The sequence below is a fragment of the Siniperca chuatsi genome, linkage group LG23 (assembly GCF_020085105.1).
Source record: "Siniperca chuatsi isolate FFG_IHB_CAS linkage group LG23, ASM2008510v1, whole genome shotgun sequence".
In the NCBI taxonomy this organism is placed as follows: domain Eukaryota; kingdom Metazoa; phylum Chordata; class Actinopteri; order Centrarchiformes; family Sinipercidae; genus Siniperca; species Siniperca chuatsi.
This window is the reverse complement of record NC_058064.1, coordinates 19,585,864-19,656,450: the sequence shown is the minus strand read 5'-3', so window position 1 is coordinate 19,656,450 and position 70,587 is coordinate 19,585,864. Positions and strand designations below refer to the sequence as shown.

General features: G+C 40.3%; 5 protein-coding genes and 1 non-coding gene across 9 annotated transcripts; 1 reads left to right on the top strand and 5 right to left on the bottom strand.

The window, feature by feature from the left end:
* Positions 1-13,395: 13,395 nt before the first annotated feature.
* Positions 13,396-22,733, bottom strand: LOC122871663 (ankyrin repeat and SOCS box protein 13-like). Its single transcript, XM_044187046.1, has 6 exons — positions 22,603-22,733; positions 21,659-21,846; positions 21,138-21,294; positions 20,886-21,020; positions 19,203-19,394; positions 13,396-18,604 (listed from the first exon to the last, which is right to left on the bottom strand). Exons 1-6 carry the CDS (start codon positions 22,643-22,645, stop codon positions 18,477-18,479), a joined length of 843 nt encoding a protein of 280 aa, XP_044042981.1. The 5' UTR covers positions 22,646-22,733; the 3' UTR covers positions 13,396-18,476.
* Positions 22,734-22,805: 72 nt separating this feature from the next.
* asb13a.1 (ankyrin repeat and SOCS box containing 13a, tandem duplicate 1) lies at positions 22,806-27,295 on the bottom strand. 3 transcript variants are annotated; one of them, XM_044187043.1, is made up of 6 exons: positions 27,147-27,295; positions 26,203-26,390; positions 25,724-25,880; positions 25,500-25,634; positions 23,357-23,548; positions 22,806-23,246 (listed from the first exon to the last, which is right to left on the bottom strand). In XM_044187043.1, exons 1-6 carry the CDS (start codon positions 27,187-27,189, stop codon positions 23,098-23,100), a joined length of 864 nt encoding a protein of 287 aa, XP_044042978.1. In that variant the 5' UTR covers positions 27,190-27,295; the 3' UTR covers positions 22,806-23,097. The 3 variants fall into 3 exon arrangements, with proteins under 3 accessions (XP_044042978.1, XP_044042980.1, XP_044042979.1); XM_044187045.1 differs by lacking the exon at positions 27,147-27,295 and adding an exon at positions 26,826-27,129; XM_044187044.1 differs by lacking the exon at positions 27,147-27,295 and adding an exon at positions 26,933-27,128.
* An 864-nt stretch (positions 27,296-28,159) lies between these two features.
* Positions 28,160-47,193, bottom strand: gdi2 (GDP dissociation inhibitor 2). The gene is made up of 10 exons (XM_044187024.1): positions 47,035-47,193; positions 38,054-38,161; positions 37,088-37,187; positions 36,520-36,654; positions 36,035-36,233; positions 35,776-35,907; positions 34,690-34,789; positions 33,384-33,555; positions 31,055-31,254; positions 28,160-29,276 (listed from the first exon to the last, which is right to left on the bottom strand). Exons 1-10 carry the CDS (start codon positions 47,077-47,079, stop codon positions 29,124-29,126), a joined length of 1,344 nt encoding a protein of 447 aa, XP_044042959.1. The 5' UTR covers positions 47,080-47,193; the 3' UTR covers positions 28,160-29,123.
* Positions 47,194-48,195: 1,002 nt separating this feature from the next.
* On the bottom strand, positions 48,196-55,252 carry ankrd16 (ankyrin repeat domain 16). Of its 2 annotated transcripts, none has more exons than XM_044187026.1 (7): positions 54,913-55,252; positions 53,501-53,741; positions 53,176-53,218; positions 52,505-52,613; positions 52,249-52,410; positions 49,528-49,606; positions 48,196-48,500 (listed from the first exon to the last, which is right to left on the bottom strand). In XM_044187026.1, exons 1-7 carry the CDS (start codon positions 55,111-55,113, stop codon positions 48,340-48,342), a joined length of 996 nt encoding a protein of 331 aa, XP_044042961.1. In that variant the 5' UTR covers positions 55,114-55,252; the 3' UTR covers positions 48,196-48,339. The 2 variants fall into 2 exon arrangements, with proteins under 2 accessions (XP_044042961.1, XP_044042960.1); XM_044187025.1 differs by having other exon boundaries at positions 53,501-53,721; positions 54,776-55,251.
* On the bottom strand, positions 54,577-54,664 carry trnay-gua. Its single transcript is given in 2 exon segments — positions 54,577-54,612; positions 54,628-54,664. It is a non-coding gene; the product is annotated as a tRNA-Tyr (tRNA).
* Positions 55,253-55,945: 693 nt separating the features above from the next.
* On the top strand, positions 55,946-69,864 carry glt8d2 (glycosyltransferase 8 domain containing 2). Its single transcript, XM_044187027.1, has 10 exons — positions 55,946-56,246; positions 59,712-59,755; positions 61,331-61,423; positions 62,277-62,478; positions 64,153-64,270; positions 64,413-64,497; positions 66,166-66,278; positions 66,906-67,072; positions 68,012-68,124; positions 69,110-69,864. Exons 2-10 carry the CDS (start codon positions 59,737-59,739, stop codon positions 69,286-69,288), a joined length of 1,089 nt encoding a protein of 362 aa, XP_044042962.1. The 5' UTR covers positions 55,946-56,246; positions 59,712-59,736; the 3' UTR covers positions 69,289-69,864.
* Positions 69,865-70,587: the final 723 nt, after the last annotated feature.

Genomic DNA, 70,587 nt, shown 5'->3' with positions numbered 1-70,587 from the left:
GACCCAGTGCATTAATGTGTGCCCTTCCAGTGGAGAAAACATGACCCAGTGCATTAATGTTTGCCCTTCCAGTGGAGAAAACATGACCCAGTGCACTAATGTGTACCTGTCCAGTGGAGAAAACATGACCCAGTGCACTAATGTGTGCCCTTCCAGTGGAGAAAACGCACCACAGTGCCATTTACCGCACCGCATACCTTTTTATTTTTTTCGCCCTTGCCCCTAAAACAGCCTGAGTCCGCTACTGCACACATGCTGTAGGCCTGGACACGTTTTGTACATGTTCACATTCTCACACACACACCAATACACACAGTAACACACACACTAGTCGGCTGGATGTCTCCCTCTTTCATACAATAACACTCGAGTTGTTCACACTCTCTCTTCGTTTGCCAATTCAGACACACACACACTCCAGCTCTTATTACATGTGTCTGCTCTCCGAGCACTCATTTAGCAAGCCGCCTCTGATGGAAAACTGTAGCCCGTTCACATCATCATTTCATATTTTGGCTGCGCCGATTCAAATATCTTTCACCGCTGCGACAATTGCCTTAGCAGACGGCCAGCGCCGTGCTGCACAGCCACAATGCAAGGAATCCAGACATTACCCAATATCCTGAGAGGGTCCGGGGGGGATACATACTGCTGATTTACAGACATGCCAATACACTGTGTGACTGGTCGGCAGGTCTGCGGTTTAAAGGCACAGGTGAGATTTAACAGGCTGGACATGAATGACACATCCAAAGACATGTCAATATTTGCTCTGTAGAGAGGACTTAAAGGGAAAAATCCACTAGCAGGCATTTACACTGTTAGATATCATTCATCTGTCAGTGCATGTCTGGAATATATTTTGTGATTAGACGTTAAAGTTCAGTTAAAGAGTACCCTCAGCCAACAACAAGAGAGTGAATTTTCAAGTCAGATTTGCAACCCTTAACTGCATTGCATTCTGGTCTATTTTCTGCTACTGTGAATGTAAAAAACGTGTCCCCACCACTTCTCCAAAAAATGTTAAATTGTTAAACGATGGTTTAAAAAAGGCAGTTTTAGAAAGAACCCACAACAAAATTGAACGTTTACTGTCTTTAAAGGACAATTGCGGTTTATTATAACTTTTTTTCATAGTTTTGGCCATCTTGCCTGTCTAATAATAACATTGTAGTTAATTTTTGAGTTCTGAGAACACAGTTACATCACCATGTTTCCAGATCTCAGCAATTACTTTGGTGAGTACAATGCAGTAAATCGGAATTATTCTTTAAAGTTGCACTTATCAATATTTTTATATCAAAAATGGACAATGAATATGAAACCCACAGAGAATTTTCACCCAACTCTGCAACTCCCCGGAGCGTTTTAGCACCTTTCAGCTCTTTGTTTTGGTTTTATGACCCACAACTTCACTGTTTTGGTTCACTCTCACAGCTCTCATTAACCTTGTTTCTAGCAGGCAGCAGACAGACACGGTTTGAGACCAGCTGGTGAACATAGTGGAGCATTTAACATCTAAAGAGCCAGATATTTTCCCCAGGAGATGGTGGAAACCAAAACAGAACTAAGAGGAGACTGAATAATGGACATTCATCAGGTGGGCACAAATACGACTGCTAGATGTGTAAATAAGTAACTGTTTGCTAACCTGTTAGCTAGGGGTGTAACGGTACGTGTATTTGTCCCTAACCGACATTCAGTTCGATATGCGACTTCCTCGGTTCAGTACGCCCTGTGACCTAAACAATTACTGTCAAAGGAGTCTATTTATGTCTATGCTCACATGCGCGGATCAGAAATTCTTGAGCGTGAATTTTACCAATCCGATGTACCTGCCCCGTATAAACGAGCACAAGCTGAAGTTGTTCAGGAATTATCAACAGGAGTCTTACGATGGCACATTACTGACATTTGTGTTATTTATTTTTATTTCTTTTTTCTTATTGCCAATATGCCAGTATTTGAATGTCTTAACTGTTACAGTAAGAATTATGACCAGTGAGCCACTGTTGAATGTTGAAATTTTTCAAAATAAATGACAAAAGTGTTATTTTCTACATTTTTTTGTTTTCCCTGCTGAACCAAAAACCTAACAAACCATAACCCCCAAACCTTGGTACATACCGAACGAAGAAATTTGTGTACTGTTGGTCCACTTCCATGAAAATGTTTGAAAGTTGTGCATGAGTGTATTCATACATGCCTCTGCAGGACCACTGCAACTGAATGTTCTCGTGTTCATGCTAATGCATGCAAACAGGCACATACTGTATGTATGTGGTGTGTGTGTGTGTGTGTGAGTGTGTGTGAATGTGTGTGTGTGTAGGAATGTAAGACAAAGAGCAGATACCCCCCACCAGCTCTCCTGATGTCTGAGCCAGCTGGCTGACCCTCTCACTCTCTCCATCTCACACTGCTAACCTAGTGCCCTTTCACCCCCCTCACACACCTCACACACGCATACACACACCTCAGGGGAGTAGTACTAGATCTGGTTTAGCGTCGGGTGGTGGTGGTGGTGGTGTGGACGGTTTCCAGGAATCACACTCATCCCCTTCCCTGCCCTCTTATCCTTCACTGATTTTCCATTTTTCACAGCCACTCTGGAAAGTGTGAATAAGCGTTTCCTGTGGAAAATAATATTTTTAACATAGTAATTTGGCTTCTGCAGTCGTGCTGCTGTTAACAGACAGATGAGAAGCAGTAGGACAGTGGAGATGTGAGGAGAAAAGAAAAGTTCTGTGTCAACACAAGCACTTCAGCAGTGTTAAAAGTAAAACCAAAGTCTGAAATGCTCAAATGTTATATATAGTGGCTTTGAGTAATTTAGGAGAACAAGAGCTCACTCAGCTAATCAGAGCTGTAGCAAATTCAAAATCACCATCGTCATTGCAATTGAAAACAAAATACTGCAAGTAAAAGGAATAAATAAATAAATAGATTGAAAACCAAAAAAAAAAGCTTCCCGTCCACTTAAGCGTTATTGATTCATTGATACATTAAAGAGTGCAATATAGGACACATACATATACATACAAACACACCCGTAAATACATACATACATACTGTATATACACAGTATACTGTGTATATATATATATATATATATGTGTGTGTGTGTGTGTGTGTGTGTGTGTGTGTGTGTGTGTGTGTGTGTATAGACACATACATAGATGACCGACACCTTACAGTGCAACTGTACAGTTTGTGTGACATTTTGACAGCTGTTAGCTGCACTCCTAACACTGAGCTGAAGACAAGCCGTGAGAGTTTCTTGCCTAAGTACCTCCGGGAATGTTCATCACCCAGTTTCACTGTGTTCCACCTTATCACCAACAGATAAACACACGAGAGAGTAAAATAAGCAGTCAGGCTCACCTGCCAACCTAAAATAAAGAGGTTGAGGCACGTGAGGGTTGAAAGCAGAGCAGAACTGCCACAGGTGTAAACTGTTCTCCTCAGCACCTCACAGGCGCCAGGCTGATATGTTCAGGCTAATCTCAACTTCCTATAAACTATTATTACAGTTTAAAGAGCAGGAGTGATTTAATGCTGCAGAAAAATGCTTTGTTGAATCAACCGTGAATCTTTGTTTTATTGTTGCCGCCACACAATGGACCCAAACACACACACACACACACACCTACAGTAAATACAGCGAGGGTTCAGTGAAACTTGCCCATCAGTGTTGCTTTTCTGTAAATGCAGACACACATGCATTCAATCTGTCACTGCTGTGCTGCAGCATTTCTCTCTGACATGTTTAACATCTATAGCAATGTTCTGAATGCATGTTCATTCACATTCCTGACCTTGACTCACGTTCCACTGCACAGATACTCTGGTTTTAGAGCAGGTTACAAAACAGTAGACACAATTACAGAATAATCTGGTCAATAACAGGCTAAGGCAGGGCTTTTCAATTACAAATTCAATTGGGCCAGATTTTAAAACCAGGAAATGTAGATGGGCCAGACGTTTTCAGCAGCCTATTTAAAATCTTTTTTTTTTAGTGTTTGGTAATGACAAATTTTAAACAAATGCAAATGAATGTAATAAAAAATAGCAGCCGTTTGGAGATGGCGGTGAAATAAACAAGTAGCCAGTCCAGGCAGGACTAACTACTCTTTAAAACTGAAGGTTTTCATTGTCAATTTTACATTTCAGGGTTGACAGACATATTTTCAGTAGAGCTCTTCCCTACTTGTGACTGTCGGTAGCCAGATGTTTTGAAAAGCTACTAAGCGTGGTCGGAACTGATTGAAGAAATGATTGGCGGTGTCGCTACATCCGTAAACATCCTGCCCGATCGGTACTGCACATGTGAAACTCTCAACAGAGATGAGAAGGAAGCGAGATGGCTCACTCGCTAGCTGCTTCCATACACTATAAAAGTAGTTTCCTTATTTTGTCATACATCAGATTTATATATGCTGGGCCACTCGGAGGCTGCTTCTGGGCCGGATGTGGCCCGTGGGCCGCCAATTGAATAGGCCTGGGCTAAGGTATTGAGAAAGAGATTCCCCCCAATATGTGAATGACAATGTCAGACTGAGGGCCTGTTATTTTTAGTAAATTCACTAATGTCATGCAGGTTACTTCTGGCATGGGATGGCAAAAATGGAGCAGGTCCTGCTGAGTAAAAAGAATGAGGTCATGAGGTCATGTTTATTTAGCAGTTACATGGAGTTCAGTAAATAATGAGCACTGATTTAAAACATTAATTAAACCATTTACTGAATCCATGTTTCAACTCTCTCAGCATACAACTAAGCAATCAAACAATGACACAAGCAATAAACAAGGTGTTATGTAAGTTAATGATGATGTTGTGCCTCAGCCAAGGCATTTACAACCTGAACACTCCCCTCCTCTTTGGCTTCCCCACTACTAACATACTGCTCTCATACTAGGTCTCTGTTACAGTCTAAGCGTGTCATCACTGAGGTGAAAAAAGGTCTAATTAATAGCTGTCAGAAAGAGAAGAGCAGTCTGTAAACACAGCACTACCTGCAGTACATTCTGTACTTTATGATTGTTTTTCAGGCTGAGGAATGACCTTCCATCATGCAGCATAGACAAATAGTAAACACTGCCTTCAAGTGCTGTTGGAGGTTAAGAGTTATGTACTAATACATTTATGACTGTGCCAAATGGTAAATAGTGATTAAATTAATTTCAGAACTACTTTTATGCAGTGATTCTCAGTAATGTTTGTAGAAATAGCAATTTGATTTGATTCATATAGACATATTGAGTCAGCTGTAACACCTGGACACTACATGTTGCGATTAAAAGTGCATGCAAACTAGTTAGCAAGCTAGCAAAAAGGTCTAAACAGTCAGCTAAAAGTAGTGGATAAACAGTTCAAATATTTAGCTAAAAGTAATGGATAAATGGTTGAAATAGTTAGCTAAAAGTAGTGGATAAACAGTTCAAATATTTAGCTAAAAGTAGTGGATAAACAGTTCAAATATTTAGCTAAAAATAATGGATAAATGCTTGACTAGTTAGCTAAAAGTAATAGATAAATGCTTGAAATAGTTAGCTAAAAGTAGTGGATAAATGGTTGAAATAGCTAAAAGTAGTGGATAAATGCTTGACTATTAGCTAAAAGTAATGGATAAATGGTTGAAATAGTTAGCTAAAAATAGTGGATAAATGCTTGAATAGTTAGCTAAAAGTAATGTATAAACAGTTTAAATAGTTAACTAAAAGTAATGGATAAATGGTTGACATTGTTAGCTAAAAGTAACGAATAAATGCTTGAATAGTTAGCTAAAAGTAATGCATAAATGCTTGAAACAGATAGGTAAAAGTAATGGAAAATGTCTGAAATAGATAGCAAAAAGTATTGGATAAATTGTGAAATAGCTCAACATAATGGTTAAACCATTGAAATAGTTAGCTAAAAGTAAAGGATAAACAGTAAAAAAGTTAACTTGGCTAAATGGATGAATGGTTGAAATAACTAAAAGTAAAAGACACAGTAAATGGCTGAAATAGATAATTTAGCTAAAAGTATGGATAAATAGTTGAAACGTCCAGCTTCTGCCACTAAGTGGTAGTAGCACAAATGCAAACTACCAAACTACCTAAACACTGACATTTCAATGATGATAACATTACTGTAACAATACCCACTATAATTAATAGTGTAACATAGCAGTTTAATATCAGTTCAGATGAGCGCATTTGGAACATGATGGGTGGTGTCGATGAAGGGGTACATCTGACAGGGATATGGGGTTACGTCAGACAACAATGGTTGGGAGCCACTGCTTTAATGTATGTTGATTTGTGTTTATGGCTTCAAAATAGAGAAGTACGAGCTAATCAGGTGCACCTAAAGGTAGTATAAGGTCATAGTGCAGACTCAAACCTGAACTTTTTAGTTTTTTTTGGCTGTCCATATCTATTCTTGAATCCACTCTTAACTGTAACTGTAAGACCGTACAAGAAACAACAACACTGGAACATTGCAGCACATTTCAGTTATGTTCTTTGAGTTCTGACTCTCAGCAATTTGTCTTTTTCATTCCACAGGTTGTATAACTGTTTCTCAGGTTAGTTATACAACTGACCTGCCTCGCCTTGAGCTGCCACAAGAATATTTGGCTTTGATGGACTACAAAAGGGAGCTGCACAGTAAAACATTAAGTGCTAGCAGGCATGCAGTCTGTTCAGATGCTTTGCCTTAGATTCCTCAGGGTGAGCAAGTGCGCTGAATGCTAAAGGGGCGTAAATTTCACATTCAGGTATTCAGTCTGCACAGATTTGACAGAAAACATCGGAGTGACAGCCAGTTTATGTTTAAGAAGACTGTTCACCAAGGTTTGAGGATTGCAGGTCATCTTTTGAAGAATGACTGTGAGATCACTGATTGGAGTCCAGTTTGAATTTCTTCAACAAACACATTTCCATGAAGAATCTGTCCAGCACATCGAGCAGGCTTGTGACCAAAAGGTTGTCAGTTTGAGCCCTGGACAAGCAGTGTAAATCTGGGTGGGAAAATGAAAAGAACAGTGCTTGCCTCTTTCATTACCACTGTTGAAGTGTCCTTCAGCAGGGTGCTTAACCCCCATTGGTCCCATTTAGGAGCTGCGCAGTGGTCAACAGATCAGACTGTATATGCACGGGGCAGCTTTAAGGATTTTAAAAAAGTTGTTTTTTTCTGACTATGGATCGTCTAAATGGGCTTTTATTACACACCGCTGTAACTGAGGCCCAGTCTAGCAGCCACCACCAGGTGAGCAGCACCTTTTTAAGACCTCAACGAAGAAAATGTAAATCCAAAACACACAAATGCACGTTAGGGCTGGGCGATAAGTTTTAACTCAATCGGGATATTAATATGTTAAAAAAAAAATGGACTCAGTCGAGACTGAAGAACAACTGATTTTACATTTAAATTCATAATGTCCTGTGGCTCGATGTGATTTCTGAGTCTAGGCATCATCTCAACATTTAAGAACTATAATTACAAATAAGACTTTTAAGACATCAATTCAATTCAATTCAGTTTGATTTCTATAGCGCCAGTCAGTCACAATAGCTCTCAGTCACGCTAGCTCTGTCGCTGTCAGGACACAATTTCACACAATTTATACAAGAGACGTATTTGTGCCATTGAGTCCTGTCTCATAACTGTCTGCAAACTGGTCTGCTTTTGTGGAGCAGTTACTGTGTCAGGAGTGAATATGTACATATGAAAGTGGATGGTGCAAGATGGCTAATAAGTTACGAGCTGTCCTTATCACTGTCAAGACGGTTTGCTATTGGTCAGCAGCACAAATTAGCTTTGCTCTGTGAGCGAATACGCTGATTGCAGTGAAATGAATTGATTTTGCTGCCTTTCTAAATGCTGGTGAGGTTTAAAGATGGGTGTGTTTTGGAGCCTGAATGCAGGTGCCTCAGAATCCACCGTGGTGTTTGTCACTTGCTTGTACAGCCTCAGCTCCACCCAGATCCATCCCAAATTTTGCCTAAATTAGGATTTCCTACCTCCAGTTATGACAAAGATAACAGGAAGGAGCAAACCCAAACGGAAGCTACAAAACATCACTGACATGCATGCTTTTCCACAGGCTAGGGCTCAGATGCTGCATTGGCAGTCTGTGTTTGGATGATATCATAACCAAACAAATACCGATGTGGATGCTTTCAAGGTGCATTCACAATCTGAGCATCCAAACTACATTCCTCATCTGAGCAAAAACGCTGAAAGCCAAGATGGATGGCACCCCACTGTTTTGAGTCAGCTGTAAAAACAAGTATTGCAGAAGTGATGCATGTTTAGTGTTAATCTCACATAATCTGTGTATACAGCATCTCTGCCCAGTGTCTAAACAGGGTGCAGACCAGGCCATTTACTTCTATGTTCAGTTTAGTGGCTTCTATAGGAAGTTTTCTATCTAACCACTCTGAGAATTGGCATTTAAAAGCACTCTGAATTGCCTTGCTCAATGCCACCGCACTACAGGAAAAGTTTAGACATTCACTTTCCTCATAAAATAAGAAGAAGAAAATATAAGAAATACTATTCCACAGAACCGCAGAGAGACGGCCAGTCCTTGCAGCAGTCCAGGCCCTCTTGAACTTTCCTGGAAAACAGAGCAAGCCATCCAGCAGGCCACTGCTGAGCAGGCATGCGTCACAGCAGCTGAAACACAAGGACAGAGAGGGAAAGCGTCTGGGAAAGAAACTCTGCTGACTTCAGTCGCACTGGAGCGGCTGTATTTGAGACAACTCCAGGATGGGGGACTCCCTTCAGAAAATACAACCAGATGGCTCGGCCATCTAGCTGCTTTTGAAGTGTCCCTGTATGTGTGTGTGTGTGTGTGAGAGAGAGTGTGTCATCCAGACACACGTGAATATTATTTTCTCAGACCAATGTCTGTTCTACTGCGAGTGTGGGGGCAGACTTGAGGGTGGAAGCCAGAGTCAGACTGGCTGGGATCCTCTGGACTCCTGCTGAAAACAATTTAATCTTTAATTTAGTCTCTAATTTACCAGTCAAATTATTATAATTAAAGCCTTAATCATCTAAATCTGTTTTCACCAACATCTTTTCTTCAAGTTCTAATTTATAAGATGTGCGTTTCCTGGGTTTGTGCTGTTGTTTTTCAGGTGGTGCTGTGACGTCTTCTTCTGTGGAATGTATGTGGGAATAGGGTTTGGTCAGATCTCAGCGTCTGCTCTCAGACTCAGACTTTGTCGTGTCTTCCTGACAAGGCTGCAAGATATCAGGAAATGTCTCTTAGTCTTCACAGACTTCTTGAGCTCTTCAAAAATATTTTGAAAATAGTTTGATTGAGTCAATCCTGTACAGTTCACCCAAGAGAATAGGCTTGGCATGGGAATTCTGCAAGTATCCAAGAAACAAAAAGCTGCCAAAAATACACAAATGTTTAAAAGAAGTGCAGATTGATGATATTCGACACCAAATGAGGATTTTTATTCACTCTTTCTGCTTTTGTAAAATCTTCATTCAAAGGCCAGAGGCTGCAAATAATCTCTTCTCCAGTTCACTGAGCAAGCTATCTTTATTTCTTTCCACGTGGTTTCACTTCTGGCAGGGCGTTTGACAGAACTCCAACAGCTGCTGTGTCAGATACTTCCGTTCATGGAGATTAGTCTTTCTTCAAAGTGTTCCTCCATTTATACAGGGCTTTCTGCAGCAAAGCAGTGGAATAATCTGATCCTACAAGTCACAGCAGAGGCCACCGGTTCATTCAGGATGCACAAAAACGCTAGAAAAAGGTGTTAAAAGTGCCCGACGATCAGGAGTAATAAAAGATACAAAGCAATATACGACCACTGAAGCGGACAGAAACAAAAAAAGAAAATCTAAATAGATTTGAATGCGTATCTATGATATATAGTGTATTAAAGTAGAAAGTGTTTATTCAATTCAGTTACACGAGTTAAGAGTACATCCACGCTAAACCAGTTAACTTTGAAAGTGCATCTCTCACACACACACACACACACACACACTATCTCTCCTCTTGTCTCGATCATGACAGAGCTGTTTCAGCATGTTAACAGCGTGGCCTGTTTGCTGTTGATTTCTGAGCTCACTTCCTATTGTCATATATATATAATATAGTACATTTACACAGAAATATAATGACCTCTATAGCTTTAGTTTAATAGAAGCAAGTCTTCAGTCATACATTTTCTTCCACTCAGGATTCTCACACACCCAAACCACTTCTAATTAACATGAACGCATCTTGATGTAGCAATAGTTTTACAGTAACACATACTAGAGAATTTCAGTCTGCAGAAAATGAGTATGAATTAAAATTTTTGGTGCAACCTGAGGCATGTATCTTGGGTTACATGTGTCTTTGGGTTCATGTGTCTCTATGTAAACGAGTTGTAGAATCCTGTAGAATCAGTCTTCAGTGCACAGTCTCACATCTGCAGCTCATTTCAGGGTGGTGATTTTCAGGCTGCAGTGTCTGATGGGGGAGCGTAGCACTGGACCATCACAGCATCCAGCTCTCTGTTTATCTCGGATTCTCAAACAAAAGCCTCCCAGTTCCTGTCTGCTTAGCGCCTCAAATCCACAATCTACTCCCCTAAACTGCTCTCCTCTTTCTTTTCCTCCTCTCCTCTTTGCCAAGATGTGATCCCCCCCACCCCCCTTCTGTTTACTGTGTAACGAGGAAGATCTATGTTCTCATGAGACGGGGAGAGCTGTGTTTCCTGACAAATGCAAGTAAATCAACAGGGCCAGATGAATTAGCCTGGGCATGCTGGAGACCACAGTTACAGGAGCTTGTTTTCCCTTTGCCCTCTAGGCCTGAACATGCTGACTGGGAATCACATTTTGTTGTTGGTAGCTCACTAATATTACAAGCATTTAGTTGACAAATGATTTCTTTATCCATGGCACACCCTGGTGGTAAATAAGTGCAACTGAACTTATTGTTGTACATACTGTTCTTTCCTCAATGCATAGTCTTGATTTTAACTCAGGTAAATTGGAACAATTCCAGCTGAAAACATTTTCCGTAGTGAAAATTCACAGACCTTTTTATAAAATGTCCCCAACTTGATCTAATAAGATGTAAAATTCTGAAAGGCAAGTATGCTGTACAACATATGAGCTCAGGGGGTACTTAAGCTGCTTAATGTCTCACACACACACACACACTTCACACATCATTTATACATGCTTTAATACTTGTGACAGTATACTTGCTTTGGCTTCCTACTAGTTTACTGTAACTTTTTGAACCCTATTGACCCCCAAATTCACTTTAAACCCCCGAAAACTTGGATTCCAATCTCAAAGCGATTGTTCGGGTTTTTTTAAGTCGGGTTGTAGGAGGTACTTATCGATAGTCAGTGTATCACCTACAGTAGAATGTGCAGGAATATAGAAGTCCTGCGGTTGAGAAAATGTAGTGCCAAAGGAAAGGGCTGTCTGACAGCACGGTAAAGCGGTAATTTTACTTTTTATAGCGTACACTGATATTGATTTTAACCATCTACTGTAGGTGATACACTGACTATCGACAGGTACCTCCTACAACCCCACTTCAAAACACCCGAACTACCCCTTTAAGTTTTTCTCAATTACATTATATATTCACGACTAAATAAGCAAAAATCCAAGTTAAAGTTTTGACAAAACATCTCTAGCTATCATTTATAACAAACAACTGTCATCACATTTGGATTCAAATATTGCTTAATTCTGATTGGTGCATGGGACCAGTGGGAGGAGGTTAAATGAAAACACAAATACAGAAATTTCTCATGTGAAATAACCAAAACTGTTCTAACTTCTACTCATAGTAGAAAGAAACTGACTGAGAAAATGTTTTCAGGGCCTTTAACTTTAGCTTAAGGGAGTTAAGTTGCAGGGTCTTGTGCATACCAATATATCTTTTAATTCAGCCAAAATTAAGTTTGGGCCCATTATTAGTAACAGTCTGACAATATGGTGATTTGTATGCCTAGACTAAAAGTGACTGTACATGACATGTGGATAATTAAATACTGTATAACCATGACCTGGTTATACAGTGCTTTTAATCAATGGAGTAGAAAGGGTGTCCTGGTCTGCTTACTTTCCAAGACCTTAAAGCTGCTAAAATCAATATTTTTTTATTAACAATGGATCAAATGACTATATGTAATGTGAAAGGAGTCGCTCATAGTGATGAACCCACAGAGAATTATCACCCAGCTCTGCAGTTCCAGTCAGCTCTACGGAGCGTGTTAGCGTCTTTCAGCTCATCGTTTTGGTTTTACTGCCCTCAACTTTCACTTTTGGTTCAGTCTCACTGCTCTCATCAGAGCCGTTTACAGCAGCAGCAGGCAGCATTTTCAGTGAAAAGCTCTGGTACAGCAGAATGACATAGATAGATAGTGGAGCATTTACTATAGCAGCTGGTGGACAGCAAAACCGAGCTAAAAAGAGAGTCAATACTGGCCTTACAATTCACCAAGTGGACACAAACGGGACTCGAAATGAATGCTAATGTTGCTAAATAAACAACCATTTCCTAACATGTTTGCCAAACCAACTTTAAAAGTGATAATATGTTAGTTTTGTGTTTACAGCTGGTTTACACTGCCTCCAAGTGGCCCAAAAAACCACTTAATGCAGCTTTAAATCTCATTTTAATTTTTGTAATTCTAGAAAGACAAACCAAGACGGTTTTGGTGAGTTTTATTTTGTTTCTGTTAAGTTTGAATGAAGTAGTAAGATGTTGTGATGATCTGCAAAGTAAAATTACTATATTTCTCAATGGAGTCCGGTGGCTTTAACAAGAGTGCTATAAAGGCTGTTTCTGGTTAAACAAAAAGGGTCTTATTTTTTAACACTAAGGTCTATCTCTTTCCATAATGCTGTCAGACACTTATATTAACAATCTGAGCCTGTCAGCAGCAAAAACAAGCCCTTTTAGTGGACAGACATTGACGGTGCGCAGTTGCCCGGACGGATTACATTGCAGCCCTGTTTTGCGGCTGCCAGCTACAGCGCTATCGCTCAATACTGGAGAAATTTAAAAAATTGTTGCCCCCATTAGTCACTTAGACACAAAAACATGGGAAAATAGGGTCCAGGTTGAAAAATACCTAAGTTTCCCTTTAAGGAAATGTTTTCGCTTCAAGAAAAGCTGTAATATTGTATATGTATCTTGCATATGCAGCTCAGTGCTACCGAAGCTGTGTTGTCAGGATGAAGCATCGATCGTGTACTGTTTTTGGTTTGTTTATATAAGAATAAGTTGGCAGCAGACACACTGATGACATACTATGAGGACATACAGTCCAGTTTACATGTACTCAGATAGCAGGACATAAACATGTGTAAATGTCCTTTGAAAGCCAGATTCATGCAAAAACATGAGGACAACAAACACGTCAACAGTACAATTTATTCAATAAATCAACATATTCATCATATTCAGAGCAACACTTCTGTACAGTTTAATAAGATAAATATTTATGACACATTTTTGTGAGATGACTCATCAGCACCTCAAACAGATAAATCAGTGTTTTGAACATTGGAGCAGATTAAACCTGAACGTATTCACTTTAAAAGACAACACTTAAACCGAGAGAACTGCCAGTGCTGTTTACTGTGATGAACCAGGAAGAAAGTTTCAAAACAAATTTCTCATCTTAGATAACTGGACATTCCCTGCATGCCTGCCCTCCTCTCCTGCTTTTTCCAGTTCCTTCAGCAGACTTAAAGTGCTTTGAAACCAAGCATGTTTTTAAGTGGTTATTTTAAGCCATAAACAGAAACCCCATCTGTACCAGGGTCAGATATTTTAACAAGTCTTAAAGGGAACGCTCCATGCGAAGGAGAGATCTATGCTTCAAGACTATTTACAGGCTAAGATTATAATAAACCAGACTGCATATTTGTAACATTAAAAAATGTCAAAATATCTTGTAATGATGGAAGATTAGTTTCTAGGAATTTATATTTTGATTTAATAAACTGCAACAGCTTGGCACATTTATGGAGTGCAGCAGACAAGTTCCATATTCAGGCCAGCATCGTGCAGCCCGGGCACGTTTAGGGAGAGAGCCAAATAAGGGGAGTGAATTGAGAGATTTGGATGGGGGTCTGAAAGCATGAAATATTGCTTTTGAATGCTTTGTAAAGATCTGTCAGACAAACAGTAAAACAAACAGGTGCAGACCTCCATGAGAGCTGACAGATGGCCTCTTGCTCATTAAAGATGCACAAGGTAAGTGTAGAAGCAGAAGCAAAAGCTTTGAAAATTGTGAACTTAAACACCCAGAAAATCCGAAGGGTGATGATAAACTGCACGTGGACGGTGTTCTGCTTTTTGTGGATACATTATTTGTACACTGTGAGTTTGCGGTTTGTAATTCTGATTAAGGGCTAGAACTAAAGGACTATACCAGTGTTTTTGCATGTTTTACCCCATTTACTACATGACATACTGTACACTGTACATTACTCCAAATATCTTGAAAACACACCATAAGATTTGTTGGGAAAATATTTTCCACTGATTTTAATTCGCTATGAAAATCCACAACCTTTCTGGTTTGCGGCCAGCCGGGGATCTTTGTTGCATGTCATTCTCTATCTCTCTCTCCTCTCATTTCCAGTTATTTCTATACTGCTGACTATCCAATAAAGGCAAAAAAATGCCAAAAATAATTACAAACAGAGCAGAACTAGTTCATAAGATGTGTTGTCTGACCACATTAGAAAGTGTTTATACATACGCTCTGGAAATGAACTGCTTTGTTGTGCATCAACATAGAAGCAACAGGAGAAAATTACGGTCCTATCAGAGCTAAGCATATAAATTACATGCTCGGTAAACACACCTGCAAGCTTCAGGCTTATGAGAGGAAAGACAGAGCCTGCTACTTTGAGTCTGTGTGTGTGTGTGTGTGTGTGTGTGTGTGGGTGGGTAGGTAGGTAGAGAGACAGACAGACAGACAGACAGACAGACAGACAGACAGACAGATAGATAGACAGATAGATAGATAGATAGATAGATAGATAGATAGATAGATAGATAGATAGATAGATAGATAGATAGATAGATAGATAGATAGATAGATAGATAGATAGATAGATAGATAGGGTGGGGTTCTAATGATAATAAGAATTTCACAAAATGTAACTTTCACAAAATCTAAAATACTGAAGAAGAAATATCCTCAAACAAGTTTTAAGACTGCAAGTCGATTAACACTGCACGCTGCAATAAATGTGAGCAGAACTAGGAAAAACACATTAATGAATCTAAGAAATGTAAATCCAAGAAACATATGGTATGCTTTGAAAAATGTAATTGTCTATCTATGTAGTTCAAGGGCTAAAACATGTAAAAACAAAGTGTAAATGAAGGTTCTGTAGTTATAGAGCACTGTACCTTGCCTAATGTTTTTATGCAATGGCGTCATCAGACTCGGATAAGGACTACATTAATATAAAGTTAGATAAACAGTGGTGTGCTTTGGTTTCTCCTGGGCTTGACTACCCTTGGATTGAGATGTATTGGCAAAAACACAGGTATTGTCCTTTTAAGTTCAAACATTTCACTTCTTTTAGGTAGAGGTGTCTATACCTGCCAACAAAATGTAATTTGTGCAAACAATCACGTGCTGATGAGATCACACGTGGACTAACATGTACATGACCTTTGAACAAGCATGTTTACCCACAAACAAATTCATCTTGTAATGTGCTAACCCCATGTCTTTAACTTATCTTCCAGTGTTCTGGTGTCAAGGAGCAAATTATGTTCAGTTAAAAACAAAAAAGTCATAAAGCGGGTGTTTGGCCTGATTCAGCCTGCACGGATAAATAAAAGTTCTGAAACTTCCAAAATAGGTCAGGGCAACTTAGAGAGCCAATAAAGCAAACTAAAGCACTTTGTTTAACAACTTTCTGCACCTATCTAAAAGTACTAAGACGTCACTGAGCTCTCTGGGTGCTCTCTATTTAGTGGAGCTACAGACACAAAGCTATAAATAGGCAGCCAGGATCCCTGCTTCCTTGAAACTTCAGTGTCTGTATCAAACAAAGGCTGTCGCCAGGCGCGGAGTGTGAAACACAGGAATCTGAGATGAAGTGAAGCAGCATCTGGAGAGTGTCACTCTGAGCGCTGCTGTGAGAGCAACGCTGCTTGGTAGTCCCCTGGATGATACTTCAAAAAGCCTTTAGTTATCCAGGGAATGTTGCCTGAGCACACACGCAATGTCTCATTTCAAATTTGAACTGTTCCTCAGCATTTACAGTACACCTGCGAGTTTAGTGACTTGCAGGCATTTTCCCGGCATATCCAGGATTCAACCCAGCAACCTTTAGTTCACAAACAAAAACACTTCTGATGTTGCCTCCGTTGCCAAAAATCTATGCCATTTGTCTTCTTCCTCTACCTGAGCTCTGACACTTGTTCTCTAGTTCAAATAAATACCCATCTAAAATGATCTCTTATATTACAAGCACACTCTTCTCTTGCAGTGCAAGTTATGCTTCTGTTTATTTAAATGGCCAACATTAAAAGCTATTTAAGACTTTTATAGCTGCAATTTATAGTTAAGATTACATACTGGTGCCTCCATTGGCAACAACTAACCCTAACTAAAAATTATCTTCACACAGCGTGCTCATGTTTACCAACCCAAGAGGGGGTCAGCACTGGCCCCTTTGCTATAGTGAAGGAAACCAAAGAAGTAGTGGCGAGCGCAGCTTTTTCTAGAAGAAGCTGCTGTTGAGGAGTTTTGATTTCTATTTTAGGGTTCTCATTTCCTGTCAGCAGGTTACATGTCTAAATCCAACCAGTATGTCTACATTCATACTATAAAACAATTCATATCAATAAAAAGATTAAGAATAGTTCTTAAGGTTTGGTGTCCCGACTTTGCTAATAGCCAATAATCACAGCAAGTGTAGACAGGGTGCGAATGGTAACATCAAAGACATTTACTGTTGCCCCAAAAATGTTTCCCATCATTACTGGCCCTGCTCGTTTGTGTATAAAACACCACTTTGCATTTGGCTCAGTCGTGATCTTTCTTGTGCAAAGTCAAACTAATGCTGGGACCAGTCTACGCTGATATTTGTGCCTCTCAAAATGGTCACTGTGTCAGATTAGGCGATCAAAAACCATACATTCTTGCCGTGGCTTGGCCAAGAAACATGGCGGACTACACATGGGACCCCACCAATGATAGCTCACTGTCTTTCACGACTTGATCAGGAAGGACATGCCAAGGGCCGACTTCACCAACAACATCATCCTTCTTTTGCTCCGTCATGTTTACAGATGTGTGCAGAGGAGTGCTCAGTGCGCCTATGGGCCAACGTCACAGAAGCTGTCAAACTGAGCAAGAGAAAAATTCGAATTTTCAGAACATTGTGAGGCATCCTAGATGCCGTGTCAGTTGTCCTCCACTTTGACACACTACAAGGAATGAAACGAGCGAATGACGTGTCCCAAGCTCATTTTTGTTCCCTGATGCCCCAAGTCTGTCTGGTCAGCCCATTATAGCAGTGGTTCCCAAACTTTTTTCAAGCACGACACCCCCTCACAGGAAAGTTTTTGTCATGGCATCCCACACAGGCAGCTACCACCTGTCCGTAAAGCTGTAAGCCAAATAGCTTTCACTGTACAGTCTGAATTTAGTTCTTTCGGCCGTCTCAGAATGTGTTGAGGACTAGGCTATCAGCATTTTTGAGCTTTATTTACAGTGACACATTTTTCCATCACTTGCTGTGATGAGTCGCTATTTCTAACAGCTGCACAATTGAAAAACTCATTACTATGACAACCAGCAACAGTGAGTCGTCATGTCATTAGCTGCCGCAGGACTGCATATTTAACAGGGTTTTAAAAACAGTGATTCTGATGTTAATTGCTAAATATAATGTTGCCTCTTTCTTTTTCATGCGGTGAAACGTTATTAAAACTGCTCAATATAAAAGGGAAATTAACAAATGCTGCAGCACCCTTGGCTCGTCCTCAAGGAATACCTGGGTGCCGCAGTGCACACTTTGGGAACCACTGCATTATTAAACTGATATGATGCTATAGTCTGATCCTGGCACAAGGCATATCATTCCGCACACTGACAGGTATTCCAGTTCTGGTAATGAAAATTGCTTACTCTCCTAATTGCTTACATGATATTGCTTGATATTGTTTGCTTGAGTGTAAACACAATGAATGAATTTCATTCGGGCAAATGCAGCACCTAAACAACTCCAATAGAGGAGCTCCTCTCTGTCTTTACTTGCAAGTCTTGAGGTGGAAAGTGCCCTTTTGAAATGCATAAAGTGCATGTGAGAACATTGTGCTTGTCACCAAACTGTGTGTCTACTGTTATTATATCTACTGAAGTGGCACCTTTGCTGTGTTTTCTCAGACTTGTGCAGCAGCTCTGTGAGTCTTCAGTCTTTCTTTGAGCACTGATCCAACTCCTCCTCCAGGCAACACTCACTGATAGCAGAGGTAGCTGATGATGAGTTTTGGTATGTTCAGCTGACCTATGACCTTCAGAGCTCTGGTGCCCAGCTTTTTCCTCACTGCCAACCTGCTGAGCTGCTGCAGACTCATAGGAGTGGCTACAGACAGAAAAAGTTAGATATAAGTGTTCACAATATATCGTGCAACAATGAGTCATGGGTCTGGAAAATGGATTGCAATACAGAGTAGCTAAAACTTGTCAGCTGGCTCGCACACTATTCTGAGAGTGATTGGTAACTAAATGTAACTATGGTTTTTGGAAAGTCCTATATGATATCATAATAAAATTATTATTTTAATTTAGGAAATATTTGATATTACTAAACTGTTTTCTACCCTTATTTGTTTGCATTTAAAGTCTAAAAACTGCTGTACAATCCTTGTTTCACACTGTGCACCACTTTCTATATAAAGCTCTGTCACTGGAATTAAGAGGTGTAAATCATCACCTTCTCATATGCATCCAGTTACAGTGGCTAACCTATATGTAACTGTATATATAGTATGAGCATCATGGTAAACAACAGGTGTCATCTGTGTGAGACTTCCTGGAAGTGAAAAGGGATCCTTGCTTGCCATCTGCTGGTGCTATGTTGACATTACACTGTTCCAGGATTAAAGGCAACTACACAAACAAGGAGATCTAAATAGTAATGTTTGTTTTCCATGCAGCCCTGACTTTTGTGAATAACTTACTCTCATAAAACTGTAGGCATGATGCAGAGGGAGAGCCTGGCGTGGTGTAATCAACAGGTTTCCTGTCGTGCTGATCTCTGGCGTAGATGTTGGCCCCAAACTCCACCAGTATCTCTATCATCTCAACTCGCATGTTTTGAGCAGCATGGTGCAGCGGAGTCTCATGTAGCCGGGCAGCATTCACTTTAGCACCTAAAAGGAAAAGGACATTAATATCAGCTCAGCTGAAGGATCAGGCTGTTTTGTCTTATTGTAAATAAATGTCATTAAAAGATCAAAACCAACAATGTGTTAGTCCGTATCTCAATACTTTCTGACTTCCCTACACTGTCTGTGGCTTTCAGCCCCAAGCCCATTCGTTCCTACTGAAGATGTAAATCTTTAAAAACAGCTCACAAATATAACTAGAGTTTCATTTTTTAAAAAGGCTCAGTAATTTCCTAAAACAGCTGGTCACTGTATCAAACCTTACTCAAACAGGAGGAAATAGTTCATTTGTTGGGCACTATTTCCACTGTTTTTAATAGGTTTTGAACAACAGTGGCACTCTATGGCACAGACACACAATACTTGTTATTAGGATACTGTACATTCATTGTTGGTTTTGGTCTTTTCATGGGATTTGTTGACAAAAAGAAAAATATAGAATATTATCAACCTTATACTTAAACCTTCATGAACCTTTTTTTTAATAATTAAACTAGAAATCACTAATACGTTACAGCCAACCATTATCCAAGGAATACATAACATTTTAGACTGACGTCCTCAATGCCAGGTGCTTAGGTGCCTATATACTGTATATGTCAGTTACATTAACATTATGTAGATTAAGAGAAGGGTTGTTTTGAAAAAAAATAAGTAAAAACCATACATATTTGCCTGAAAATTCTGATGTGCATCAAACTTAAATAAAAACCCATTAGAAAGTCAGGTATAACATTTTGACTCATATTCAAGTATTCAGTAATCCTCTTGCTCTATTGTGAATATCTCACAACTCTAAGAAAGGGTGGAGAACTGATCATCTGGGTTTGATGGTTTATTAACACCCTCCATATATGTAGAGGCAAGTTTTCAATTTCCATCCACAAGGTAAATCCCACTGGGCTTCTCTCAAAAAGGAAAACATTTGGAAATGTCCAACCTGTCTTTCTCTGTTCATATATGCTCTTATACAAAAAATAAACAGAATTGTCATAATAATCAAATTTGCAATAATATGCATTTAATAACAAACTCAACGCTGTTATTTGTAGTGAATTTTAGCTTTTACACAAACAATAAGCAAACACTGCTATCATGAAAAGAAAAATGTGAATTTGGTTGGTTTTGGTATTTTTGGTTGGTGTTTGGCAACTGAAACTACTTTGTTAAATGGTCATTAGTGAAGTATACACAATTTGTACTTGACAGACTAAACCATGCAAAACTGCAGGTATGGCCACATGTATACTTGGTGTCTGGTACCGCAGTTTCAGCTGAAGTAGGAGAGAGTATTATCAGAGGCCAACTAACCTGTGCAGTTACACCAGCACTGGAATAAAAATACCCAAACTGGCCGTCTATCTTACTAGATTTAAAATATGACCTCCAAAATCTGAGCAGAGTTAACATACAAACAAGAGCCATGCGACATCTGGTTTGAGACATTTCCCCATCCTGCTTTGCACTGACGCTCACCTGCATTGAGCAGCACTTTAACACAGTCTGTGCGTTCGTTAGCACAAGCCACATGCAGCGGGGTCCCGTAGTAAAGGTCGTACGCCTCCAGACAAGCACCCATGGTAATCAGGAGCTTCACACAGTCTGCGTTTCCTGAAAAATGACGAAAGAATATCGTGTCACATACCTTTATTTATAAAGATTACTGTCAGGTGGGTAACTCGATTTCACAGAAACTAAAAGGCATGTAAAGTGAGCTGAGGCACTCACCTCCCATGCAGGCCTCGTGGAGGGGCGAGGCCGTGCGGGAGGTCAGGGTAGGGTTGGCCTTGGCACCATGCTCCAGCAAGAGCCTCACACACTCCAAACTACCAGCCGAACAGGCATCACACAGCGGGGTGCTCCCATCTACGTTCCTCGCATCCACCTGAGATGCATCACGGGACACAGGATTATATATACAATAGTACTTCAAGTTCTTCCAACAGAATCATATTTCCTCTCCTCATTCACTCAGTTTCTCTAAAAACTCCTTTCTATGTCTTCCTTTAGTATTTTTCTTTTCTTTTCTTTTTGTTTTACATAATTCTTCTGTGTTCACTGCAATATAATCAACGCATCATGTTTCTGAACTTAATCGCTGAATATTTTTAATGAATGAAATGTAAGAATTGTGTGGGATATAGTCTACGGATTAGGTTAAAGTATGCAGTGTATTGAAAAGCTAGCTGTCTTCTACAAAAGTCACCCATGATATGGCAGATAGGCATCTGTCTGTGTGTCTGGCTCACCTGGGCTCCAGCGTCCAGCAACAGCCGGACACACTGGGCCTGTCCACGGAGGCAGGCCTCGTGCAGTGGTGTGATGGAGTCCACCGCCACGACATTGACTGAAGCTCCGCTTTGGATGAGGTGGTGCAGCTGGGAGGCCTGGCCGAGCGATGCTGCCTTGTGCACCTCTGTTCTCTCTGACCAGCAGCCTGCAGGGGAACAGGTCACAACAGAACGCATTGCTTGTGTAGAGGATGGGTAAAAACTCAGTAGTATCACCTATTCTTGTTCTTGTAGTATGGTGAATAAATAAACATCTTAATTGTGTTGTCTGTTTTTCTTTTTATTGTAACTGTGCTGTGCTGCTGTTTAATGTAAACTACTTTATGCAGCATTTTTGAAAATTGCTATATAAATTATATGTATATAGTACTAAGTACAGTATAGTATTGTCTCTAGTATCACATCTTAGCAAAATAATATTGAGTTGACAGCAAGAAGCACAAACTAATAACATTTCAAGTAAATGTACTAAATGTAAAATACTGTAGCTTGAGGATAATTAACAACATGACAACAGTCAAGCATGACGAGAGGAATAAACTGTATGTGCACACAGTTGATATTCAGCTCAAATCGTAGGTGGACACAAACATACTATTCTTATGTTGGCATACTTCCAATGTCATCTCACGGTACTCGAGTTTTTTGTATGTCGAAAGCTATTTATACACACCTGCAGTAACACAAATGTAAAAATGCGGAAGAGACGCTAACAGCAATAACAGAAAGTTACAATACATACAGTTCAGCTGCTGGAAACAGCTGGCTACAATACAACACGCAGGGGCCGCCGCTCGCTAGCATGTTAGCTTGCCCGCTGACAGTCCATACACATTTCAAACTGGGTCAAGATCCGAAGAGCGACAGTCTGACCGGTCATGCTGTCTTTATTTCATACTCACCGATGTCTCCAAAGAAATATGGCCGAGCACTTCCAACTTCCATCCTGTCTTTTTCTCCGCGCAGAATTAACAACGTTAAGGCAGAGAGACACGGGGTGTTTGTAAACAGCCGCGTCCCGGTAATGTTTACGTGCGGCAGGAGTCACGTGACATACCAGGCACTCATGCTGGGGTTTGTAGTGTTTACACCAAACAGGCTATTTCATGATCTGTGAAGAACGCAACAACTATTTATTCTACGTCAGGATAAATAAGGCTACATAATACACAACATTATATTACAATACAACGACAAGGACATAATTTAAGCAGAAATGATGACGTCAATCCTGAGTCACGTGGCATATATTAAAGCAATATGGTGGATAACCGAACATTTTAAATTATAAGCAGATGTGTTGTCCATGATGCTACTTTTTAGAGATGAGAGCTTTTCAGAGACTATATTTAAAATCAAACAGCACTCTCATACAGGTTTAGAAATCCATTCATGGGTCACTTTAGTGGTGTGGGGAGATCACAGTACTGGAGGTAGCTGTGGATGCGGTGGGACATGTCCAGCTGACCTATGACCTCTGAGGCTCTGGTGCCAAGCATCATCCTCACGGTGATTCTACAAAGCTGCTGCAGGCTCAGAGGATTACCTGTCGAGAAGAAGAGGTTTTCATATGCCAAGTTATCGTGACTCAAAAGCAAAACTGAGGAAAGAGAAAAAAGACTGCTAATAGCTCTCTGAAGCAGCGCATGAACTTACTGTCATAAACCATGAGGCAGGTGTAAGCGGGAGACGCAGGTGTTGTGTAGTCTACAGGCTTTCTTCCCAGGTTGTCGCTGGCGTACACGTTAGCTCCAAACTCCACCAACAGCTCGATCATGTCCACCATGCCGACACGTGCTGCGTGGTGCAAAGCTGTCTCGTGGAATTTAACCGAATTCACCCTGGCACCTGCAGGAAGTTAAGATGAGCTTAGGCCAGTTTGTTTGGATTCATGACAACTGAAATGACCTGACTTTTTTGGTAAGTAAAATCCACCCTCATACATGTCCTGTACAGTGCTATTACAGCTGACAATAAATCCTGCATTCCTGGGCTCATTTTGTTTGCTTGGTGGTGTTTTTCTTTGTCCTGCAGATACCAAACTTTGTCATAGTTTTGTCTTCAGTCTCTAAGAATCAAAGAGCAAGGGGCTCCTTTTAGAGCCGTCATTCTGCACTGACATTCAACAATCATACAGTAAGAAATACATCATAAAAGGCACAGAGACTAATTTCTACACCCTAACAGACCAGAATGCAATGCAGCCAGACAGCCAAATTGTGTGATTTGAGTAAAGGACCAATTCAATAATTCTCAACTGGAATCTGTTGCTCACTGCTGTTGCTGTTTTCGAAGGTATACCATAAGGATTTAAAATGAGTTTGTTTTTCTATTACAATATGAACGTTTTTTTCATAACTTGCTCCCACTGGTAGTAGTGATGGATTACTGATCGAACGCAAGATTCAAGTCTCTGCAAGTTGAATTTCATAATTACTAACATTACCAGTGGCTGTTTGGAAGATGTGAAAAAGGTGTTTCATCACACTCCAAACTTGTGATATCCTTTGGTGAGCATACATCAACTGTCCTCCAGATGCTTTGAAGCACTTTACGCAATGTGTTTAGGCATTGACCTTGTTTTTAAAAATACGAATAGTGTTCTAATAGACATTTACTATATGTATACCAGTGGTTGTTGAGTTTTCTTGTAAACAAACAAAAGTTAAGTTTAGATTCACCAAAACACATTGTGTGCATCCTTGAGCTCTAGCAATGTGTCTAGTGCATTTCCTTCTTCATAAAACACTTGCAAAGCTGATTTTGCAAGTGTTTTAAATCCAGCATCGTTTACATCCATCTTTACTTGCTAGAAGTCTTCTTCTTCCCTGTCTTTGCTGGCGCATTGCTGCATATCTTGGCGCATTACAGCCACCTGTCAATCCGTTGGCAGCACAGTGTATTCGGTCACCTGTGTGTGTGTGTGTGTGTGTGTGCGCGCACATGCACAACATAAACACAGCGGGCCGGGGACCCACTCCCACAACAACAGCTCCATAGCGCTACTGGAGGTCACAAACTCCACAGGAAACCTTGAACTAAGTTGACTGTAATGAAAACACTGTGCATAATGCATCATTCATGTAAAATGGGAAAGAAAGACACTAGTGACTGAAATTAAAAGACCTATCTACAATTATCTGTTTAATTAAAAAGGTTGAAAGTAATGTATGCTTTCACATGGTTACCTTATTAATAATTCAACTATCATTTATCAATTGCTTCTGTTGTATTTTGATGTTTTTTGCTAAGGTGAGGATGGCAGTCATAAATAGTGAAAACATCAACAGAAAACTTCCATCTTGGTGAAGAGTCTGTCGAAATCAAAACCAAAACAGTTACAACTAGGTGGTGCCGGCAGCAGTTCCCACCTCAAGTGAATTTAGTATAAACTCACACTTGTAACCTCGTCTAATCCCAACAACAGTAACTGCAGCACAATACAGAGTGTGCGTGTCAGTGTCATCATAAATGTGAAGTGATGCAGTCTGTCACAGGAAATGTGGTGCACATTTTAAGTTATATCTTAAGAATAAGGTATAGCATAACTCTCCGACTACTTTCAAACTAAGCTACTTACACACTCTTCTCTGGGTCTTGTCAAAGGGCATTGTGAGAAATGTAGGAAATCAGTAACAAAAGCAGAATTAAATTAGGCAGGTTAGGAGAAAGTAGGTAAACTTAAAAATGACACCACCGTTAAACACTTCATCGCAATACAGAGATCTTTCATACTTTTTTTCCGTTTTAAGAATGGATTTATTTAACACACTTTCTGGCCTGCGGTCTTCTTGCTGACCTGCATTAAGCAGCTCCTTGACACAGTCCACGTGTCCTTTAGCACATGCGATGTGAAGGGGTGGACCAAAGTGGACATCGTACGCCTCCAGCTGGGCACCGCTGGCTATCATCAACCTCACCACTTCAACATTACCTGAGAGGAATGTAAAGTTTTACTTACAGTGAAGAAGTCTGATGGGGTGTGACCGGTTGAACCCTGTCTTATTGCTGCTTAAGGTTTACCTTGTATACAGGCCTCGTGGAGTGGCGAGGCGGTGAGGGCTGTCAGGGACGGGTTAACTTTGGCTCTGTACTCCAAGAGCAGCTTGGCGCACTCCAAACTGCCAGAAGCACAGGCGTTACACAGAGGAGTGCTGCCATGGATGGTCCGTACATCCACCTGGAAGATTCCCATTTTATTTTTCCTATACAACTTTAGATGATTGTCAACGTTTTAATGACACACGTTACACTATCACAATGTGAAAAGTGGATGATCTAAAGAGACGTGTTGGCTCAAATCCATGGTAACTTTTGAGACTGTAGGTTGCTTCACAAACCCCAGAAAGGTACTATTTATTCTGTATTAGATTGCATCACTTTATATCGGTGTTTGTGATAAGGTGTCCCTATTTATTTGAGCCTTTTATTTCTTCACATCTCTACAAGTGAGGTTTGGTCCTCCATAGATGGGGGGGTAGGAGCATGGAGGTTTATCCCACCTGGGCTCCAGCCTCCAGCAGCAGCCGGGCGCAGTTTGGATGAGCCTGTATGCAGGCTTCATGGAGCGGAGTGATGTTGTCCACCGTCACCATGTTGACCGACGCTCCGCTTTCTAGCAGCTGTTTCAGCTGCAGGGCCCTGCCATGGGACGCTGCTTCATGCAGGGCAGTCCGGTCTGCCCAGAAACCTTACGCAGACAGCAACACATTTACAAATATTTGAGCACAGTGCTACGCATTGTTCGGGTTTTCTATTCTTTGTATGAATGTTTGCAATTCTCACAACTTTAAAACTGTTTTAAATAAAGCTAATATTGTAAGTACTCCGTAAAACTCTCTTCGTGTTCGTTTCCGAAATGTATAAACATTCTAAACAAGACTTGCTCTCTTTACACCGTAGACAAAACCTGCATGTTCATAAAACATCTTAACTTTACTCTTTTAAACTTAACTTTTTGTCCAAGCTTTGCCTTATTAAAACTATAGGTTGTGAAAAACATATTTCAAACTTATTATTGCTAGGCAATAAATAATACTAATAACAATGTAATAGGAACGGTTCAATTATTAGTATTAGTCGTAGTAGCTGTATTAGCTAACGCTACTCAGCGACAGAAACTTACGTTACTTTATATTCCCTTGGTGTATTTGCCTTGGCAGAGTTTCTTCACCTCAACAACATTTTGTAACTTTTAATAACTATTTTGAAATAATATCTCATGTAGCCTACCTTAACTCGCTTATTAGCCTGTGTGTTACTGTCTTGGTATGAATGTATATATTAGTAGAACTCTACAGCTTTAGATATGACGAAAGCGGCACGAGCAGAGCAGGGCACGAGCACGAGAATATGATTAGACGTCAACAAAATCGACTGCCATACGTGACATTCTTAAGGCAGCTGACACGTGCAGTATGCAAGCTGTTGTGAAAACAGTGCTCACCGATATCGCAAAGAAACGAACGGCGTGCGGCCGTCACCTCCATGTTTCACCGGTGAAACACTTTGTGCTGAGCTGTAGCTGAGGGAAGAGGACTCTAAACGTTAGCTAACGCTGCAAGTGTCGAATGGAGAGGCAGCAGAGAATCGTGGGAGTCGTAGTTTACAGGTGTGACGTTTCCTGTGCTGCTACTTAGAGGTATTCTCGTGGTATTTCCGAGGTCCCCAGGTTAGGTATGACAGAACAACTCAGTTCTGTGGTAATACACAGGACATCGTGTAGTTATGCATAAGACATCTATTATATTTCATAATGCAATTGATGTAATTAGCCAGACTTCTCAATATTTTATCTGTTTTACTTAATTAAAATAGAAGCACCTGTTAAAGGTGCAGTACCGCTCAAACATTCTCAGGCCTTTAATGAATCTGTGACTTGCAAAGGCACAGGGTGGTGAGCTTTCAGGTGCCAGCTGTAAAAAACAAAGTCCTTTTAGGTTTTGGTGCTGGCGGTGCATTGTTAGTTTAACTGTTCCGTTGAGAGGCTCACTGAGAGTAAGAAAGATCTAAATCAAAAACCTTAGCTGTTTAAATATATGAAGCACATTTCCTCTCTCTAACAGATTTTTTTTTAATTTTTAAAGACTTTTCGTTTCTTGGATTATGGCAGGAATCTCAAACTGCAAATGAAATGTTGCTATCTGTGCGATGAATCATGAATCCAAAACCCAACAGAAATAATTAAGTGTTCTGAAATATCATTTGAATATCATGATGCAAATATCCTGAAGGTGCTTTCTTCACTGTGATGGCTATGGTTGTAGGCTTCTATAACCTGAAATCATACAATTGTCATTCAATATCCAGTTACTTTGTTTCAGGGATGATTCATCTTTGGCCTCACCATCAGTAAAAAGCTGCTGTGAGAAGCAGAAATCTGTGTATTTCACTTGTGTCCTTGTTCACGCCACACAAACAGTCTGAAAGGTTAGAAAGAACAAACCAATCAGACACAGCTTTGGTTTTGACAGTTGTTTTTACTTTGCAGTACAGAAATCATTTGAGTCCAAGATGTTTTTAAAAGTTGTTCAAAACAGAAGATATCACAGGGCTCTCATCAATTCAGTACTGCCGCAGTACACATTTGGTCCTTCTTTAGCAATTACAGTCAACCACACTTCCCATCAATCTGCTGTTAATGCTCGGGTCGTCCATCACTTTGCATAATACAGGAACTAGTATATCTCCTCTGATGCGTTATAGTAACTCAGGCTGTTGAAAACAGGTTCAGGTAGTTTACGCTGGACTACAGTCGCCCTTGTGGCTTGGCTTACAGTATGTGCCGGGCTGTACTGGAGATTAGACAAGAAAGGGGTTCAAAAGACACAAAAATATCAAGCCTGCACCCTTTAACCACTGTAATTTTACAAAATCTGACAATATAAGAAGACGGCTGAGGTGCCACCTCACACGGCTGCCACACCCTGCCAGGAACACTCAGCTACTTACATGATTGAATTCAGACCTACAAAGCCAAGCCACTGACATGACAGAAATACCTGCAGAGACAAAACAGCTGATGTGTAGATATTTGAATCTTCCAGATGCCTTTTATAAAATTACATGGACCCCCGTAAGCAACTATTGATTATTAATTATTTGATTTGGCATCTTTGGACTATGCATCATCTCAACATGATGAAGCAGAAGAATGTAGGGTATTACTGTATATTAGGCATAACCAGTGTTTAGTGCAACATCCATAAAAGCAAAGCAAAGCTCCCTCCCTGAACCCTATCCAACAATACTATATCATATCTCTCTATATATCATGAACTTCCTCAATGGGCAAAGCATTGACTTGGATAATCAGCCAGCCCATTGGTGTGTACATTTTTGTGTAGGTTTTCTATTTTTTGTAAGATTTCAGTTGTCGGCAGCGTTGTCTTTGATGATCAGGAGTGTTGCCGATAATTCGCCTCTACTCTGCGGCGTCACCGAAGATGTCCTGCTTCTTGCGCTCCATCTCGGCAAAGTCAAAGTCTGAGCCCGTCATCCTTCGGTAGATGTCTTTGATGTCGTCACAGGTGGTCTCAAAGTGAGTTGTGGCGTCATATGAACGGGAGATGAAAATCTAGGAGAGGAGAAAAGGTCAAATAGCTGTCAAAGAAGCCTTCTGTCTGTGCTAGATAGATAAACAGTCTAGGCCAGATATAGTTTTGATTCTTAAATGATGCCTTAAGTCAACAGAAGACAGAAAGATAAACTAAAATCCAACAAGTTAACATACAGACAGTAATTATTCTCTATTAAATGGCAACAGTTTTTGTTTTTTTTTTAAAGATGGAAGGAAACAGACCACACGAGTGTTTCCTGTGCTAGACATTTTGCTGACAACACCCTGCTCACACGTAATGGCAGCAAAAAAAGCACCGTGGTGCAAAGATGGCGTGTTTTTACATAACAGCAACATGCAAGGCAATTTATCTGTTGCATTAAATGTCAAAACCATGAGTACATTTTATGCACGATGAAGATAACGAATGGGATGAATAAATGTACAAAATCTAAATAGAATTTCTACCAGTGTTTCTCCAGCCTGGTCTGGCACTGTGCTATGCAACGCTGTTGTCAGGTTAGTTTTTGTATTCTGAAATGTTTAAGACTGCTGTGGTCCTCCAGCATACTTAATCTGCATACATGCACAAAACCTGAAATGTGTTACATGTAGTGTTAAGGATTTTTGGGCATATTCACTTAATGTTAATTTTAAATGACCAATACTGCATAGTTACAAAACAGCTTCTTCATGGATATCATGGCCATGTTTTAGGCCATGCACAACAAATCACATATACTTGACAGTATAAATAATCTTCCTGAAAGAATTCCAAAAGTTTATAGATTGATTTAATTGGTTGGCCTTATGGATGAAGAATATGGATGAAAAACCCTTTTGTTACTATGCTTTTTTTTAATGTTTTTATTATTAGAGATTTGACAGTAGTGCGATGTCAGGAAATGAGGGGAAAGAAATGGGGAATGACATGAAAGAAAGGCCAACGCAAACTGGGGAAGCTGCAGTTCATGGTTGCCGCTTTAACCCCCGGGCCCTCAGGGACATTTAGTGATAAAAGCTACATTACTGGGAGACTTACAGTTACTTTTTCATTATTCTAACCACTACATTGACATTGTATTTACTGCTATGTAATTTTCCAGTTCTGGTAATGACGACAAATGGCTGGTAAGTCACGACAACTGAACCTGAAGGTATCAGATATCATCTAAATTGATCCTGCTGACAGCTCTCAGTCTGAATGCTGAGCTAATGTTATAGTTTGACAGAGTGACAGGACAAGCTGCTGCTCAGCTTCGAACGCTCCAGAGATCCCGATTAAGGTGATTAAAATATTGATGTGATGTGTTTAAAAGTATAACAGATATTTAATTATTTACTATCCATTAGTGCACAGGGCCGAAATGACATTCGCAGGCAGTTAATGATAGCTAATTTCCCACTTTGTACCATTCTTATATTTAAAAAAAGTTAATAAACCAGCAGAGTGGCAATTATTTCCGTAACAAACCAACTTTGGCATGTTTACCAGATAACAGCCAACAGCTCAATTTTACAAAATTAATGTTGATACAAGCCTGGCACACTCTGGCTAAAACCCTGAGCAAGTATAAAGTATATGATGTTTACTGTTAGCCGTGTTGCGTTACTTGTCTCAAACAAGTTCTAAGTCTGCAACATTTCTATAAACAAAAGATTGCTCAAACGGTAGAAAAAAGAACAGTGAAAAATAGCCAGTTATGTTAAGTACAACTAATTTGTTGTAAATGGGCTAAAACATGCAACGACAGCAGTATGGTCCTTTATATTTCATCTTATGCCACTGATCATACCTGGCTCTCAGTGCCCAAGTCAGTGGGTGCATACTGGTCACTAATGCTGACAAACTTCTGCTCGATGGGCTCCAGTAGGTCCAGGGCCGGCTTGATCTCTTTCTCAGGGTCGTTCGTCTCCACTGTGGTGCTGGCGATGGCGATGTATTTACCCTGTGCTGCCACGTTGTGAGCAGAGGAGATCATACAAACGTAGATGTCTGGAAACAGAAAGACTGGAGTTAATGCCTGGTGGTTTTCCTGTGGATAAATTAAAATATCATTATGTAATGTTATCTGTCCGATTGGTTGTTAGACATTAAGAACGATACATTTCATTTGGTTTAGCCTGCTATGCGCTGTTATTGTCATAGCTCTGGGTAAAACTAGGGATGCACCGATCCACTTTTTCCCCAGTTCTGATCCCGATACCAATTTGGTTATTTTCCGATACCGAGTACGGATCGGATACCAGTGTTTAATAAATAAGCTGTATGCCTCACTGTGTGGAAGAGAATGGGATCATTCTGTTATGTACGGCAACATCAGGCTGGACTTAAACATTGCTTTCCTAACCTTGTAAAACAAACTGTAACATGTAAATACATAGATATAATGTACTGAATTGAACAATCGTGCACCAGCAAACAAACTTAATAAATTAAATCACAATTCACACAAGTAGTAGGCTATAAAACAAGAAGCTTGGTTAAAACAAAACATTTAAAATAAACAGGAATCAAAATTCTTTGTAAACGTTTAGTGCAAATAGGTATGCTTGTGACATTTAAGTTCCTGTTTGAATATTACTGTGTTGTTAATAAAGTTTAAAGGGAGAGAGGGGGGAAAAAAAAAAAAAAAAAAAAGCGAGCGGTGGGGACTTTGAACGGGAACGAAATGCATCGGTAATGTTACCCTAGCACAAATCCAAGATGTTCTCCCTTCTGGTGGGAATGTCCACATACTGTTGCAATGATGGCAGAACACTGTCCGGTCTGCACCTGTTATAATCCCCCAAAATAAACGATGGAGCTCTGGAATGCTTAGCCCATATAGCGTTAGCATCCTCGCCTACCACCACGAAGCGTGGAGACAGGTCTGGCTATGCGAGACTACGGACTCGGAGACACGGTCAGCATCTCCAGGACAAGCAAGGCACCACCATCTGCTCAGTTGTGATGCGTTCTGTCACATGTGCTGCAGACAGTGCTGAGAGACGGCCCTCATTTCCCATCATGCCAAGTGCTGGACTGAGTAGTTTAAGTTTGCTAGTTTATGTTCCAAAATGCAAATGTTACTTTTTGTTAGTGTTTGTAATATGTCTGTTCAGAACATGGTGGCTTATGTTGGTAATTATAAACTTATAAACTCATTTTTGTGCTGGTTTATAGTTTTAACCATTAGCGAGGTGGCTGTTAAATACACACATGACATGTTTGTTGTTAGCTGTCAGTGGGAAGTGTTGTCTACCAGCGTGTTGCTGATGCATAACGTAGTATGTGCACGAATTGAATGCATCGGCCCCATTGTCATCGATACCCGATCCAGCTATTTGGGTCAGTATGGGACCGATGTCAATATCGGAACGGTGCATCCCTAGGTAAAACCTGACAATATGAGCAAAGTCTGTTAAAACCACAGGTGTCGCATAGGATTTCACACATTTACAGCCACTTCTGTAGGTTCATACATTTAAATTAACAGAACACCACCATAAGTGGATTATACACTAAAGCGCTTTGAGTGGTCGGAAGACTAGAAAGGCGCTATACAAGTACAGTTCATTTACCATACACTTTAGCAGCTGTGCATATATATGTATGTATCCTATTATTTCAAATAAATGGCAGGATTGGATATAATCACCAGAAGTAAACAAAATAAAATCAAAAGGAGAAGCACACTTTGGTGTTTAAGAAGAAAAGGTGAATACTGAATATTGGATCAAAAGCATTTGTACAGTGGAAACAAAAGAAAGCGGATTCAAACATGATGCACAGGTTTGCTGTGCTTCTTTTGGACAAGACATTCTAACAAAAGTATTACTGGCATAAAGACAATTTCAATATTACTGATACAATTAGCCATCAGTCCCTTTTCTATTTTGTGAAATATAAAATGTAATTTTCCAAGAATTGTTGTCGTGTGTACACAACTCTTCACTTAATTCTAAGCTTCCCTATCCCTCTGCTTGTCTGCAATACAACCTTTATTTGTTTTCATGCCGACATCTACAGAGCAATCAGCTATGAAAAGGGCATTATTCTTCTAGATGTATTATATTGAAGATAATCACGACATGAAATACTAGAAAGTCTAAGTCATTTGCTCATTTCCTGCGTGTGCTCACCATGCTTCCTGTTGACCTGATTCTGGGGGATGATGATCTGGCAGGAGTTGATGTTGCCGGTGTTGCCGACGGGGTGACTCAAGATGCAGATGACTCTGATCACCTGACCCACTTTGGTGGCACGATCCATAGCGTAGCTGGGGTCACAGATCAGCTGCTTGCACCTGGCAATCTGTGGTGGGCAAACACAGCCAAAGGTCAGAGGCCGAGGGATAGATTTAATTCCTGGAGAAGTGAAATATAATACTGGCCGTGCAGACATTTTTTCCTTTATAATACTGCCGGAGAGAAGGGTATATCATTAAGCCAAATAGTTTATAGGATCAAACAAGGAAATGGGATGGAAGTGTTGTGTAGCCACATATTACATAATAACTTATCCCAGCATAAATAAACCGTCCTTCTGAAGGGTTATAAAATGTAGCAAGACAATGCAATACGTCCCTGTTTTGACTGACATTGAGTGATTCATGAGGGATGATGTTGCAAAAATATAACTTCAAATGAAATAATCATGTTATGACCCTGGGTCATATTTGTTTTGATGTTTGACATGGCATGACCATCTCTCTCTCTCTCTCTCTGAGTGTGTGTGTGTAAGGGTGACGAGCAACAGGTGGTGCCCTCATGATTGGTCCATTTGAAGGGATTGCTGCCTCCGGATTGGACAATCTGATGACACCAATCCATTTGAATCCCAGCTGACAGCAACCTGCTCTCTTCCACCTTTGCCACTTCCAACAATTGAAGCCAGCACATAATAGTGTGTGTGTGTGTTGCAATGAGAGTTCCTGTAAGTAGAATAGCAGCTTTCTGACCTTGAACAGGAACATTTGTATAGACTTAAGATGTGTAAGGAGTTTAGTCATTCTAATAGACTAGACTTCTGAACAAAACTCGAGTTAGTTCCAATTCTGCCAATTAGCAAAATAGTTTGTTGAGCACTTATAGTAGCAGTTCGGTAGGAATGAGTGTTGTTGAAAAGTGCTGTTTTCAGTTTCGGAGTTTAGGTTACAGACATATCATTGGTATTAGTTAACTTTTGTTTGTTGTTTTGGGCAATACTCATCTGAGGTTTATAATAAACTGCTATTTTGAACTTCGATTCATACTGTGCAGATGGCCATTCTTGGGAGTGGAAAGCGTGGGGGAGTCACAGTATACTGGGGACATAACAGTCATCCCGACTCCCACAGCTCTGTCTGTACACAAATATCACACACACAACGTCTCAACAAGCTTTACAGGCCACTCAAACACACAGATGTTTAACATTGGAAAACCCATTTGAGAACAAAATGCTCACCTCTCCCTCAGACTTGACTCCCACCACCTTCCCATTCTCCACCACGATCTCATCTATGGGCTTGTTCAACATATATGTCCCACCATAGATAGCACTCAGCCTGGAATGGAAAACAATCCAAAGATATGTGCTTAATGAATATTAGTGAGCAACATGAAACTATAAAATAATAATGTGACAAGACTATGTTAACACTGGATCCTTAAGTTGGCTACTGATGTGGCTCTCTGCTATTTTTCTATTAATATGGACTCCATATAAAAGTAGTGTATTTTGTGTGACAATTGTGTGTGTAATCATACACTGAAATTACCAAAATAAACAGTGACTTTAAACTGACTTTACACTTTAAGGGGAAATCCCAGCATTTCTTATCCAATGTCCTTCAAGCAAGTCTACTCACAAAGCTCATTTTCCAGGTACAGACCTTAGTCACAGAGGACGGTTTGACAGATTCTAGCAGGGAAAGCACAGGTGTAACTAATGACAATAATGATGACTCTGTCCCATTTAAATTCCCTAGTATGCCATATAAGTGAACCAGTGTGATAGTTGATAGTGCGACAGTTAATATTTATGGATATTGTCATACCTATTCTTTGTTACTTCTATTTGGGGGAGAATCATGCTCTAAATTTTGGAAATACTGAAGAAAACTTAAAAACCTGATGATTCTCAGGCAAGTTCTGGAGCTATAAGGAACATCTTTTTTCCATTTTTTCTAAGCAGATTTATGTTTATTCGCATAGGACATCAGAGATAATTACAATCCTAGGTGAGTGTAAGTCACACTGAATATAAAAATATGTAATATTAAGGAATTTAAAGCACCTGAAAAAAAAGTATGATGCAGAGGAACTGCAAATAGGGACCTTTAGCTCCTAGTTAAGTTCCTTTGCATCCATAATTACTGCAACCCCTTGGTCGAAAAGAGCTGTATTTTGCAATTCTGATGCTGCCATAATTTTCAAAAGCGAGAAGTTGAAAATCCTTGTGCAAACAAATTAACTACACTGTATGCTGCAGCGCACTGATATAAGTGATGCATACACATAATACACGTGTATTAAAGAAAGCGTCCCCTACCTGGCAAACCCTTGCGGCAGTTCTCCCAGGCCATACAGTGGGTAGAGGTATGGGCTCTTGCCATATCTGGCCAGAGACTCGCTGTATAGCTTTATCCTGTTTATGGTTTCAATGCAAGGTTGATCCAGGTAACTGAGTGGAGAGAGATGGAGACCATTTCAAACTCTACAAACTGTACAATTTTGGGGGACATGGTATCACAATCGTGCAATTAAGGTATCATAAAAACAACATGTTTTAAAACAACTAGACCACTGACTCATCTGTGCGGTAGAGGGCAAGGGAGTGGCCGGTGAAGTCCATGACGTCCTGGCCCAGGTTAAACTTTCGGAAAATGTCCCTCATGGTCGTATTTTTGGGGTCAACGCCTTCCATGGTTTTGGGGTCGTTCTCGTCAAAGTTCGAGACGAAGATCAGGAAGTTTCTGAAGCGCCGTTTCTCAAACAACCCCATCAGACCTTTAGGAGACGAAGGGTTTAGACTTTGAGTGTAGAGTGAGTGACAAGCATGCTTTACAACATCAGTGTTACACACAACCAGCACCTTACAGTCTTATGGGTTAGAGCCAAACACTACTAATTAAAAACAAGGACTAAAGAGAAAGGCAACAATTTTTTTTTCAGTGGATCTATATAAAAAGACACAAATGCATCAAAAACATTTCCTCGATGGTTTCAAGCTGTCCACACATTCTTTTTAAAATCCCCGTTCAGTCATTTTTCACTGCATCCTCCAATAACTTACCAGATGCCAGAGCCTCAGTCTCAGTGGAGGGGACTTTATGGATTTTGCTCGCCTTGTACACAAAGCTGCCCTCAATCACTTTGAAATCCAGGTAGCGAGTCACCTGTGTGATCAGCAGCATGCGGACCAGCTGACCTGAGAGAAGGAGATGGAGAAGGAGATCAGCATTACTTTCACAAAATGAGGCTATTACTTCATATATGAAAACATTTATCAAATATCAACTGACTTGTAATTTTAGGATGATCCCTTTTTTAACCCATTTTTAGCTGCAGTTAAGTATTACTTGTGGTTCATGTGGCTACTTAAAGATATTTCAAATAGTAAACATTGTTTGAACCATGACACTCCTTTGCTGGAAGGCAAAATGTTCAACATACAGCATTGCTGACAAGCTAAAGAGCTCACAGCTTTTCTGGGAAACATAAAAATAAAAAATGTGAATATTAAAGAGACATATTGCAGATATTTGATTGACACTTTGCAGGCACTCTGCGCCTAAAAGGTCAGAGGTTTTAGTCAAAAGCTAAAGCAGCATGTGATATACAGGTGAGTGATCTAAGTATACCGTTGGCCATAAGGAATTTAGGGATGAGGTCCACATTCCAATCCCGGCCTTTTCCCATTGACTCCGGAGGTTTGCCAGGGAGGCTGAAGCGCTTGTAGAGCTGTAGGGAGACACAGAACCAGACTTGACTCACAAGCTGCAGCCAACAACTTACACCAGGGGGCATCTCAGAAAGCAAGGTAACCATTAAAGGGGAACTCCACCGATTTTACACATCAAAATCTGTTTACAGGTCTTGGGGAGTTCTACTGGTTAGTGAAGAAAGTTCTATAAAGCCTTTTGTGGGTCCAGCTTTGTGAAATCTGATCAACTGCCTCAAGTGAGGTCACTTGAGTCAGCGTTGGTTGGGTCTGAAAAGTTTGAAAATGAAACAAATCTGGGGGTGTGGAGTTGGACAGAAGTGAGCTCATCAGACCTCAGTAGCCCGCTCCTCGTCTCTGCTTGAGGCTGGCGATTTCAGGCTACATTAGCCGCTAATAGCATAACACACCTGAATCTCTGCCCAAACTGTCAGCAGTGGAGGCACAAGGTTTTGACAAGCATGAATTCATGGAATAAAAGTTCTACTGCATTTTTTTTTTTTTAAACTGTCCATCGTGAGTCTGACAATGTTAAAGGAGTGCAGCCTAAATGCTAAAATGTTTGCCCCTACTGGATAGCGTAGAGCAGAAGTTCACTGTCAGATTGTTGGCTTAACAAAGGTATAAAATTTGGGCACTGAAGAATCCCCCCCCGTCTGTACAACCAGCTTTTTACCGGTTTCAGACCAGACTCCAGCTGTTCATTTCCTTATTAGAGCTTTTTCTGTTCCCATATGTCAGCCTTAAGATACAAAGTAAATATTTTGATGTTAATTTATCCCAGTTCCACAGTCTGCAGTTCTTGCTTTCATATGTCTACATCTCAAACCAAGATGACCTCCACAGTGTCACAAAGTCGAGCCAGCAGGGTCAGAGATCAACTCACATCTTCAAGAGGTGTGATGGAGGCACTCTCTGCTCCGTAGTAGGAGTTGCGGTCCATGTGCAGAACCTTCTTCCCCTTCACGGACATGATGCCTGATAAAATGCATTCCTGTTGAGAGAAAACAAAGCAGAAGAGGAATTAGACCAAGATCAACAGGATGCTGGGAAAACCCACAGACATGGCGAGCCTTTTTTCATTATGCACTCAGCTTGTATCAACACAACAAAAGGCAGATTTTATCAGTCTATGTTTTGTTCCCGTACTTCTAAACAGTAAACCCATCTGTCAAAACACACGCTTTTATGTCACAAGAGGAACCACTCTGTGTTGCCACCGTTTTCATATAAATGGACGAATGTGGTCCCTGTCTGGCACGGCTGTGGCATTTTATCCTCTGATCTGTGGGGATAAACAGTTTTGGCTGCATGCTGGTCCAGTTGGAACGGAGTGTAGGAACAAATACTGCAGACGGTAAGATTAACGGATAGAGAATTTACACCTATATGGATTATTACAGGATCAGTGGGTTTGTTTTCATTGACTGTAATATTGGAATATTTACCCCCATTAAGGCAATATTGGGAAATTGCCATGTTTGATAACAGCATTTTTTTTTTTTTTTTTTTTTTTTTTGACCCAACTAAGGTGTAAGCAAAATCTAATTAATTCGGTACCCGAATGGTTAAGATGCATACCACATAACTGCAAAGTCCCTTGTTCAGGATCCAGCCAGTAACATTTGCTGCAGGTAGCTCTACACTGTCTGTCAAATCAAGGCAAAAATGCCTACAATAAATAAATCTACAGTTAGCTGTTAAGATGACTTACACCAGGAAATGTTACAAATTTGTCTTTACTGCTACACCGACAAAGCTATACCTTTAATATCTCTGGCTATATACGACCACTGCAGAATCACTGAACTGGATTACTTTATGACAATATTGGATTTACATGGGGCATCATAGTTCTCTTCCAGCCGGGGACCTTCACTGCATGTCATACCCCTCTCTCTTTGTCTCTATACTATTAATTGTCCAATAAAGGCAAAAATTACAAACTGTGATGTGAAGTATCCTGGTTTGTCAGGTATTTAAATTCGCTGGATTAGACACTTATCTTATTATGCTATCCATACTGTCCACTACAAAAGTTGGATTTAGGGTGTTCTCACACCTTCGCTTTTTAGGCCGGTTAAATCGGACTAGTTTGGCCAGTTGTGAACATAGTAATCGCACTCGGATGCGGACCAAAACAACCGCACCAAGACCCTTGAGAGGAGGTGGTCTCGGTCTGGTCCCAAACAAACTCTGGAGCAGTTTGTTTATGGTGGGAACGTGATCGGACCTCGATTGACCCAACTACCATAAACTACCATTAACATATCGCGCTTACTGAACACGTCTTCGGTTTAACCTGTTGGCGGTTAGCTTGTTGTTCTACATGTTCAATATTAGCTCAGTAGGGACTTTGCTACCCTTGCTTAGTCAGCACCAGAAATACTAGCCGGTTAAACTAATTATTACTATTTTATTCATGTACAACAGCTGGTTAACTGTTGCATTTAAGATGTTATGCAATTACCACGGTTATGAGGAAATGCCAACTGGGCCAGTTCTCTATGTCTAATTGCATAGCTATGTTTCTCTCAGAGAAACGTGCACTAGTCCAGAACACAGGACCTTCTTCCTGTATTTACTTTCTTGCTCCCGCCCCAGACACATCTGACCAGTAAGCGGAGTGAACGTTCTCACGTGGTTGGTAGTGATGCATTATGGTTCACTTGGATTTTTATCTGTGGGAAAAGAAACCAAATAAAAGGGGAAAACGCTCCAAGTTTACAAATTCATCAACTGAGTCGGACCAGAGCAAACTATAGGTGTAAAAACGGCTGTATACTCGACAGAGGATTAATGACTCCTGTGCAATATACTCATTTCAGTTTAAAAATGCATTTCAATTTTAAACTCATTTCAGTTTAAAATTCCCTATTTATTGATATTGATATTTATTCATACCTCTATTACTGCTGTGCAATATCCTCCATCTCATTATAAATAAGCTACACTTAACTTGGCAGTTCATGCACTATTACTTTATACCATATTATCATCATCATCAACCGGTAAACCCACTGTGTACTTATTTTATTTTATTTTATACCTATACCCACTTGGTACTTCATTTATTTTCTGACCTGTATTATAGTGTATTATATATTTTTTTGCTTAGTACTTCTATTCCTGTGTGCACTGATTTCTGATTCTGAAACTGAAAACAGAGTATAGTGCACAATTCAGTCTCAGAGGTTTGGTAATGATGAGGGAAAATGTGCATATTTGCCAGAGTCTGGAATTCCCACAGACCAAAGGCCTTAATACGATTAAAGCAGTGGGTCTGTAGATGCAAGTAAACACTGTGTGCATCATGTGACTGTGTGGACTTCACTCTAAAACTAGTTTTACTACTGAATTACAGCCTACACTTAGGGCTGTCATAATCATGAAATTTTAGTTGACGATTAACTATCATACAAATAATTGTGATTAACGATTTAATCACACATCATACATTGGGGTGGTGGTAAATTTAAAAAAAAAAAAAAAAAAATGCTAAAATGGGTCGCCAAATATACTTTGGCTGCTGTTAGTATACATGGGCGGCCTGCTGAAGTAAAGTCTGTGTGTGGCAAACGACGTGGAAATAGTAATGGAAATTTGACGTCTGTTAGTTTCATTAAGCTGTTTCCGACAGGTGAATGAAAACGATTCTAACAAAATGATCGCGGCCAGCCCAAATAATCGCGATCAGGCGATTATGTAATAATTGTTGGCAGTCTTAACTACACTCTGGCAGCATGTGGTATAACTTGTTTCTCACATGACAAAAACAATGCAGTGATGTTGATAGGTTTTCAATGTAGTGAGTCCCCGGGACCCCCAGGTGGCCATTCGAGTGGGACCCAGGAAAATGTGACAATTTGCAGTGTTAAACTCGTGTTTGATGTTATATGGTTATAATTATGGTTATTCACGTATGTTGAAAATGTAAACAAATAAAATTCCAAAATCTGTAAATTCACTGCAGACACACAGCAGCTGACAGAATGTAAATATTAAAAAGGGAAGTTAAAGGGCAAGGAGAATGCTGAGCTTTTCATCAGGAGTCATAACACCATCATCACATCATGTTTAATTAGGAAAGTAGTTTAAAAAACACGCACACAAAGGGAAACCATTTACTGCATACTGCCGTTAGAAACTGAGTTCAATTAGCTGATAATTAGCCTGATCAGCCACCATCAGCAATCGATACAAACACACATTATTAGTAATCAAACCAATAACTAACCGCAGTCAACGTCAGACAACCTTATCATACTTAAGCAGTTACCTAGTGTTTCTGTAGTGGTGACAAAACATTCAAAAATATAGGCTACATACAGTATTAGCTGTTTGAATTAAACTGAAGCTCTCTGCGCGCTCTGGGAAAAATATTACGCCAAATTCCCTTTGACATATTAACAATTCCTTACATGGCTGCAAAAACAAGTCTAGAAACACAAGTTAAAAGGCGTCATATGTTGACAGTCTTCTTGTCAATTTGGCATCGATATAATCCATAAAGATAAACTGTATTTATGTACTTACATGTCACCTCAACTCGTTACCAGCCTCCATTGCAAATATTTCAATTATTTAAATTTCTCACTAAAATACATGCACAATACAGGTGTTTGACAGGAAGTTTTTTTTTTGTTTATTTCTATGATTTCAACATATATTTGTTCACAATGTAGCATTCTCAGGGAAAAAATATGGTGCGTCCCCTGGATGCGTCAACAGCGAGTTTACTGCGTCCTTTCGGATTTTAACGCATCAGAGACGCAGCACGCGTACTTAGCAGCATCACTGACAATACATTATAACTTCACTGGGTGATGTCCCTTACATGCCATTTGTATACAGACTGTGGCCATACAGTCTCAGTCGATGCTGTCATTTCCACATATTGAATAATGTGCAATATGTAAGAGTTACAAGATTTTGGCCAACTGTCGAATTCATACTCCAAACAAAAAGGGTGCAGCATATCAACAGAGTAACCGCTAACTGCTGCTAACTGTAGCAGCAGAAGGGCTCAGGCAGGGAGAGGAGAGGAGCGAGAGGGAGGTCAGGCATCAGAGAGGCAGCGGGGAGCCAGGATATTTTCACATCTAACTCTGTCAATCAAAAAAAAAAAAGGGTTTATTTCGACCAAACCACAGTTGGTGATTGTTGGAACAGTGAAAAGACTAACCAAGACGGGTTTGGTAAGTTTTATTTTGTTTCTGTCGAGTTTGAATGAAGTGTGTTTTACAATAAGTTAAGATAAGTTGCACCTTTAACTGTGGAGAATGATGAATTGAATGCAGAGAGAACAATTAGAGTAAAGTACAGTAAAGTAACAGAAACAGTAAAGCTAACAGGCTAAAAGCTAAAGTAGAAAGTTAAAAGCTGTGACACCTAACTGGAAATTCTGTTGCCCACAAAAACCTTGTGTTGTGCTCAATTGTTTATTTGGTAAATTTTCAGACAAGTACAACCCTCTCTTTAACGTAAACCGCACCTCGTGACTCTTGATAAAACGTGTAATCCTCACACTTCATCCACACAGAGGAGAAAAGGAAAGTTACATCCATCGGCCGGGACTTCACTGACAAATGCTCTAACTAAAGGCACCTTTACACTGAAATTTTGGGATGTCCCGATCAAAAGCTGACAACTGATCAAGAAGCTGGAACCAGAGAATGTTTGGAATTCTTGCATGAAAAATGACTTCACTATTAAGTGGTGACATTGTCTGAAAACTGCAACTGTTAGGTTTACTGAACATGTTTAAATTTAACTAAGCATCTAATCGCCCCCTTCATAAAATCAGTGACATGCCTACTTCTCTACATCCTGCAACATCCAAGCTAGCTTCTGCATAGGTGCACTCCCAAAATAACACATGCCCCATTGAAATCTGATCATGTCTATCTGTGAATGCCTGGGTTTCATCTACTGTATGATCTTGCAATGCCATTTACTTGAGGGCCATAAAGTCATACAGATAAATCTCTGGGGAAGACAGCAGGTCTGATGTGTCACTGTCACTCCTTTCGAGTGACATGTGACTGAAGCCGACCTGCTGCCGCTTATATAAATACAGGCTTTGACACAGAGCTGGAGGCAGCCTAGTCATCACTGCCTCTGCCAGATAGTAGTGGCCATGCTGACAGAGAGGAAAACACATTGAATTTTTAACACGTAAGAGCCATAAAAATCAGAGAGAGGGTGAGACGCAGCAAAGTCCAACGAGGGTCTCTGCAGTTCAAAAAGATACAATCACATGACAGAACATCACAATCACAGCATGAGGATACCAGCTTTGATTTTACTACATTGAAAATTGCCAATACACTTTCAGGTGTTTCAAATCAAAAGAATCTGTTGGACTTTAATCCTCAGGCTCACAGGATCAACAGAGCAGAGAAATTACATAAAATCACCACTCCGAGGGTTTTCTCAGGAGGTGAGAAGTAACTAAGTATAGAGCTGAACAAAATAAATCCTTTAAATCGACCACCAGTCATTTATCAAGCAAATGTCACACATTCTCGGTTTCCAGATTCTCCGATGTGAGGATTTGCTGCTTTTCTCTGTTTTATGTCATTGTAAACTGAGTACCTTTGGGTTTTAGAGTGTTGGTTGGATAAAACAAGACATTTGAAGACATCAACTTGGGCTCTGGAAAATTGTGACAGGCATTTTTCACCATTTTCAGACCTTTTATAAACAAAACGATGAGTTGATTAATCAAAGACATTAACAGATTCATCGATAAGGACAATAATTGTTAGTTGCAACCCTAACTAAGTACAATCAATCACTGCATCTTGAAGTTGCAATGCTTTCACTTTTTTTAGTTTTATACTTTACTATAAAACTAAACTGTTGTTTACTGTACTACACTTTTGACTTCACTGCATTCATCTCTTAGTTACACAGCAGATTAAAGTTCTATATGCAAACCATGTGATGAGCTTATAAAATTAGACAAGAATGTGCTGGCTTCAGAGGAACTTTGATTTTTATGACAATCATTTCCAGCAGTATTTGGTTACTATAAAGTTAGTAATCTTTATGTTTTGGAAGTTTTTAGAGAGATCGCTTAATCATTACTTGATTGGCGATTCTAAATGTGCAGACCTTATTTATTATACTGTGAGTGAAAGCAAGCATTGTGTCCATTTTCTTTCCTTTAACACCATTTCCTCCTTTTGATGGGCACAAAGATAGCAGCAAATGTATACTTCTTACTGGAGAAAGGGAAAGTAATCTAATACTGTGAAAATAATGAGTAATTTTACTTTATTTACTTCTGTATATTTAACTTTAAATATAAGTATATATACTTTAAATATATAAGTATATTTAACTTTCTGTATACTTTAACTTTACAATTCATTTCATCATGGAGAAGGCTAATCTGCCAATTATTTTCTCAATTAATTGTTTGGTGTATAAAATGTGAGAAAATAGTGAGAGAAAAAAAAAAATCACAATTTTCTATAGCCCAATGTGCCTTCAAATTGTCTGACCAACAGTCCAAAACCCAAGGATACAGTTTACTATCACATAAGATAAAGTGCAACAAATCATCATGTGTAAGAAGCTGGAACCAGAGAATGTTCGGACTTCTTGCATGAAAAATGACTTCACCATTAATTAATTATTAAAGTAGTTGCCAAATAATTAAGAACGTTTACTTTTGGTAGAATATTATTTCACTGCACTATTGTTAGTTTTCCCTTGGGTAAGTAAAAGATCCATCACTAATATTTTCCCCACTACCACTGGTTGTTTTGCATCAGCCATTGCTGATGTAGTGACTGACGTAAAACCATCACCGCAGTCTCTGTATATTCCTCAACCCACAACGTCCTCAACCACTGAAATGCCGCCCTCTTCGCTTCTCTCGTCTTCAGGCAACAAGCTGCTTACTTGGGATCACCATGTGTATCATAATGTGGACCAGACTGCATTTAGGTACAGTTTGATATCTTGTGCCAAGCCACTCCCCTCATGTGTCATTAGTAGTGGACAGATGGGAAACCCCATCCCCCAGCCACTTAACCCATCAAAAATGGAATAAAAACAAAGGCCCGACTACTCGTCTCCATTCTATACGTACAGAAGCAGAATGAAATAAATTTGACATTTTAAAAAATTACATAAAAAAGGTGCCATTGGTGGCAGATAATATTTAATTTAAGAATACAAAATCAGTGAGCATTTGCTAGTCGCATGATCTAAGGTGATATAATAACTCACACATGGTAAGTTGGAACAGATCTGTTTACTATATTGATTATATGCTTATTAGAAATCTGTGTAACCTGCTGAGTAGTAGTCATAGCAGTGGAAATGTTAGTGGGTAGCATAAAAGGGGAAGCTATACAAAAGTTAAGTCTCTGATTTGCATAACTGAACTAAAACCATGTGAAACTACACTGTGCCACTGTCTGCAGGGCTTTTCAGGCTGATCGGGATGCAGCCTAGCACTCAGTTAACTGAGTTTACAGAGTACTTACAGCGTACTTTCGGTTCCTCAGTCTTGGTGGAACCACACCCAAATGTGAGCTAAATCAACACCCTGCCCACCAAAAGTTAACCAACCCCCTTTCTGCTTGGCTGCTTTTGCCCTGCTACTTCTGCCTGCTCCGAGCCTGAAGCTAAACACTTTGTAACTTGTTAGCGTTTGCTGTAATAAAGAAATGTGAAAAAGAAGTTGTGTATTAAACTGTGTACTAGGGTTCTCCAGATTCAAAACAGTCGGGAAACTGCAATGAATTTAGCGCCTTGGAGTTGACAGGAGGCTGCAACAAAGTCAGCACGGTATTTCCATGTTATGCTTCAGCCATATAAACTCGACATCAATTCAGGAGGCCTGTCAGGAAGTATACTGTTGTCTATTAGGCTATGGCATGGTTAATGCTGACAAAGTTCATTTCCGAATAAACAACCCCTAGCCCTACGCGAATAGCTCATAAACTGCCACCTCACATTATGCTGGATCAGCTTTTTAGTTTGCAAGTTAAAGCGACACTAGAAGTTCAACTTCAAGTTACAGGTTAACAACCTTTCAAGTTTCTGACTGACAGCTACATAGTCCAAAGTAATCCAGCGACTTTGGATAAGCAGTCAAATCCGTTCTTTTACCCAAAAGGCCTTCTAGTTTAAGGCATTAAAAGTGCTGAGGCTTCGTTAACTTTGCGACAATTCGCTTTATTAAGCTTGTAGACGATTTTATTTTACTCCTCATCCTGTTGAGTCCACCGCATGGAGAGGCGCAGAACGGAAACTTAAGATACCTTGAGTTAGTTAGTTAGCTATCTTTGCTAATATTACACCAAGACTGAGATGAAGTCAGCAACCGAGTTAACGAAAGATGAATCGGTGAAGCTGACAGGTCGTTATTCTATCGTTAGCAGGCTAATTAGTTAGCTTAATTTAGGTCGGCTAACGTTAGCAGACTAATCATCCGCGTATAATCTTATCTCGACTGAGAAAAGCTGCCCGAACTGTCGCCCAACTTGCAAACAACCGGCTATGAAACTGGGCTCACTACATTCATAGTCGTTAGAAGACTTACTAACCACAGCAACAGACTGAGAGTTTAAGTAAATTAACAATTGCCTATAGATATCGTTAATCTTTCCAGGTACTGATAGCAGTTGCAGATAGCATAGTGCTAACACTTAGCGTTAGCTAGCGTTACTTTGCTCACAATTTCCATTAACTAACAGGTAGTCGCTCACTCTCGATTAGCGGCTAAGCTAGCTACTTAGCGCTAGCCCTGATGATTAGGCCCAGTTAGCTCAAAGCCTAACTGCATTGGTAACAGGTTGCAAATCACTTCCACACTGCGGACCGCATTGTTTGATTCTTTCTCACCGTAAGTCCGGTGCCCAGAACGATAACGTCGTATTCTTCATTCATTTTTCCAAATCTTTACTCTTCTGCTCCTGAATATCGGGAAAGAAGAAAATGGAGATCTGCGGGGCTGCAAATGAGAAGGGGCTGCGATTCAGCGTCAGGCGCCTCGAGGGGCGTGGTTTCCCAGCTGTCAATCACTCGGAAGAAGAAGCGCAACGTGTCTGTTTGAAAACCTAGCACCTGAGTGGAAATACAAAATCTTTCTGTTTTATGAAGCGGAGATGCAAGAGGGCGGCCAGTACACCTTGTTGTATTGTATGTTTAATGTGCTGTGCATTCCTTAAGATTCAGGTTATGTATTTAGTAAATAACTTTTAACACTTTGTCTTGAATTAGTTGAGTCATCTGGGCTTCTCAAAAATTAGCTTTCTTAAGATTTTTTGTTTAAGTTTTATGGGTTTGCTTTCTGACCATATAACCTTTAACCACTAAACTAGTAGTATTAGAAGTTATTTATCATGTTGGTTGATCGTTGAATATTCATTACCCTTACATTTTAAATGTGTTTCTTAACCTTGCATGTTGCATAAATGGTCACTCTCATTCAATTAAGTTTTACCTATTTTAAAATACCTATTTTAGCAGAAACTCGCTAGCTCATATGAGGAATTCCACCACCAAATTAAGTATAATGATGTGTAATGCAATGTAGTCTCACTTCGCAGTGTTGCGGCAAAGACAAAACCTAAAAATTCCTATTTCATACACATTTACATGCATACACTAGTTTGCACCAGCCAGCCAAAAAGACGATGGAATTATCAGAAGTGGTTTCAGATGTTTAAAGCTTAGGGGTTTTTTTCGTGTGTGACTTCTCAAGAACTGCGCTGGGAAGCTAGAGGGTTACGATGATATCAAAATACAATCAGACAAAATCATACACAGGCAGGTGAGCTTATCTTTAGCGAGTCTAATCATGTCCAAACCTCACCGCATAGCGTTCTCCAAACAGAGTGACTGGCCATTTGGCCACAAACACCATTATGGCCGTTTTAAGATATTTTTGGAGACACTTTTCAAGTTATTGCAGTCCAAGTCAAGTCTCAAATCACTAGCACCGAAGTCAGACTAAGGCGAGGCTTCAATTCAAGTCATGTGATTTAAGTCCCCACTCAAGAATACACTACACAGGACAAGTTCACATTTATTGTAATCCACACAATCTAAACTGATTGACTGCAATCACATAAAATGTTTCAGGTTACTTAAATTAATTTTACAGAGCCAATTGCAAATCTGTGTTACGTATCGCTCTGGTGTCGTTTATGTGTCTGGTAAGCCACATTCAAACACTCGCACTATGTCTGGTTTCTTGGCAAGCTGTCGTGCTGTTGTGCCAGACGCGTCCTCTGAGTCTTTGAGTCCGAGCTGCAGGAGCGTCCTGGCCACATCTGCGTGCTGCCCAATGGAGGCCATGTGAAGAGCTGGGAAGAGTAGACAAAATAAGAGGGTGGTAAGGGACCGTACTGGAGTTTTAGACCACAGACCAAGCATACCTTAAGTTTTCAGATTGCTTTCCGACCTTCCAGGCAGCCACTGGTTTCATTTCCTCACAGTATTTCACTTTATATGAATCCCCATTTGCTGTCACTATTGGAATAGCTACTTTTTACCTGGTCCATGCGTAAAATAACATAATGCATCATTTAGTAGCCTTTATTTAGTTTCTACATCCAAAATGTATTCATAATTTCTTCTGGATTTGATTTTGAGACAACACAGCACTTGAATAAAATGCTGTTGAGCAGTTGACTCTCAGATCTCAGAAGTCAGAGCTTTTCACTAACACATGAATGCCTCAAAGATCAAGTATCATTTCAGCTGGGTTATTACAAAACTATAGCACTAACTACAACCATTAAAAACGGTGACTAAATGTTCACAGTGATGGATTATCTATCTGCAGAGTTTAGCGTTCTAAAATTAACTGTGTAAAGGACCCACTGTCTTCAAATCTTCTCCTCAAGCTTACCTCCACCTTATCTTTGAAATTAGATGCATTGTTATTAAAGGCCCTGATCATCTATTTTCTCAATCAGCTTCTTTTCTGTGGGTGATATGTGACATGATATACCCTGCATGAACATATCATTTCCTGCCAAATTTACAACAGTTCTGGTTCACATGAGAGATTTCTGTCTGTTCTGTTTTGTCAGTGCTTTTCTCGCTGGTTTTAAGTGGGCAGGGCTCGGCTGGGAAAAAGCAATGTCACGTGCATCTGAGCACCAATCAGAATTTAACAACATCTGAGTCAAAATGTCATGACGGTTGTCAATGAAATCTGATCCAGCCACACCCACACAGGCCTGATGAAGCAGATTAACCCTCAGAGTTTTGACCCAAGCACATTTTGTAACATTTTAACTTTAACTTCTCTTGTTGCTTATTTAGCCATGGATATTAATGTTATAGAGAAATACTTTTTGTTAAACACTGTGAAACGCTGCTTACCAGTTCTTCCCTTTTTGTCCCGGACATAAAGATCTGCCCCCAGCTCCAGCAGGGTTTTTATGGTGGATGTGTGGCCCTCCTGAAAAACACAGGTTGAAATAAGGAAGGACAGTTTATTTGCACACTGTAATTTACCAGGTGTGGTAAATATTATATATTAATATGTGAATATTTCCATACTGTAATTTTACAACTGGCACTTCTGTCTACTCTATAAACAACACGTAAGCAATGTCTGTCCATCTTTGAAGAGGACGCGCTTCTTCGCTGCTCTGTGTGTTGTACAGATTGCAAAGCACTCTGAGACAAATTTGTAATTTTGACTTGAAAACATTTATGGCAAACTAATTATGATTCAACTGATAAGATTATTTGTGTAAAAGTGAGAATTCCTGAGTTAATTTGTGAATTACTGATACACTCATCAAATTTAGTTTCAGTTTTAGAATTAGATAGATAATATTGTATTTGTATTAACTTCAATCACACAGCAGAGAAATTTGTAAATAATTGACTATCCTTCTCTGCCTTTATTTTAATTAATGTTCACTGCTAGTGACCCTGTAGGTGTGTATTATTACACACAGTGGGATGTAAATCAACATATAGATATGCTGTGAGGCTGGCTGATCTTCATCTGTGTGATCACATTACTCAGTACCAGTCTAAGTACCAAACTATAATCATGATCCTGGTTCCAGACCTCTGAATTATCCACATCTCTGAATTTTTTTCAGCAGTTCAAACAGGTCTGGTGTGTCTTGATGGCTGTTTCCCTGGTTGGAAAACAACCGGAACAATCAGAGATTTGTGGGCAGGATTAAGAATGGGGTTGTCGTCTTCCTGTGCCAGAGCCAGAAAGATGGCGACAAACTGGCAACCTGACTACAGCAGCTTCTGAAAATGACGTCAATGGGACGAATACATCACTCACTACAGAGAGGTCAGCGCAAAAAACCAACCCCTTCCAAACAGAAAAACAACACGAACAAGATGTCAGACTGAATAATGAAGTGACATTGTAATTCGGTCTGATGATCAGGCTACACAATCGGCCCTCTTCAGACTGACGACTCCCCCCCTCCCCCGCCTGTAGCCTCTGCTGTGTGCCTGACTGCTGACCAGGTGAGAGCACAGCTGATGAAGCTCCACTCAAACAAGGCTGCAGGCCCCGATGGCGTTAGCCCCGGGGTGCTAAAAGCCTGAACCCCCCCAGCTATGTGGAGTCCTTCAACCTGAGCCTGAGTCTTCAAAGGGTCCCAGTTCTGTGGAAGACATCTTGCCTCGTTCCTGTGCCAAAGACGCTGCGTCCCAGTGGCTCCAAGGACTACAGACAGGTGGCACCGACCTCCCACATAATGAAGACCCTGGAGAGACTGGGCCCCTCAGGGGACTGTCCTCTCTCCATTCTTCTTCACCATCTACACCACAGACTTCAGCCACCACACAGAGTCCTGCCACCTTCAGAAGTTTTCTGATGACTCTGCTGTGGTGGGATGTATCAGCGGTGGTGATGAGTCTGAGTACAGGGCTGTGGTGGGGAACTCTGTCTCATGGTGTGAGCGGAACCATCTGCAGCTGAACGTGACAAAGTCTAAGGAGCTGGTTGCGGATCTACGAAGGGCCAAGGCACCAGTGACCCCGGTTTCCATCCAGGGGGTCAGTGTGGACATTGTAGAGGATTACAAGTACCTGGGAGTACACATGGACAATAAACTGGACTGGGCTAAGAACACTTAAGCTCTGTACAGGAAGGGCCAGAGCCGCCTCTATTTCCTGAGGAGGCTGAGGTCCTTCAACATCTGCCGGACAATGCTGAGGATGTTTTATGAGTTTGTGGTGGCCAGTGTAGTAGCGGACGCTAACAGACTCAACAAACTGATCCGTGAGGACAGTGACATTGGGGGGGTGGAGCTGGACTCTCTGGCGGTGGTGTCAGAGAGGAGGATGCTGGCCAAACTACACGCCATCTTGGACAGTGTCTCCCACCCGCTCCATGACGTGCTGGTCAAACAAAGGAGCACCTTCAGCGGAAGACTCATCCCCCCAAAATGCACCACAGAGTGACACAGGAAGTCATTCCTGCCTGTGGCCATCAAACTCTTTAACTCCTCCCTCTAAGAGTCAGTCTGTATGACCTTAAGTCGATAAACTGGACATTGGACCATTAACATCACTGAAATACTTGAAATAATTGTGCAGTATTCTGTGTTTTATACTGCTGTGCAATATACTCTGTTTTCAGTTTATAATTCCCTATTTATTGATATTGATATTTTTACTGCTGTGCAATATCCTCCGTCTCATTATAACCTTAATAAGCTACATTTAACTTGACAGTTCATGCTTACCTTATACTATATTATTATCATCAACCGGTAAAAAGTACTTCACACTTACTTTATTTTATACTTATACCCACTTGGTACTTCATTTATTTTCTGACCTGTATTATAGTGTATTATATTTTTTGCTTAGTACTTCTATTCCTGTGTGCACTGACCTGACAGTGAGCTGCTGTAGCAAAAGAGTTTCCCCTCGGGGATCAATAAGGTATTCTGATTCTGATTCTGATGATTCTACACTCATTTTAGGATGTGATACCGTAGAGTTTAACAAGTTATAATGATTTGACTACTGTATTTATTCTAAGAGAAGTAACTAACCCATGAGGACTTATGGGAATTGAAAAGGTGGAATCTTGTCAGAAATCAGTCTCACCTTTGCAGCGTAATGCAGGGCAGTGAGCTGGATGTCAGTCGCCCTCTCGTTCACGTCTACATTTAGGTCCCGCACCAGGAACCACAGCGCCTCCTCCTGGCCGGTGACAGCAACCTGGTGCACCGGCTGAGCCCCGAGTGAGTCAGCTGCTGTTGGAGACGCCTACAGTACACACAAGTCAGGACGTGACAGTACACACAAATACCTCAGTTTCTACAAAAGCTGAGACATTACTGCCTTGAAATGCCTCGTGTACCTGGTGCTTCTCTAAAAGCAACCTGGCCACAGAAATGTGTCCGTTCCTGACGGCATCCATGAAAGGTGTGACTCCACAGCTGTCTGTGCTGTCTGGGGTGTAGCCACATCTGGAAGAAGAGCAGTGAAGGTGAGGGTCAGTTAGACAAGTTATCTGTATGAAAATCCTTGTCAAGCACAAGGTATACTTGTACTTATACACAAGGTTGAAAGCTCCAACATGTTAAGTAAGTGGACCTTGTACTTGTAACTGTCTGTCAAACACAGATTGTGTTTGCACGCACTTTTTGTGGTTATAATCAACATCTTTTATAATAATGGATCACATAAAAAATCTCCGATAAACCCACTGTACACTACCTGCTCAGCACCAAACAGCACACAGACAAAGTTAGCAGCTAGCTGGTGAACACAGTGGAGCATTTAGCAGCTAAAGAGCTGGATCGTGAAGAGCAAAATAGTTTGCTAACAAATTGCTCAAATCAACTTATAAGGTGATATGTCAGTGTAGTATTTATAGCTTGTTTCTGCTGCCCCCAAGTGGCCATATAAATCTGTTATTGCAGGTTTAATTTATCCCAGGCAGTTTCACCGAGAGCAACATTTCACAGATGTGACTGTCCATATGATTTGCTTTGAGGAAAGTATTCCCCGAACAAAATGTCAACCTACCTCTCCAGCAAGATCCTAACAGTCTCCTCACAGCCGTGCATTGCTGAATGACGAACAGAGAGAGAATTAGTTAGAATCTGACAATGAACGCAAAAGGTCCCCTCACATCACCGGAAAAAACAGATATTTACTTTTGTCCTTCAATGATCACCGAACACGCACTTGCACACAGATTTGGCCACAATGGAATTCCACACGCTTAGAGATTCTGGGAAGATAATTGTTTTAAACCAGCCTGAAGTCAGGACATTTCTTTGCGTATGCCAGGTGTAGCCATCACGTCACATATCCATACACTGGAACCAGGGATCTGGCGACAGTTTACCTGCAGTGTGCAGTGGTGTCCTGCGCGTCTTGCTCTCCGTCCTCCAGACGTCCGGCGTGACCAGAAGCAGGTGCTGTATGACCAGAGGATCGCCCTCCCTGCAGGCAATGTGGAAGGAGTTCCAGCCGTCCTTGTTTCTCAGTGCAGGGTCAGCGCCATGGCGCAGCAGCTCCTGGATCACGCTGAGGTTTCTCCGAGTGCAGGCCATCATCAGGGGAGTCCTGAGAGAGAAGAGGCAACACTGACTCCGACCAAGTGAAGTCTACGTAAATTGGCAGTGACATCACAAGCTTACAAGCTAATATACAGTGGTATTTTTTTATCTCTCATAATAAAATAGACCTACAGATCAGAAAATAGAATTCTGAAACATTTCACAGTAAATTATTAAATCTTTAATCAAACTTACATTAGACATCATCCAATAAGCTGTACATTGTAAATTTACTTGTGACATTCACGTGGTGTATAGCTTTTTGAAATCTTCACCTTCGGTTTTGAAATTATGAAATAATTATAATAGTGTATTAGCTGTAATAATAAGTGATTAGGCCCTGTTTGTGTTCCTCATATGTAAAGATTAAACTCTTGCTCGTTTTTTGCAAAGCAAGAAAAATATAAACGCTTTATTACACATCTAAATACAAGAATGGAAAACAACGTAATATAGATTTACTGTATGTGTCTGATATTAAAACTTTAATTTATCTATTAAGTTTATTTTGTTGAGGCACTGTAGGCTACATCATCACCTTGCTTGGACAAAGAAGCAGTCCCTTTTTATCGTGCAGCGCAAGAAATACTTTTTGTTCTAGAAACAAAACACCTCCTGGACTAGCTTTTAAACAGACCTTTTGGGTTTTTGAAAGATGGTCAGGGATCTATCTTAGCTCTGGGACTCGAATGTAACCACAACAAACGAGAGGCACAAACTGCGCTACTATCGATAAGCCGACTGTTGCTGCTTTTCTTAGTTTCTTTACCATTGTTTCCTTTGTATATTTTGACCTCTTAAACAAATGTTTCGTAAAAATTAACGCGTTGTAGTTCCTCTCTTCGGTAAACCAAAACGATGCTCCTTCGAGCCGGATTCGAACCAGCGACCTAAGGATTTCAGCATTACGCCTCTACAGTCCTCCGCTCTACCAACTGAGCTATCGAAGGGAGCTGATTAAGGAACATGACAGTATATTTTTAAACCAACAGAGGGCGCGACATGTAAACTGAATACTTTTGGATTATTTGCGCCCAGTTTAATAGTACGGCCATGCTCACCAGTCAGCCTTCTTCAGACTGTCCACCTTGGCTCTTTCCTGGAGCAGGTAGCTAACACAAGCCTGGTGGCTCATGGACGCAGCTTCGTGCAGCGGCCTCTTGTAGTCGTTATTGTATATCTCCACATCCATGCCTACCCGCTTTATTAGATACTCCACAATGTCCAGGTGTCCGTGTCTGGCAGCGTAGTGCAGCAGGGTGTCTCCTGACCGACCGAAGTGTTTGCTGCTCACAGTTTGAACCGCCGCCGAGCCGCCTAGTGTTATCCGTTTCTCCAGAGAGCTCAGCTGTCCCTCCTGAGTGAGCTTCACCAGCTGTTTTAAAGTGTTTTCGTCCATGCTGGGTGGAGGGGGAAAGCTGCTGCATGAACACAAAGTAACCTACCGGGCAAAAGGAGAGGACATCGTTCAACTCAGCTGCTAGAAGACATGCTGGAGAGAAGTGTTTACCAGGGTTTTTTTTTCGCAGAGTAGCTAAAAATTAAGTGGCCAACCATAACCTTACACTGTTACTATCTTACCCTACAGTCTATGGTCTTAACATACATAAAGCAATACAAAAATGTACAGACAAACAAATGATTATTATCATTATTATAATAATATAATACACAGGATATTATTGGAATACTCACATGTACGAATTTTACATATAAAGCATGAGTGTAAGCTCAAAACACGTTTCAAAACAGTTACAAACTGTGCTTTACATGGGGATCAAGATAAAAAAAAACATGTAACAATTTACTGATTTGATAATTGTTTTGAACAATTCAAACACGATTAATGACCAGCAAATAATTTGTAGATCAATATCACTTATATCCACAAGCCTAACTTATATGACCCACACTGTTGATTAAGGGATAAACTTTAATCGTCCTTTCCAGCGGAGCGATACCCTGGTCATTATGGGAAATGTAGTTTTTATGACGATGTGCGCTTCGGCTCGCTAAAAGACCCCCAAACTGTTTTAAATCAGTTATTATAACTTATAAGTAATTTGCCCAGTATTAGCATAATAAATTCCACTTTACGTCACAGCCCACTGGTTAAAATAGAGTGGGGTCAGTGTAATTTTCAATGACTGTAGATTTTTTTTCTCATATTGTGGCTAAAGTAACAAGCCTGGAGCAGATAGGCCTACTACGGAGTCCGGGAGGTAAGTTTTTTCTCACATCCCGCGCTCCGTAAATTTCTGCTTTCACAGCAGAAATCACTTTTTTCAGTATCAGTTACGGTTCCGTGAAATGGGGTGAGCTAATCTAGTCTCTGGCAAAAGGACAGCGAGGGCTCAGAACGCTGGTGAGACAGATGAGTCACATCTGGAGGGAAGAAGGAGGGGAAAAAAAGGTGGGAGAGGAGAAAAGTGGGATTGTTGGTGAGGGTGAGTCTCAGTCCTCAGAGCTTTTACAACATGGACCATGAACACCAGGAATGAGACTGACCACAACCACCACCCTCTTTCTCTGGTGAGGACATTTCTGCCATTTTAAATGTGCTCCAATTTAAATGACAATGATAGTGTCATTGGTTTGATAATTAACATTTCAAACCAACAGGGACACACCTCCTTACTTATCTCTGTCTTCTACAGTGCACATTTACTGACCGTGTTGCTGCTATATGTCAATTGTATATTGTGAAATACTGTATGTTTCTTGTATTTTGTGCTATATATGCAACCCTATTGTATTGTTAGACAAGAGAACTTTGTGTCCTGCTACACTGAAAAAAAAAGTCTATCTTTTTTTAAAAAATGGTCTTTTTAACTTTTAACCTGGAAAAAAAAAGTGGAAAATCTGCAGATGCGTGATGCATGACACAGTTATATGTTTCAGTGCAGTTCAGTGCTTTTCTGGAATTAAGGCTCATGAGGGAAGTGATGTGCCTCCTTTTAGCTTGTTTCAAACATTTCTTCCCTAGAAAATTCCCCCCAAACAATAGAACTCCATTGTAAATCAGTGAAATGTTACAGACCTTTTCTCTTTGAGTGAAATTTAGTCCGGAAAAAGTTAACAGTTTTATCCAGATTCGGATTTTTTTTGCAGTGTGATGACTTATGCGGTTTGGTTTGGACCCCCAACCCCCCATCCGCCACAGACGCACACACACACACACACACACACACAGTTATGTGCAAACTTTCTGGAACTCCCATTGATGAGGAAAAAACTAGTTTTGTAGATTATGTAGCTAGTTGCTACATAATCAGTAATTAAAATACCTATTAAAATGAAGCAAAAAAGATCATATAACACTGAGACATTCTAAAAAAAATCCTTTTTAAAATGTTTTTTAAACATTAGTATCATTTATTTGACAAATTGACAAAACTAAATAATACAAGTGGCATAAAATCATGTGAGAGTTCATATCTGGTGGTACAACTCTGCAAAAACATTGACAATGGGACTGTGAATGCATTGGGTTTGGAGAACACATTGTACACACTGTGATTTGGAGAGTCTTCCGTGGATTACCGACTGTTGGAATACAGGCCAGAGACAGCATGGTAGGCAGTTCTGCCTTGTGGAAGGAGTGTATCTGAAGCTAATCAGCTCCAGATGTTTTGGGCTGCTCTAACAGTGACAAACAAACCAGAAACAAATGCACAACACAAACTGCATGTTCTGTTTCGTGTCGGCTGCCTGCTGAAGTTCAGTTAGAGTCTGCAGGTTTCTAAGGAAGTGCTGAAACATGAAAAGCAGACAGACCACCGGAGGTGTGCTACTTTAACTGATGAGCAACTTAAAGTGTGCTGTTTCCTGCTGAGGTTTCACCACTTTGCACTGAACGCACAAATGATGAGGCCAACGAAACGATACTTACTGAATCTAAGAGGAGGTGATAGAGATGAGGAAAAATCGGAGAAGGAATTCAAAGCTGTGAGACAGTTGAGATCTGCGTTCTGTCATTCATTGTGTAAGCATTTCTGTTGCTGTTATATAAATGTTTAAAAGGCTGGGAGGCAAATAGATCCCTTGATGAAGCCCCGGCACCAGGAAGGAAGGAAGCGGTGGAAGGTTTTGGACAAAATACACCCACATGTGTCGTCCAGTGTCTCTTGGCTTCGAGCTTTTGAGGCAATCCAACCATCCCCTCCTCAATAAGCCTCAATCAAATCCATCCAGACAAGGACGCTGCAAGGCTGTGTTGACAGTTTCCCTGTCTCTTCAGTCTTCAGCAAATCTTGAGATTGACAGAAATCCTTTGAATGTGATCACAATGCTCTCCAAGGAAAAAAAAGAATCTGTAGCATCTCTTTGCATTTGTTCAATGCATCCTACACTATAAAAAATGTCTAATTTGGTAAGCAAGTAATCAGAATCAGAAATACTTTATTGATCCCCGAGGGGAAACTCTTTGTTACAGCTGCTCACTGTCACGTCAGTGCACACAGGAATAGAAGTACTAAGCAAATCAATATATAATACACTATAATACAGCTAAGATAAATTAAGTACCAAGTGGATATAAAGTATAAAAGCTATATACAGATATAATACACTACACTATAAAAACAGGTCAGAAAATACATTAAGTACCAGGTGGGTATAATTATAAGATAAAATAAGTGTGGAGTACCAAGTGGGTTTACCGGTTGATGATGAGAATACAGTATAATAATACAATGTAATAAAATAAGTAATAAGTAATAAGCAGTGGTGCATGTACTGTCGAGTTAAGTGTAGCTTATTGAGATTATTAAGATATTGCACAGCAGTAATGGAGTTATATAATATCAATGTCATTAAATAGGAAAAAAACTAACGTGGGAAAACTAAATATTGCACAGAGAATTGCAGAGAAATGCTATTCCACCGCAGTGAATTAAATAGAGAACAGGTACAGTATTTCCTGAGTCTGAGAGAAACAGTTTGACTTTTTGCCAATGAAAGTCAAGTACTGCAAAAAAAAAAGGGCTATAATACATCCACGTGAGGGTTACAACAGATGTACTGTATGTGAGGAGAGTGATTGTAAATGTAAGAGTTCAAATATATGGATGTTATACATATAGTGTAAGAATGAAAACAGTATGTGAGAGTGACAATAGTATGTGTTTGAAAGTAGAGATGTGAGTAAATATAAATCGGAGTCAGTTATGGCTTACACGCCTAACAAACGGTCAGCTGTGGAAACAGACTTATTTAGACTTACTGTATTTAGGCTACTTAGTGTCCGTTTCTCTCATCCCGTGTGCTGCTGTCACAGCGGAACTTTCCCCGTCTCAAGACCATTGGAAACTCAGCTACGCGTACACATGAAATCTGCTATTTCCAGGAACAATCTAGCTGAGGCGTCACAGTGGTACAGAAAGCAGTTGGAGGGTTAGATCAAAATGAGAACTTCAAGAATCCTGTCTTTATATTCAAAACACAGCATTGGAACTATTTAATACTTTGTTTTTGTAAAAAGAAAGCTACTTTGTGCAGTTCTGCCATTTTTGCACTTGTGTTTTAATTGTGTCAAATTGTGTTAAAACCTTTTACTCCACTCCTTCCACAGCTAAGAGCTACAACACTTGTAAAGCGTAGTCATCTGATGATTTCAGACATTCACAGTAATGATGTCCTTCTTCAGGTTAAGGGACTAAGAACAACCAGGCTGACCCAGTTCGATCTCTGCAGGAGAAACCTGATTCTTTAGCCATGTTTACCCGTAGCCATGTTTTGTGAAAGGCTTCTTCTCCTTTCCTCTACAATTGTGCAAAAACAAATGAAACCTGTCATCTTAATCAAGACTTTATCAAAGGCTTTTTAAGTCACTTTCAGCTGTGTTGCCAGGTTTCAGTGTTAGTGCTTCACTGAAGGAACGGCCAGATCCTTCAACCCTCCATACATCATTATCAAGGCCAAGGAATATTTCATCTTTTGTTTCTCTAAAAGTGACTTAATAGCCCTCTATTTCTCTTTCTGTGTGGGTGTTTGCAGATGTCGCTGGAAGCAAACATGAAATATGGCTCTTCTGAGAAAAAGTAAGTGAAAATAAAATGTAATTCAAATGTAATATGACTGATTTATGGTCCCAGGTGGTGTACATTGACAGGAGAGCGTTTGTCTTCTGTTCCTGCAGTAACACTAACAGACTCAGTTGTTTGCTTGTGGTTTAACACTCATATCGACTACAGTATAAGCTTTGCGTTGCGTCAAAAGTGAGGTTTAGCTGGTGCAGCCATTACCAGTAAAGCGACCCCCAAATTTCTCACCAGGGATGGGAGCCTGAGAGCACCCATGCACGTGCACCAATAGGGTGTTTGTGCCGGGGGAGGGTATGATGAGGTAACCAGATGACGGGCTGTAAGGAGTTACATTTCAGGATTCCATCCAGTGTGTGAACAGCAGTGTGAACTGAATGCAGTGAATGAGAGGAGTTTGGTTCCAAAATGAAACTTTACAAATAAAGCACGCTTTAAATGTGTCATGATACAAAAACTGGAACAACTGCCGTTGTGTTCAAGTTGAAACCTTACCTTACCTGACTGTAATATTTTAATTCTACCTTAAGATTTTTGTTTCTTGAGAAAATTGTGCTGTCCATCATGGGCTGATGAAACTTGACTGAGCAACCCAAACAATGCTAGAAAAATAAGCAGAAAGTTCAGTTTTTAAAAAACTTACACAACTTAAACTGGATCCTCAGCAGCTTAAGAATGATTATAAAATGTTGGTTTTTATTTGAAATACATATGTGCTATCCTTGATCTGGGACAGTAAGTCCTGAATATTTCAGTGTAAAACTGCTGCTCAGGTAGCATACTGTGCAGAGTTAGTTACGGCATCTGAATGAGCTGCCAGAAATGATAAGAGTGGCTTGGAACTGGTTGCAGATGGGTATTTGATCCTCCTTTCTCTCTGGTCTGCCTGAAACACAGTGTGTATTTCTGCTGCTGTGAGAAGAAATAAAAAGTAAAATATCAGCTCAGTTTACACAGCTTTTTATTCTGATGGTTAGTGCTAAAAAAACAACAATTTTGGTAATAACTTAACTGATTAAAGGAATAGTTTGACATATTTTTCTTGCTGTGAGTTTGAGAAGATCGATAACAGTGTCATGTCTGTTCGTTAAGTACGGTATGGAGCAAGAGCCGAGAGGCAATTAGCCGAGCTGTGCACATAGTCTGGAAGCAGGAGGAAACGGCTAGCCTTGTTCCAGCTTCGTACTTCACATACAGACATGGGAGTGGTATCAGCCTCCTCAGCAAGAAAGCAAAAAAGTGTTTTTTCATGTCAAACTAGTTCTTTAATCATTTATCCAGCAGAAATGCAAAACAGTGTCCCAGCTTCTAAAAGGTGAGCATTTGGGTTTAGGACTGTCGGTCGGACAAAACAAGCAATATGGAGATGTCACCTCGGGCTCTGTAACCCTGTGATGGGCATTTTTCATTTTCTAGATAAAACAATTGAAAAAAGGAGAAGCGATTAATCAATAATAAAAAAATGTATATGTGGCCCTACTGATGTTTTGTGGGGTATATTCTTTGGAAACTTGGAAAACAAACAGCAAGACTTCTTGTGACTGAGAGAACTGACTGCCTCTTCCTGTGTTTCAGTTAACCAGGTGCTCCTGGTGCTGCTGGTGCTGATGGTGTGTCTCCTCCTGCACAGTGCACTGCTCAGAGCCTCCACTCGGCCCAAACTCTCAGGTACATCCCCGCAGGCTTTATTCAAACCTTTATAGAGCAAATGAAATTGTGTCATCACATTAAAGGATAAGTCTGGCAATGTTATATATTTTTGCTTATTGTCAACAAATCCACTGAAAAGACCCAAACCAAACAATGAATTGATCCTACTCACAAGTGTTGTGTGTGTATGTCCCAAACCTTTTATATATTATTCCTCTGTACCACAGAGCTCCATTGTTGTTCAAAAACATTGTATTAAAACACATCAGTGACCCACACTGTTGCACAGGGTGACATTTTTCTTATTCATATTACCATGAACACACACACACTAGTTTATTTTGACTCAGTCTCACATCCACCGTCCTGCAGCCCCAAATACTCACTAGAGCACCAAATGTGGATTCATCCGCCATTGAAAGTAGTCCCCTACAAATGCACTATTTACTCTTATTTGTATAATGTTTGCTAAAACCTACAGTGACCAGCTGTTTTAGGAAATCACTGAGCATTTTTTAAAGATGAAACTATATATTTGTGAGGTGTTTTTAAAGATTTCTGTCTTCAGTTGGGACCAATGGGCTTAGGGCTGAGAGCCACAGACAGAAGGTAGGGAAGTCAGAAAATATTAAGAGACAGACAAACATATTGTTGGCTTTGGTCTTTTTATGAGATTTGTTGACAATAAGAAAAATACAGAGCAATGCCAGCCTTCCATCTGATTTTAATGATCACGCAGTTGTTTGTACTCGTGTACTTTACTGTCCATTGTAAGCAGTGCAATTTCACATGGTTGATTTTTTTATGTCACACCATCCAAAATGAGTCAAAACAATCTCAACTTCAACCTCCCCTCCCTGATTCCTCCCAGATCACCGGAAGAGCCTCGGAAGAGCAGCTCGAGTTCCTGCAGTGAGAGTGTCAGAGGCGGATAATGTAATCCCTGTCATCATCTGTGCATCGGAGGAGCGTATGGGTGCAACCATGGCAACCATCAACAGCGTCTATAGCAACACAGACGCCATTGTGTTTTTCTATATTGTTACTCTTCGTGATGCCGTGAAACTGACGAGGTTTGTCGCTTGTTTCCATTACTCTTTAAAGATGCAAGAAATGATGATTTCAAGCTTACAGGTGATTTGTGGTCTTACACAAGGTACAAGGTTCATTTATTTATCATTTTACAACACAGGGGTGTAAAACAAGATTTAGTTGCAGTCATAGAAATAAAACTCTTTGGCGTGGGGAAGTGCTGAGGATGAATGTAGCAGTCTGTCAGCCTGTGGGGAGAAGCTGCTCTGTCTGACAGCAGCAGGGTGAACTGGCTGGGTGGGTGCTGTCCTTTAGGTGCAGAGCCCTCCGGTCCCGGGCCGTGCTCATCCCCTGCCGGTGTGTGATGTTTCCGGTCAGGATGCTTTCCGTTGCTCCTCTGTAAAAGTTAACAAGAACTCTGCCTTCGGAAGTTTCCTTAAGAAGCTTTCTTTACCAGCGCGGAGACGTGAGAGGACCATGCCAGGTTCTCTGTGATGCTGATCCCCAGGAACCTAAAACTGTTCATCTGCTCCACCTCAGCTCCCCTGATGTAGACAGGGCTGTGTGTCTTTGCCTCCTTTTTCCTAAAATCACAGATCAGCTCCTTGGTTTTGCTGACGCTGAGCAGTAGGTTGTTCTCTGTGCACCACTGCAAAAATTCCTCCCAATATGAAGTCTCATCGTTATTTGGAATCCGGCCGATGATGGTGGTGTCATCTGCAAACTGGAGATGTCAGGAGCTGCAGTCATGGGTGTACAGCGTGAACAGGAGGGGGCTGAGCACACAGCCCTGGGGGGCGCCGGTGTTGAGCACTAGAGTGGCGGAGGTGTGACCCCCAATCCAAACTGTCAGGGGTCTGTTTGTGAGGAAGTCCACTATCCAATTACAGATTGTGGTACTCAAGTGTTAAGTTTGCTAATCAGTTTCATGGAGGAGGTTGTGTTGAATGCTGAGCTGAAATCAACAAACAGCATCCTGATGTAGGTGGTGGTGTTCTCAAAGTGGGTGAAGACTGAGTGGAGGGCAGGGGAGATGACATCCTCTGTGGATCTGTTGGTTCTGAAAGCAAACTGGTGAGGGTCCAGGCTGGCTGGGATGTTGTTCTTTATGTGCTGGAGAAGCAGTTTCTCAAAGCACTTCATCAGAATGGGGGTGAGAGCCACAGGGTAGTTTAGACTAGTCACTGCAGACCTTTTTAGTACAGGGATGGCGGTGGCTGTCAGGTGGGAACCAACACTAGCTGGTTGGCTACACAACCAGGGATGTTATGAGGCCCAGCAACTTTACTCATAATCACTCTCAGCAGGATTCTTCTCACATCAGCTGTGGATACTGACAGTGGCCGGTCCTCTGGAGGTGGAGTAGACTTTACAGATGACTCTTTGTTGGGAGATCAAAGCGAGCATAAATGTGTTTAGCTCATCTGGTAACGTGGCCTCACACGTGATGGGGGGGCGCTCCTGCTTTTGTACCCTGTGATGTTTGTGATTGCCTGCCACATATCTCTGGTGTTGTTGGAGTTGAGGTCTCCCTCCAGTCTCTGCTGATGTCTCCGCTTTGCCTCCTTGATGCCAATAAATGTACTGAATCTGTAATTGTTCCAAATATGGAGGGGAGATGTGGGTGGGTTTTTTGGGCCGCCTGACATCCCAGTATTATTGCCTATCATGAGGATGTTTATTTACCTAATCATACTTTATTTGCATCTTCCCAGACAGTACATAGAGAAGACTAAACTGAAAGGCATCAAATATAAGATATTGGAATTTAATCCCATGGTTCTAAGAGGAAAGGTGAAGCCAGATTCCTCTCGACCTGATCTCTTACATCCAGTGAGTTCTTTGTTTGCTTTTGTTCATGCATCGATACATACCTTTTACATGCACAGACCCAGCTCTAAAGTGTGCTACTCCACAGTCTAAATGTAGAGTTACTGTTTCAAAGAGGTGAAATAACTTTGCTTTTGTTTTGCAGCTCAACTTTGTGCGCTTTTACTTACCTCTGCTCGACGTCAACCACAAGAGGGTGATATACTTAGATGATGATGTCATTGTGCAGGGTATGTATATGGTCAAGGTAGGAAGGAATCCATGTAAAAAAATTTCATACCATGTATCCTAAAGATGAAATGGTATGCTTTAAGGTTTGCCAATTGATAAAACTGTGCCTTTTTCACTGATTAACCCCAAACACATTTGTGTGTCTGATGGCGTCCGACGCTTCAAACGTCACTGGTGCTCCAGAAAGTGCTTCATTCACTTTGAAGTCTCAGTTTCAGCTAAACTATGTGATCGGCACATTAGTGGGATAAGAAGAGAGGAGAATAATTGAGAAAGATGGCGGTACACTAGAAGTATGACAACATTTCCAACTGATGAAGTAATAATGTAATAGAAGTAATAAACTAATTTAATGAATATCACTCTCCTATCACATCACATTGTAACTCGTGAAATGTTACATAAATACCAACCATGAAGTTAAAACACATGAGGCCACAGAGGACACTGGGACTAACCTGCACCAAAAACGTACATTCATATTTTGTGTCAGCAAAAATATTTTATATGTAGGATTTTCCTGTAACATATTGCACAATAACATCTATATTTAATGCAGCACAAAAAGTATTAGGCTGATAGGTCCAGTAGTATGCAAGATTAGCTGCAGACAGATACACACACACACGACGCATGATCCCAGGCTTACGTCTGGTGGAAATAATAAAACAGGCCACCATATAGATTGGATTAGATTAGATATAGATTACCTGTAATGATAATAACTTCTGCCAAGTAGGTCTTCTGTCCTGTTGTTTGTCTGTAGCAGACTATTTTAAAAACCAGTTTAAATGACATTTGGTGAAAACTTATTAGATCAGACTTTATTGATCACATGTTACAGCAGCACAGAGACAGGCTGCGACGTAAGAAAACAGTGCGATAGTGCAACTCCAGCAGCCGTGATGTGTGAACTATATAAAGTAGTATAATACAGGTATGAGGTATGATACAGGTATGAATAATAAGTACAATATACATAGTAATATAGTAAAATATACAATGTTATATAGAATATATGTGCAGTATATGTAATATTCACATACTATAAAGTAATAATACAACACTAAGTATAAATAATAGAAATCAAAGATATGATATAGCATATAATGTAATAATATAAAAGCACAATAATAATATAGTATGTTATATAGTATGTTATATAGTGACATAAGTAATCATTTAAAATATAATAGTGTTGCCTGCTCATCGGGAGCATTTTGAGGTTTAGTGTCCTTCTCAAGAACAGGTGGACAAGAGGAGCTGGGGATCAAACCATCAACCCTACAGATAATGGACGGCCCCCTCCACCCCCCATACCACAGCCAACCCAAATTTTGAAAACTTCTGAACCTTTTCTATTTTTAAAATAACAAATGTATAGGATTATGCAGTCTTAGTGGAGGTGTGCAGTCCGACTGAGAATTTCTCACACATCCATAAACATCAAATCCACACATTGTTTTCAAGGGTTTTTTCTGATACATTGATTTGGGATTAATTATGTCTTTGTGCAGTGAACCTTTTTTATTGAAAAAGATGAAATAAACAATATCTAATGTTATAATAATGCAAATCTAATGTTTCATACAGAGGGCTATAGTGATGTAATAGGTACAGAGTGTGTGTATATACTGTACCACTTAAAGGCTTTTCATGCTTTTCAGGTGACATCAAGGATCTGTTTAATATCAAACTGAAAACAGGCCATGCTGCTGCTTTCGCCACTGACTGCGACCTGCCCTCCACACATGAGATGGTGCGCAGCATCGGCATGCAGGTGGATTTGTCTTTTTGTCATGGCCGGTGAATTCCGGCAACAAAGGCAGGCAGGAAGAGTTCAGTGATTTATTGACAAAAGTGAACATACAGAGACTTACAGGCAGGCAGGGAGGTATAGGTACAAGTTCCAGGGTTAAGGTTGTTGGTCGGTTGCAAGTACAGGTGGCTCGAAAGCAACAATAACAACTTTGACAATCTGGCAAGGAGTGAGTTGAAATGGGCTTAAATACTGCAGGGTTGACAAGGGGAAGTGGAAACACATGAGCAGGGTATCTGTCTGAAAATCAGACCTGGAGGAAACACAGTAATGGATCTTCTGCAAAAATGAATGTGGATTAGTCCGCTTTTTGCCTTGCGTCAGTAAATAGAACTGTGCAGTACATATGCATCTGTATTTTCTGTATTGCATCATTCTACTTGTCCTTTCATGTAAACTTTATAATTAATGCCATTTGTTGTAAACTCATAATTACAGGGTCTTCACTTTGGACCATTAGTGGAATTGATACTGAATAGAATATTCCTGGAGAGTCATTTTCTTAGTTGACTCTTGATAGTAAACTTTTAAAAGACTCCAGTTTGGTAATTGAAATATGGCATCCTCTCCTCTGAGCTCTTCCCTTAGACAACCTACATGGGCTTCCTGGACTTTAGGAAACAGGAAGTTAAAGATCTGGGCATCCACCCCAGAGACTGCTCTTTCAACCCTGGAGTGTTTGTGGCAGATATCAGCGAATGGAAGAAACAGAAGATCACCAAACAGCTGGAGAAATGGATGGAGGAGAATTTCAGGTAGGCTCAGCGACCAGCAGTTTCTGGAAACCCTCATGTGGCATTTTGCCAGCTCAAAGATGACACTTCCCTGTGGTAATTTCATCTGACAACATTATGTTAATCGCAACAGCTATGCTGATGATACACGATTATACATTTTTGTTCATGCAAAAATCTCTAGTGGCTTATGCTCCCTGCCTTTGTGTCTGTCTGCTATTAAATATGATATGATTAACATTTTTTCACCTAAACAAAGATTTAAACGGTTTCGCTTTGACATCAGCTAAAAGAGATGTACATATTCTCACAAACATAACGTTTTTACCATGAAAACTTGTTACCATTGGAGTCCATTGTAACCAACATGAATCTAGCAGACAACAGTGTCTATTCTCTTTTAAGACCAAAACCAACAGTCACATTTCAAGACAGTCACATTCCTGCTAAGTGTGAGGAAAAACAATGAAAAGAGAGCATGTCGCTCCAGGTTTAGCTTCACTGGACTGGCTCTCTGTAGCTTTTATGTATCTTTTAATTGATTTCAAAGTCTGGAAACCCTGTCACGTATTAGCGGCCTATACTGCAGAGTTTGTGGGTATCCACTTGCCTTCAGGTTCTGTGTGCTGGCTTGTGACATAATCACAACCACACCCAAAAGGAAATTTGCCCCTACATACCAACCTAGCCTATAGTTTGCACCACCTTTTATTTTTATCATGTACCAGTTAATCCTTTCATTAATTTATTGTAATGTTATTTATATTATTATATTATTTACATTTTTCTGTTTTTCATCTTATTGTATGTTGGCTGTTCTTTGGCTGCACTTTGAACTGCATTTCATGTATGTAGGCTGTAACATAAATATACATTTTTATATTGATATTTTTTTAAGTAGGGTTGTGGAGCAGTAAACGCATCTGCCTGATCAGAAACCCTCTTCCTCCTCTCCACCAGACAGAACATATACAGCAGTGCCATGGCGGGCGGTGTGGCAACTCCACCCATGCTAATAGTGTTTCATGACAAATACACAACATTGGACCCACTGTGGCACGTCAGACACCTGGGTAGGATCATCACTCCTGTTCTCATACAGAATAATTTCAGTTTTAGTTCCAAAATGGCATAATGGTATCTGAGGTGACAATAAAACAATTTCATCCTTTTGTGAAAAGAAGACATACATCAAATGAGACAACTGTTGGCTTTGTACGTGTACATAATTAGGAATGCGGTGCTATTTTATCAAAAGTCTTCTTAATGTATCTTTAATTACCAAACTTGCACTGAAAAACGAATCTAAACTAAAGTGAAACTGCAACTAAACTGGTGTCCCTCAAGTTTGCCAGTCAGTAACAAGTAACTAAATCGTACCCCCTCATTTTAAAATGCCATCATGGAGAAATGAGGCACATTACTCCCCAAAATCTGAACTGCAGTCTTTGATATATCGAGCTTGATGTACAGTTGTGTACTCTCTCTTGCGTTGTGGGATGAATGAGGCACAAACGTTTGGCTCCAATCAGCCGTTTATTCTGGTAACAGAATAAACTGGTAAATGCTACTGGTTAACAAGTTAGCAAGTTACACCATGGAGATTTTTTATGAAGCTACAATCAAGCTACCAAAGTCACTGATAACATATTGAGCTCAACAAATGACTCACAACCAACATCGTCACAAAAGCGTTTGCTGTGGTAATTGGAAGCTCATTTTAGCATACAAAGTATAGAAAATGCTGAGAAAAGTTAATGGAGCTTATTACCAATCAACCTACTATGTGGACACGATACAGAGGAGGGCACTTATGCTACATACAACACACCAGTCTCAGTGGTAAACTAATAATGATACATTACAAACAATTTAAGGAAAATAAAATAGTAACTAACATTAAAAATAGACTAATAATACATTTCAATTACAGTAATAATGGCAAGTAATGGCAAGTGATGTAAAGTGGAATCATTAACGCTGTGACATACAGACATAAAGAAACCTAAAATATTGTAGCCCTACCCTCAATTTGAAAAAGCTTTCGTGTGTGCCCAGGCTGGAGTCCTGATGCCCGCTATTCCGAGAGCTTCCTACAGGAGGCGCGCCTGCTGCACTGGAACGGCCCGTTTAAACCGTGGAATTACCCTGCTGTTCACTTGGATCTGTGGGAGAGGTGGTTTATCCCAGACCCCTCTGGAAGGTTCTCCTTGGTACGACCTGAGAGCTACAGCTGAGGTCTGTGGAACATACCATGTCTGAGCCACAGGGGGACATGAAGCGTGTGAAGTTTAGGACTTACTTGAACATTGGTGGAAGGTGTAAAAGGAAACGTATAGTAAATTTAATACTGAGGAATGTTCTTGAAAATTAAACATTGTTGGTAGAACACTGTGTGAGAAACAGTGTTGGCAGAGTGGGTGCTCTACAGTATATATGCTAAATACACAAAATGTGAATCTGTTGTCAACAGCAATGTAAAGATATTACTATTCCTATTACTTGTAGGAATGTGTTCAAAGTGAACGTGAGAAACTCAGAACAGAGACATGACTTTTTTTGTGTCTTTGTAAATTGTGAGAAAAATGTGTTTGCTAGCCTGAAACAAATTTTCAGAGCTCCAACGTTTACATTGTCTCATCTTTGCTGGTACTTACTGGTACTGCTTCAAATATGCCATTGGCATCTTGAAGTAAACAGAATACCTGACAGTGTTGTGTTACCAAGTATGTATTACTGATAGTTACTATAATGATCATTAAAAGTGTGTGATAACTGCAAAAACTAAATAAACAAAAAAAGTCATATTCTGAGTTCCAGTGATCCTCTGGCTTTTCCTCTAGTGCCACCATGATGTTGGCATTTGTAGTTTTGAGTGAAATAGCTCAACAACTATTGGATAGATTGGTCATTCGGTACAAACATTCATGTTCCCCTCAGGATGAAGTGTAATCATTTTGGTGATCGTTTTCTCTAGCGCCATCACCAGGTCAAAATGACTTTCCCATCAGCCTCAGCTGCAGCTGCAGCATGTTTACTAATTAAGCAGTGTAAGCGTACTAACACGCTAAACTAAGATGTTGAACATGGTAAACAGTATGCCTGCATGTTAGCATTGTGAGCATGTTGCCATGCTAGCGTTAGCATTTAGTTCAAAGCCCTTCTGTAGTATAGCCTCACAGAGCTGCCATGGCTGTAGACTCTAGAATAGAATAGAATAAACTTTATTGTCCAGCCGAGGCAGGAAAATTGTCTTTGGTCTTAGTCTTAAACATAAAAACTTGACTCATATATGCCTTATCACAAAACTGCAGCTCTGTGGAGCTTTTTTAGCCTCATTTAGCTTGACCTCAGTCTCAGTGCTCAAGAAGCCCTTTCCTGCAAAAAAAGTTTTACTGCCTGCCCAACACAAACAAAGGTAGCGACAAGCTGGTGAAGACACAGTAGAGTATCTAGCAAGCTAAAACCCAGATATACTTCTCAGAAGTTGGTGGAGACCAAACCATGGAGAGTGAATATTGAACTAACGTCAGGTG

What these genes read in the sequence shown, in the direction of transcription:
- asb13a.1 (XM_044187043.1), bottom strand. Translation starts at nt 27,189, where the DNA reads ATGGAGGTGACGGCCGCACGCCGTTCGTTTCTTTGCGATATCG. An exon ending in TGCTGGAGGCTGGAGCCCAG is followed by an intron (nt 25,881 to 26,202) that starts GTGGGATAAACC and finishes GGAATCTTCCAG; the next exon opens with GTGGATGTACGGACCATCCA. An exon ending in CCACGAGGCCTGTATACAAG is followed by an intron (nt 25,635 to 25,723) that starts GTAAACCTTAAG and finishes CATTCCTCTCAG; the next exon opens with GTAATGTTGAAGTGGTGAGG.
- LOC122871663 (XM_044187046.1), bottom strand. Translation starts at nt 22,645, where the DNA reads ATGGAAGTTGGAAGTGCTCGGCCATATTTCTTTGGAGACATCG. An exon ending in CCACGAGGCCTGCATGGGAG is followed by an intron (nt 21,021 to 21,137) that starts GTGAGTGCCTCA and finishes GTCATTTTTCAG; the next exon opens with GAAACGCAGACTGTGTGAAG. An exon ending in TAAAGTGCTGCTCAATGCAG is followed by an intron (nt 19,395 to 20,885) that starts GTGAGCGTCAGT and finishes TTTTCCTTTTAG; the next exon opens with GTGCTAAAGTGAATGCTGCC.
- ankrd16 (XM_044187025.1), bottom strand. Translation starts at nt 55,113, where the DNA reads ATGGACGAAAACACTTTAAAACAGCTGGTGAAGCTCACTCAGGAGGGA. An exon ending in AGTCTGAAGAAGGCTGACTG is followed by an intron (nt 53,722 to 54,775) that starts GTGAGCATGGCC and finishes CTTCTCTCTCAG; the next exon opens with GACTCCCCTGATGATGGCCT. An exon ending in GGACAAAAAGGGAAGAACTG is followed by an intron (nt 48,501 to 49,527) that starts GTAAGCAGCGTT and finishes TACTCTTCCCAG; the next exon opens with CTCTTCACATGGCCTCCATT.
- gdi2 (XM_044187024.1), bottom strand. Translation starts at nt 47,079, where the DNA reads ATGAATGAAGAATACGACGTTATCGTTCTGGGCACCGGACTTACG. An exon ending in GCCCTCTACCGCACAGATGA is followed by an intron (nt 35,908 to 36,034) that starts GTCAGTGGTCTA and finishes CTCTCCACTCAG; the next exon opens with TTACCTGGATCAACCTTGCA. An exon ending in ACTTGGGCACTGAGAGCCAG is followed by an intron (nt 29,277 to 31,054) that starts GTATGATCAGTG and finishes CTCCTCTCCTAG; the next exon opens with ATTTTCATCTCCCGTTCATA.
- glt8d2 (XM_044187027.1), top strand. An exon ending in TGGATGGAGGAGAATTTCAG is followed by an intron (nt 67,073 to 68,011) that starts GTAGGCTCAGCG and finishes CCTCTCCACCAG; the next exon opens with ACAGAACATATACAGCAGTG. An exon ending in GTGGCACGTCAGACACCTGG is followed by an intron (nt 68,125 to 69,109) that starts GTAGGATCATCA and finishes GTGTGTGCCCAG; the next exon opens with GCTGGAGTCCTGATGCCCGC.